The sequence below is a fragment of the Pinus tabuliformis genome, chromosome 9, assembly GCF_031772625.1.
Source record: "Pinus tabuliformis cultivar Carrire ecotype Pingquan chromosome 9, CPIR1, whole genome shotgun sequence".
NCBI classification, from domain to species: Eukaryota; Viridiplantae; Streptophyta; class Pinopsida; order Pinales; family Pinaceae; genus Pinus; species Pinus tabuliformis.
In genome coordinates this window covers 1,579,872,814-1,579,944,902 of record NC_142307.1, presented here as the reverse complement: position 1 = coordinate 1,579,944,902, position 72,089 = coordinate 1,579,872,814, and the positions used below count along the sequence as shown (strand labels likewise).

The 72,089-nt window shown below is 37.2% G+C and overlaps 2 protein-coding genes and 1 pseudogene across 3 annotated transcripts; 1 reads left to right on the top strand and 2 right to left on the bottom strand.

Annotated features, from left to right (window-relative positions):
- Positions 1 to 28,262: 28,262 nt before the first annotated feature.
- LOC149154731 (endoplasmic reticulum chaperone BiP-like) lies at positions 28,263 to 36,025 on the bottom strand (annotated as a pseudogene). Its single transcript, XR_016263356.1, has 6 exons — positions 35,997 to 36,025; positions 34,228 to 34,303; positions 29,284 to 29,552; positions 28,890 to 29,062; positions 28,541 to 28,840; positions 28,263 to 28,414 (listed from the first exon to the last, which is right to left on the bottom strand). The product of XR_016263356.1 is annotated as an endoplasmic reticulum chaperone BiP-like (transcript).
- Positions 36,026 to 41,022: 4,997 nt separating this feature from the next.
- On the top strand, positions 41,023 to 41,688 carry LOC149154730 (uncharacterized). The gene has a single exon (XM_089444211.1). The coding sequence runs from the start codon at positions 41,023 to 41,025 to the stop codon at positions 41,686 to 41,688; it is 666 nt and encodes a 221-aa protein (XP_089300337.1).
- A 3,099-nt stretch (positions 41,689 to 44,787) lies between these two features.
- LOC149154729 (uncharacterized) lies at positions 44,788 to 45,381 on the bottom strand. Its single transcript, XM_089444210.1, has one exon. The coding sequence runs from the start codon at positions 45,379 to 45,381 to the stop codon at positions 44,788 to 44,790; it is 594 nt and encodes a 197-aa protein (XP_089300336.1).
- Between the last annotated feature and the right edge of the window lie 26,708 nt (positions 45,382 to 72,089).

Below are 72,089 nucleotides of genomic sequence, written 5' to 3'. Positions count from 1 at the left end.
TTGGCCCCATATTTATTATGGAAATTGAGGATGAGTTGGGGATGCCTGAAGTCGCTCATTACGCATTTGGGGTCGATGTAAACCTACCAAGCTGTGAGAGAATGTGCACACCTATTAAAGGTGGAACTATATGTTAGCTCTAGTATGAATAGTAAAAATGAAAAATTAATTAACGAGCATTAGGTTCTTGTTGACCTCTTTATAGTGAGGAGAAGTATCGTTCCCTACTAGCAGACTACTGGCAGTTTGAATGTAGTAGATTCTCACAGTCATTGCACTAGCTTGTGCAGCACTCATACAACCATTAAAGAAATCATACACCTGTATGAGTTCATCACATTCTTAAAAGCCTTAACGCATATTCATGAAGCTATTGTAATGGATTTGACGTATATACAATTGTGTGTTTAGATGAGGATGAAATGGGCTTCATCCAAGCTTCACGGCTCAATCTTTGTGCATTGATGTTTATCTCGGAAAGCGAGAGAATATTACTTGAGAGTTGAGAGTTAAAATCAACAGTAATCGAAGACGTGTGATATTATCGCTCCTCCCTTCTGTTTTGGCACTAGATGAGTTATCCTTATGGGATGAGTTATAGAGACAACCCAGCCTCCATCATCTCTGATGACTAGCATGGTTATAGGTGTTTTACTTGTTTTGTTTGTTTACTGGTGCTTTTAGCCTGTGAAGTTGTGGACTATGTCTGTTGATGTTTTTTTGTTTCTTTGTCATAAGCTGACAACGGTAGTCAACAAAGCTAGTCAGGGTGAGACTACCTGCACTCTACTACTGATGCACTTTTTTTTGGAAGAATGAATAGAATCTTGATATATATATATATATATATATATATATATATATATATATATATATATCTCAAGCACCCAGAAGGATCAAATCTGTTCATATGCAAACCATTTTTAGAGTGAAAAGAGATTTGATCCCTTGACACTTAGTAGATCTCGAGTTAAGATGAATCTATTTTGGTATAATATATATGTAGTTGAAATTGAAACATTTTATTTATAATTCATGTTCTCCACATTAAAATGTTAAAACATGCCCCCTCATATTTTTCCCTATATGCATACATTTAATTATTTTTATTATTAATATTTTCTAAAATATTACATATCAAATACATATTAAGCATTGAAAGAATTACAAATCTCCCTCATACATTGAATTAGAAAGTAACTATTAATAGAATAAGAATTCTCCCAATCTTTCTATCTCTATATATGTTTCATGCTAAAATATTTTACTTTTGAAATATTTTATTTATAACCCACATTAATTTTTTCTTTGTTATTGATATTTTTAAAATTTTATATATCAATTCTATATTTAAAAAGAAATAAATTATATCTCTCTGGATATGGAAAGTGAAAATATAGGGGTTTTTTTTTTTTTTTTTTTTTTTTTTTTTTTAAATTACATTACTTTTTCTCTATACATAGTAGATATAAAATTATGTTTTTTCCCGGGGAGTAAATATCGTAATTTCCATTAATTTGTTGAAAATTACATGTTTTAAATGCCATAGGCATATGCAAGTATTGTGACTATAGTCAGCTGTGTAGAGTATGAACTGTAAGTTCTACAAAAATACCCTGTGTTGGGTGTGCTAGTGACTATTGTACATATATAAAATAATTACATATTCAAAAATTCACCAATGGTGTTTGTTGTTCTGTTGCCAAAAAGTGATAATTACATAATAGAAAGACTGTAAAAGGTTGTTAAAGACTATTGATATTAGGGAATGTCTACCCTCCGTAGTTCCTGATCCATATATGGTATGTGGAAGAACTGATAGGTCTGCTCAGGTGTGTGCTCTGTGATCATCCATTCTCCTCGAGGACGATGCATTGCCTCTTTCGATAGCTTGTCCGCACCTTCATTATGCTCCCTGTAAATATGAGTGCATGAGATATGAACAAAATGTGTTTTGAGAAAAACAATATCATCCAAAATAGTTCTAAGAGTATATGCATGGCATGATTTTGTGTTGTTGAACCAATTTATGACTATTTTGGAATCTCCAAAAATTTGTATGTGTCTGCACTGTTTGAGTATTGCAAAATGTAAAAGATGTCGGAGAGTAAGCAACTCTTCAAATTTATTTGTATCCTCTCCCAACCCCATGCAAATGTGAAAGTAATGTGTATCAGATAGATAAAGTATAATGCCTCCACCACATCCCTGCACTTGTGCAGCACCATCGAAGTATGCCTAGGGGTGTGCTTTGTCGATCAGTTCCTGTGTGATGTTCTGAGTTCTAAAAACTTGTTCATCTACCGGGATTTCCCCATAGCTCGTACAGATTTTTGGTGGAATCAGTGACTGAATTATATTCCGACCCCTAAAAATAATGTTATTGCGGCACATCCATATGTGCCAGTTGACCAGAAGTGATAGATTCCTAGTTCTCGGCTCAGTTGCAGCTTCCCACCATCTTTCCCAAGCGTTCTGAATATCGACCCCACTCTAGGAATGCATGATACTTAGTGTGTGCCGGATTTGAGACCAGAGAAGTTGGGTAGTGGGGCATGTGAGGAATAAATGGTGATTTGATTCCTCCTCTGCATGGCATAAAACACACCAAGTCGGGCCTGGGAAAGCCCGTTTCCTGAGGTTTGCTCTTGTAGGTGTTTTATCCATTATAATGTTCCACATCAGTAATTTTGTGCGCGGAGGGGCTTTTAACTTCCATAGATGTCTCCACCAGCTCATCAGTCTGTCCAGCTTGTGATCATAATGTATAATATCATACCCTTCCTTGGAGTAGTGCCCATTCTTTGTATATCACCAGATCAATTCATCCTCCTCTTCTCTTAGGCACACATGGGTTTCTATTAAAGTCTGCAAATAATTTCTCCATTGTCTTTGCCATTGTTCCGGGATGTTCCATGCCTCTCCTGTATGCCATGCTTGCTGGAAGATGGTTGAGTTACGAGGGTCTCTGAGATGTGTGATGAAATGGACACCATTGTGGTTTAGCAGTGTGATTAGTTCTTGTGGGAGTTGGTAGGCATTTCCGCTGCCAATCCATGGATCAATCTCGATCTGGACTGACTCACCATTCCCAATCCTCCAAATGAGGCCCCTTTTAATAATGGGAAGGGTGTTGATTACTGCCCTCCAAATAACTGATATACCGTTCCTGTTCCATGTGGGTCGTCTTAGCCAATCCAATGTTGTGCTAGGCCAAATGTATTTGTGGATGACCACCTCCGACCAAAGGCTCTTGTGCTTCAAGAGAAGCCAGCCTAGTTTTGCAGCCAGAGCTTGTGCGAAAGCGGGGAGGTGCTTTAGACCCCAACCGCCCCATTTTTTGGGGGTTGTAATCTGGCTCTATTTGACCCACTCAAAAGGCTTTCCTTCTTTCTATCCCTTCCAAAGGAAATGGCTGTAGACTCGTTGGATCCTATGCAGTATCCCCTCGGGGATCTAGGCCAAGGACATCCAAAATACTGGGGTTGCTTCTAACACTGCTTTTATGAGCACAAGTCTTCCAGCTCTAGATAGTAAGCGATGACTCCAGATATTTAATCTTTTTTCCACCTTTGAAATCAGCCAGGTCCAATTTGCAATTTTGTAACTATCTACTTTAATCCTGAATCCCAAGTACTTCAGACCATCCTTTAGTGCCAAGGTTTGGTAGGGGAAATTTTGTAGGGCTAGTTGAGATTCTTGTTGTGTGCAATCAGAGAAGGATATAGTGGATTTTTCCCTATTTATTTCCATTCCTGTAGCAGCGCTGAAAAGTTTTAATACCTCTGTGAGAGTGATGATGTCCTGAATTCCCCCATTAAGGAATATGAGTATATCATCAACAAAAAGTAGATGAGTTAATAGGTATTGATCTGTGATCTTGAGGCCTCGGGGTCTCCCAACTCTCTTCTCAGTCACAATCAGTCTGCTTAGGCCTTCCATTACCAGAAGGAATAGTAGGGGGGATAAGGGGCAACCCTGCCTGATTCCCCGCTCCACTTGAAAGGAATGGGAGGCTGACCCATTTATAAGGATTGCAAAAGAAACTGAAGTAATACATCCCATAATCCATCTAATAAACACTGGAGGGAACCCTAGGTGGGTGAGTATCATCCTTAAATATAACCAGCTAACCTTGTCAAAAGCCTTTGAGAGGTCGATTTTGAGTGCCACCCCTTTTAGGTTCTTTAGCTTAATGGAGTGGAGGGCCTCTGGGGCAGAACCAATGGCTTCATGAATTTGTCTATTTTGGAGGAAGGCAAATTGCTCCTGAAATATGTGTTCATATAGGATCGGATTGATGTAATTTTCTATAATCTTTGCAATATTTTGTAGAGACAGTTGCAGAGGGATATAGGGCGAAAGTCATTGAAGGAGGTCAGCGAGTCTGACTTGGGAATGAGGGCAATAAAAGTAGATTTTATGGGGGCATATATGTGGCGTAGAATCTGGCTCTCTTCCACCACCCCAAGCAGGTCTGGTCCAATGATATGATAGAAAGCAATAAAGAATTCCACAGGCCAACCATCTAGTCCCGAACTTTTGTACTTATTGAACCACTTAAGAGTGCTTTCTAATTCCCCCATGGAGACAGGTTTTATAAGGTCCTCCACCCCATCAGGTTCCACAAACCCAGGGAAATGGCTTGCAATGTTAATGATTTCAACAATAAAAGTGGCATGGGGGGCTTTGAAAAGCTGCTTGAAGTGAGAGATACCTAGATGGGCGAGCTGAGAGTGAGTGTTGACTATCTGATCCTGGTCTGAGGGCATCTACCAGATTGTATTACTGGCTTTTCTTCCATTTGCGTATTTATGAAAGAACTTTGTGTTACCATCCCCCGCTTGGAGCTAGATTGCTCTGCTTCTGAGTCTCCACGTTTCTTCTCGGTTAAGTAGGATCTTAGATCTCTGTGCCTCCAAATCAACCAGATGTAGCTTTGCTTCGATGGATAAGTAGCAAAGCCCACTTTCATTCGTTAAGGAGGCCGATTAGGCTTCGATGTCCGCAAGGGATTGGTCATCCCTAGCCTTTTTCCTTTTTGTCCATTCAATGGTTAATCTCTTAAGTTGGTTTAGGTTGCTGTAGAAACCAACAACCTTCCTTTGGTCCCTAAAAGGGGATTGGGCTTGCCGGAAATCCGAAACCAGCTTAATATATTCAGGGTCCTTTAACCATGTGGAGTTAAGTTTGGAAGGTTCCCTGGGCTTTCTGGATGAGCCAGTCACTTCCAAGTATATGGGGGAGTGATTTGAAATACCCCCCTAGCCCACCCATTGCCTGAAGATGGAGAGGGAATGGAGAAGGTCTTCTTGAATGAGGTATCTGTCAAGCCTTCTACCAAGGGCTACTTCTCCAGTCCATCTGTTATGCCATGTTGGCATCTTCTTATTCATGGGAACATCTATAAGTCCATATTGATCACTTGAGGGCCAGTTTTTTAGGGGGGCTGGCCAGGCTCCTACAGTTGTATGAGAGCCATTTCATCAGGGAACAGAGTCAAGGGTGTCAGATGCTCCAAGTGCCCTTTCAATGGTGTTCTGGTGCTCCTGAGCCACATCTGCCCCCGCAGATTTGATTGCTTTGGAGATCTTTGAAGGTCTGCCCCTGGAGGGTTTGTGCTCGGAGGCGGGGAGGGATGTCCAATGCTAGCAGGTTAGGGTTAGTCAATTGTCGAGAGCGAAGATTGTAGGAGTGCGAGCCCGAGGCAGTAGGGGAGTGGGAGGGGTGATGGAGGGGGCTCAGTTCTTGTACCGTCGGCGGGGTGGTAGAAAAAATGGGGGAGAGGGGCTCGAGCTCACAGTTAATGGGGGTATTCATGCAAGAGAGGGATGCAGATTGAGCCAGAGATGCATTTATATGATTATAAAACAGAGCAGAGGGAAAGGGAAGAGGAGCATTACCTGTTGTAGGAGCAGCCTCCGCAGCAGACTGGGATCGTGTCAGTGGAGGGGATATAGGTGGTATCTGTGGAGCACTGGTTTGCTGAGCAGTGACTCCATCTGCATCCTTTTAGTGATCCTAACCTGTGCGCTGCTTGTCCACAATCAGGTCTTCCGGCTGGCGAAGTTTTGTTCCCCTTGCAGCCGCCTGTGTAGTAGGAGTGAGCAGTGGGCAGTCCTTGTATAGGTGGCCAACCTTGTGGCATCTTCTACACCGAAAGGGAACACCTTCATAGTCCAGATTTTGACGACGCGAGAAATGTCTCCAATGGAGGGTTATCTTTTCCTCTAGCCCTTCCCTTGTATCCAGATGTACCAGGATATGCGCCATTGTCATGATTCTTGTCTTTTTGAAGGATTGATCATGTTCCAAGTAAGTGCCCAGGGCATCTCCAATGCGCTTGAAAACTACAGGGGTCCAAAACTGCATCGGAAGGCTCGGCAAATAGACCCAGATCAGCCCCGCGCCCATCTATTCCCTCTCTGGATCAAATAGTGGATCCCATCTTTTTAGCAGTACCGAAGCAAAATCTATGTGCCAAAATCGAGATAATATCCAGTCGGTGTATTCTTCCCTATGGAAATGCAAAGCAAACCACCCTCCAGCCAGTACCTTGATGATGGGCAATTCTTTAAGCAGGGAGCCCCAAATCTCCGAGGTCGAGAGTCGAAGACGTTCTACAAAGTAGTTCCTACCACACACACGACCCACCAGAACCTTCTTTGCAGTCTCTACAACTTCACCCATCAGAATGTCTTCGCCCAGAGCTAGGTTGATGTCTTTATACACTGTTTTAAGGCACCTACCTTTCTTAGACTTGTCTGAGTGGCGAGCAGTTGGGTAGTCCTTGAGAAGACCACGACAGTATTGATTAATAGTCTGGGGGGTGGATGGGGTAGATTTAGTGTTACGTATCGGGGAGCTGAAGCAGCCGAAGCAAATGGGGGTATTAGGGTTTGAGCCTCCAGGGTTTAGGGTTGCACTAGAAAGGGCAGGATTATTGAGGGGAGGAGGCCCAAATGAAGGGATGTGGGAGGTGGAGGGGGTGCAATGGGGCACGAAGATATGGGGGAGCTGGGGTAAGGGAGCGTTGAAGGTGGGCGAGGGATGTAGGCAGGTTCCAAGTAGGTTTAGGGTAGCCAGAGACAGAGGGGGGCAGTCCACTCTAGGGGCGTCATCAATGTGTACTGAGGGCGGGGGATGATGCACAGAAGTACTAGGGCTAGCCTGAACAGATGGTGCAGCTGACAGGGGGCGTAGGGTGGCAGCGAAGGGGCCAGAGCCTGACACAGTTCGGTGGTGAGACCATATAACCTGTTGGGGATGATGGTCCTCCTCATAGTCAACTTCGTCTAGCTCCATTGTAACCGACAGTGAACGGTCGGAGGAGTTATAGATGTCGAGGTGAATAAACGGGACGGAGAGTAAACCAGGTAACCACCAGGTGAGTCCGCTGTAGGCCAGGTAACCGCAAGATGGAAGGATGTGAGCCGTAGAGAGTTTGGGGAGAATGAAGGTAGAGGTCAAGCGAGCAAGGAGGGAAGACCATGACATTCAAGTCCAGGGTTTTTGGTCCCAAGGGCCTCCATGGGTGCCATCCTCAGCATCTGCAGAGCTCTCACCGCGACTCAGATATAAAATTATGTTATTTAATGTGGACATTGAAATATTTTACTTATGGTTTATGGTTGACAGTAAAATATTTTTTTGTTAATAATATATTTTTATTTCAAATATCACATGTAAATTGAATGCAGAATGAATTACACATCATGTAAGAATAAATTACACATCATGTAATATCAATAATACTATTTCTTGTCATTTGCATATTAAGTAGTGAAAAAATTACATTTCTTGAACTAAAGAGTAATTTTATTTTATTTTACTCATCTCCGTATTAAGTAGTGAAAAATTACATTTCTTCCTCATACTAAAAAAATTGTTTTTTTTAGTTTCAGTTACTTTATCTTTTTATATAAAATTATATAAAATTGAAGTGTAAATTGAAATATTTTAATTATGATAGACATTAATTTATTTTATTATTGTTATTATTAATTTATCCATTTAAAATGTTATTGTTATTATTTTTAAATGTAATATTAACTGAAGACATTGTGTAATATAATGTTAAGCTGTTTTTGTAATATAATGTTAAGCCGTAAAGAACATATTCTCAAGTAACAACGTTGATCTATCCACATCACCAACCTGCGGAATGTAACTTGGTGCGTGATACATTTAAAGGTCTCCGTTAAAGGTTTTCGCATTGGCCGTAGGTTCACTGTGTATATCCTTTTTTAATTAAAAAGCGTTTGGATGAGGAAACAAATAATTGACGTATGAAATTTGGTATGAGATTGGAAAAATATTCCGCATTGAGTTTATCGCTTAAAACGAAGATGATAAAGGAGGGTTGGTAGGATGATAAAGTTTATTTCTCAAAACAACTAATTATTATCATTAGATTGATTTATCATAATTATTTAAAAATAAATATATCATTTTAAATGATATGGTTTTGTGAAAGGTAAATTGATATATCATTTATGGTTTGATATTATTAAGATGTTTCTTTATGTTTAAGTAAAATTAATTTTTTTGCGAATCGAAAGTATTATGTTTGTCAAGAATCAAAAGTATTATTACAGGGATATATGTTTATTTAAAAAAAAAAATAAAGAATTCAAAATTTTAATTTAGTTATTAGTAATTATTAGGTAGGAAGTAAAGATTTAATTAGTTTTTTATAAATTAAAAGTATTATTATAGGGATAGATGTGTTTATTTTAAAATAAAATAGAGATTTTAATATTTTAATTTAGTTATTAGTAATTATTAGGTTTACAAATTAAAGATTGAGATTTATTTTAAAAGTAATTATATTTTTTCAAAATGTATGGTTTATATTGGAATTGGGCTCAAGGAATTTGGAGTTTTCATAAGTAAAAAATTGATTGGATGGTTGTGATTTGATAAAATGGGAATATTCTTCGTATAAATCACAATCCAATGGACTATATTAAGGGTTTGAAAAATAAAAGGTCACAATTTTCAATTTAAAAAACAAGAGCAACAAATTAAATTAAATATTTATTTCGTTTGTCACCTGTAATGGCAGCTTCCATTCTCTTTTGCAAGAGTTTTGCTTTAATTCCTCATTACGGTGTTTCGACGACCGTCATATATGCATTGATATCCCAACCGAAAACACACGGTTATTGGTGCGACACAAGCTGCCACGTCCAATAACTTGAGGAGTATTACATATGGAAGTGTTTCTGTGTTTATAAACATCCAATGCATAAAAAAGTCAAAGGGCTATTGATCAAGCTATAATGTACAAGAAAAACAAGAGATGGAGGCAGCAGTAGTCCCTCTCGAGCAAGTTAAGAGTTGCACATGATGGTTTTAATAAGGACACATTTCAACACATTCCAGTTTCCTGTTTCTTGTAAAATTAAAACCATCCAGTTATTCATAAAAACCAACTTAGATCCATATAACTCCGGATCTATCACGCGTAGAGAAAGATCAAATCCCTCGAGGTGCAAACCTTCTTTTTGGAGTGTGGAATTTGAGGAAATGTTTGCACCTTGAGGGATTTGATCCCTCTCAGCGCATGATAGATCCAGAGTTAGATGGATCTAGGTTGGTTCTAGTTGAGGGCGGGAAATGACACATTTTGAGATTATCATTATTATGTATATGTTTGAGATAAACTTCATACTTTGAAATTTACATTATGTTTTCTTTGTTTGACATGACTATATCATTCTCTTCTTTAATTTTATTCTTGTTGCTTGCCTTGAATGGTTTTCTACGTATGCCCTTGGATGCTTTGAGTGGTTTTTGTGTTTATCTGTTTGGATTCGGATGGAATGTTTGTGAATATTACAATTGTTGTATTATATTTCTATATGTATGTGTAATTCTCTGTTAGTAATTATTTGGTGATGAAGAAGAGAGACAATCTTGTCAATAGGTTGCAAGATGATTGATACTGCACATATATTTCATTTAATTTTAGGTATCACAAATTTTGACAATTAATAGTTCTTAATAGTGTCCCTCTAGGTATTACTAAATATATTTTGAAGAGTAGTTTTAATAATTTACTGCATCAAGATTACTCTTGAAATCACTTGTTTCATTCCTAATGTTTTAAATAATTTATTTCCTTCAAAATCTTTTGATGATTTTTTTTTTTTTTTGCAAAGGTCAAGAAATAATGTAGTTTTTTTTTATTGAGTGTTCAAATTTACAAAATATTTAAAATATTTGTTAGTTTTTCCATATTTTCACATTGATTATATGAAAAGAATAGTTGAGATTGTAAACCATTCAATTCTTTAACTCAAACTATTGTAGTAAACATCATACCTTGTCTCTCTTGCTCTCCAATATTAATAGGTTGAATTACTATAACACAAAAATAATGCAAATTTTCAATCAATTTTTTGTGCTTACACTAAAATCAATGCACATTGTTAATCTAATCCATTTAAGTTAATGTACCATCATACATTGAGTTACATCAAATCGAAAAACATCATCTACACTGAAATCAATGCATCTAATGCACATAATTAAATAAGATTAGAGAACATCTACACTAGAATCAATGAATCTAATGCAAACGATCAAATAAGATTAGAAATCAACATATACACTAAAATCAATGCATTTAGTGCAAGCAATCATATAAGATTCGAAATCAATATCTACACTGAAATCAATGTATCTAGTGCGAGCAATCAAATACAATTAGAAATCAACATCTACACTAAAATCAATGCATCTAGTGTAAGTAGTCAAATAGGATTAGAAATCACCATCTACATTGAAATCAATGCATCTAGTGCAAGCAATCAAATAGGATTAGAAATCAAAATCTGCAGTGAAATCAATGCATCTAGTGTAAGCAAACAAATAGAATTAAAAATCACCATCTACACTGAAATCAATGCATATAGTGTAAGTAATCAATTAGAATTACAAATCAACATCTACATTGAAATCAATGTATTTAGTGCAAGCAATCATATAGAATTAGAAATCAACGTCTACGCTGAAATCAATGTATTTAGTGCAAGCAATCAAATAGGATTAGAAATCAACATTTACATTGAAATCAATGCATCTAGTGCAACCAATCAAATAGAATTAGAAATCAATATCTACACTGAAATCAATGCATCTAGTGCAAGCAATCAAATATTATTAGAAATCAACATCTACAATGAAATTAATGCATCTAGTGCAAGTTATCAAATAGGACTATAAATCACCATCTACCATGAATTCAATTCATTTAGTGAAAGAAATCTTCTTCCCTCTCTCCCCCCTCAATCTATATCTTTATCTCCTTCCATCTCGCTTTTTTTGTCTCTCTATCTCCCCAAACATACACTCTCTCTCCATCTCTTCCTTTTCACTCCCCACCCCCCTCTCTCACTCCACTTTTCTCTTTATATGTATTTTTTCTTCCCTCCCGCTCTCCCATTCCAAATCCATCTATTTTTCCTCCCTCCCTCCTCCTCTCTCTCTCTCCCTCTCTCCTCCTCTCGATCCACTTTTCTCTCTGTGTTATGAAACCAACTCACAAAAAGATAGAAAAGATAGATCAACGCCTTAGAATTCAGCCTCTTCGAGGGGGAAACCTCCTTTACATTACACAAATGAACAATTCTTGGATGATTCAAATGACAAAACCTCCTTTCTATATATAGGAGTCTAAGGGGTCACAATATAACCAAGCCGACCTAACAATAATAATATAAAGGCACAAAAATAACAATAGAGGGATTCTATGGGGCACAATAATAACAATATGGGGACAATAGGGGCACAACAATAATAATAAGGGATACAACGACAATAGTAATGGGGGAATCACTAGTATTATAGGGACCTAACATGCCCCTCTCCTTCAAAAAAGTGTTGTCCTCAACACTTGAGTAGTTCTGGATGCTTCTGTATAAAATTCTCATCCTCCCATGTGGAATCTTCAACAGGTAAGTTCTTCCACTTGATGAGATACTCTGAAATTGATCGATTTCGTAGCTGTCGAGTTCTTGTTTCTTTGACTGCTTTAGGTTCCAATATGATTTTTCCTTCCTCATCAAGTTTTGGTAATATTGTTTGAACTGGAAGCTTGTCACCTATAACCTTCTTTAAGCATGAAACATGGAAAACTGGGTGCACTCGGGAAGCTGCAGGAAGCTCCAATTTGTATGCCATAGTACCTATCTTTTGCAACACCTTGTACAGAGCATAATACTTTGGTAATAATTTATTATCCTTCTTAGCTTTCTTGAGGGACATTTGTTTATATGGTTGTAGCCATAGGAATACCCAAAAAAACTTCAGTCCATCCTCTTTCTGTAACTTCTTACGAAAATTCAATCTGATGCTTAGAGCGAAAGTTATGACGATTTTCCCAAGGTGACTTGTTTCAAATGTAATTTGGGGGTTTGCCAAAAAACCCTAACTTCCTTAGATTATATCTCTGAAAATATAGCGAGATAGGATCTGAAATTCAGAGCCGAGGTTCAAACCGATTTCTTCTCAAATGGTTTTTTTTTTAGCTTTTGAAACTTCGTAGCAAAAGAGTCATAGCGAAAATTCCATGATGACTTCTTTTAAATGAAATTCTGGAGCTTGCAGAAGCCCTAACTTCCTCAGATCATATCTCCGAAAATATAGCGAGACAAAATCTAAAATTCGGACTTGAGGTTCAGCGCGATTTAGTCTCAAATGGGTTTTTTTTAGCTTCTAAAACGTCGCAGAAAAAAAGTTATAGTGAAAATTCCACGATGACCTATTTGGAGCAGCGAAACCATAGAATCCAAAGCTCTGATACCAAATTTTATGAAACCAGCTCACAAAAAGATAGAAAATATAGATCAACGCCTTAGAATTCAGCCTCTTTGAGGGGGCAACCTCCTTTACATTACACAAATGAACAATTCTTGGATGATTCAAATAACAAAACCTCCTTTCTATGTATAGGAGTCTAAGGGGTCACAATATAACCAAGCCGACCTAATAATAATAATATAAAGGCACAAAAATAACAATAGAGGGATTCTATGGGGCACAATAATAAAAATATGGGAACAATAGGGGCACAACAATAATAATACGGGATACAACGACAATAGTAATGGGGATCACTAGTATTATAGGGACCTAACACTATGTATGTATTTTTTCTTCCCTCCCTCTCTTCCCTTCTGAATCCATCTCTTTGTCCTCCCTCCCTCCTCCTCTCTCTCTCTCCCTCTCTCCTCCTCTATGCCAAGTCATCTCTCTCCCTTTATCACCCCGCTCCCTCTCTCCCCTCCTCTCTCTCCCCCCCCTCTCTCTCTCTCTTCCCTCCAACCCTGTCACTATCTTGCTCCCTCTCTCCCCCCTCCATATTTGTGTCTCCCTCTTTCTCTCTCTTACCCTTCTCTCCCTCTCTCACTCCCCTCCTTCTCTCTCTCCCCCCTCCGTCTTTGTGTCTCCCCCTCTCTTTCTTACCCTTCTCTACCTCTCTCACTCCCATCCTTCTCTCTCTCTTCATTCCTCCTCTCCCATGTCCTTCAATTTATCTCCTTCAATGCAAGCAATCAAATAGGATTAGAAATCACCATCTATATTGAAATCAATGCATCTAGTGCAATAATTCTTCTTCCGTCTCTCCCCCCTCCATCTATATCTATATCTCCCTCCATCTCTCCTTCTTTGTCTCTCTAACTCAATCCCCCCCAAAACACACATGCTTTCTCCCTCCATATCTATCTATCTCTCCCTTTCTCCATCTCTCTCTTATTCCCTCTCTTCACCTTCTATTTATATATATCTCTCTTTGTCTCTCTATATCACCCCCAAAAAATACACACTCTTTCTTCATATTTATCTATCTCTCCCTCCCTCTCCCTCTCTCTCCTTCTTCCCCTTCTCTCCCTCCCCCCTTCTATCTCTCTTCCCTCTTTCTTTCCTCTCTTCCTGTCTCTCCACCTCCATTATCACTTCCTATCTCTTTCTCCACCTTTCTCTCTCCGTGTCTTTCTTCTTACCTCCCTCTTTATCTCCCTTCCTCTCTTGTTCTCTCTCTCACATCCAGTCTCTCTTCCTTCCTCTCTCTCGATTTATCCCCTGCCTCCCTCTGTCTCTCCCCCTTATCTATTTGTATTTCTCTCTCTCTCTCTCTCTCTCTCTCCACCCTCCAACTCTGTCACTGTCTCTCCTTCTCTCCCCGACTTCTCCCTATTTCTTTATCTCACCCCCAAACATATACACTCTCTCTCCATCTCTCCCTTGTCACTCCCCTCTCTATCTCTCTCCACTTTTCTCCCTCTATGTGATTCTTCTTCCCAACCTCTCTTTCCTTCCAACTCCATTTCTCTATCCCTCCCTCTCTTCTCCCATCTCTCAAGTCCTCTCTCATACTTCCTCTCTCTCCCTTTCTCTCCCTTCCTCTCTCTCCCTTTCTCTGCCTTTGTTCTTCCCTCCCATATATATCTAGGGTTATATTAAAGTTAATATTGTATTAATCCTAAGTTATTAAATTTAAAATATTAAATTTATAATATATTAATATTAATATTATATGTAATGATATTTTTTACATAGCTTGATAAGAAAATTTTCAAATATTATAAATTTGACGTGGAAATTTTTACATCTTTAGATACTTTAATCTATCCATAGGATATGGTTTTCCTTGATTCATTTTACAAATATTTAATTAAAAGAAATATTAAAAGATTTTGGAGCAAGATTTTGGATTCTTTGTGTTGAAATAACCTTTTTACTTTATTTTACTAAATGGTATTGACTTTAGTAAAGAGTAAATATGTTTAAAATTTTCAACTTTTAATGTGGTATTTTTTTTTGTTGAAGGTAAATTTATGATCCATTCAAATTCAAGGTATATGATAAAATAACTATTAAAACATGATACAACACAATTGTATATGTAATACAATTATCTTATGTGTTTAATAGTTATTTTATTATATACATTGAATTTGAATAATTATATAAAACATTTAAATTAATTAATTAATTATATATCTATATATATATATATATATATATATATATATATATATATATATATATATATATATATTCTAATTTTTTATTTTGGCCAACATATAGACACAATTACATATCATAATGGGTTGTAGAATGTGCCTCTCGGTGCAATTACTGGCAAACTATCATTCAATGCTTTTTCTGTAAAGTGTAATAAGCAAACTATCATTCAATGCTTTTTCTGTAAAGTGTAATAAATACAATAAGAAACACAATAAACAATATTGTGATGTTTTGCACCTGAAAACAATATAATTCTTACCAGAAGTATCCACCTTCAGGATATATGGAAAACTTCTCATTATGATTAATACCCATTTAGTGCTGCAATAAGTACAACATCCATCCATGAACAAAGTCCGAAAGAAACAATCCTCTTACTAATAGAATTGAATTAAAAATACATCACCTATAATACTTGCAACATAGTCCCCTATAATCCTCCTAAACTAGGTTCTCACACTACATATGCAGCTAAAGAAAGAGGGATAGGGTCTAGTGGTGGAAGGGTTTGTGTAAATTTAGAAGCCCCTCAAGGCTCAAATCTTTATGTGGTTAGAATTGAATAATGAATCCCTGACTTGGGAAAAGCTGCAAAATGGGGGCGTGCAAAGTCCTGGTTGTTGTACAATTTGTAAAGAATGCAATGAATCTATTGATCATTTACTAATTAATTGTCCATATACAAATAAGTTTTGGAGGGAATTGGAGACACTAACTGTATTAGGGGAGGTTTGGGGAGGCAGCACAATTGAAGAGAGTTTTTCATAAGTGGTGCACCAATTCAGCTATGAAAATATACAAAGCACTGCCTCCAATTGCTGCTAGATCGCAACTCCAAAATATTTCAAGGAAAACATATTTCTCCTATTTAGTGTGAGAGTATGGATATATTATATGGATCTACATAGAATTCAAGGGTCAAGCCACCCATACAAGTCATTGAGGAGCAGATAGGAGTAGTGCATGAGCCTACTTCCATGGGGCTTGTCAAGAAGATCCACCATTATGTGATGTTGGAGGTATGATTCATATAATTGATCACCATGTAATATCTTCGAAGGCTAGCTTTGGAAAACATAACAACAACCTGGCCAAGAAAATTGCCTCAAGACTGTTGCTGATTCTAGCAGCTAAAAAAAGGTGCCCAAAAATAACAAATATTTGATGATTCACAAATTGTGGTGAATTGGATGATTGGAACAAATTCATATTTAACACATTATATTTCAACATGTGTACAAAGAGAGGAACATGGAAACTGATGGAATCTCCAAAGCTGGATTACACATGGAAGCAGGAGCATGGATCATTCAGAAGAAAGTGGAAGGGCATGCCATGGAATATCTTCATACACCTTTCATAAAATCATGAGATTGTTCAAATGTGAATATCTATATGTATATTTTTTTATGGGACTATTTATGAACATATCTAGGAGCTAATTTTTTAAGAGATAAAATTGGTTTCAAACAAGTGATATATCTTAGAATGACTGTGATAGGGCTATCATATTGATATTTTTGAAGATTGCTTATGAAGAAAGATATCTTCTTAGGCATACTTTTATCACTTCCTATGCTTAAGGATATATTTGAAATGAAGAAACACATATAGTGAATGTAATTTTGTTTTTCATAATAAAATTATTACCTTTTCCCAAGGAAAATATGGTAGCCTAACAACATAATCATAACCAATTTGGTTATATCTACCTAACATGAGATGTTAAACTAAGGGTTAAATAGACAAAATCTCTTCATACATCATTATAGGCAGCTAGTTTGATCCATTACCCAACTTCTATTTGTTGTTATAATCTCAAACAAGATTCCCAATCTAAACTAATATCTAACGTTAACTTGGTCAAGTGCTTCTCTAACATTGTACCTTAAGGTTAACATATACTTTACCAACATAAGATACTAAAAATCATTAGAATCGAGAGTAATTTCTTAATTAATTATATGAAGTGCTCTGAAATTGGAAAGTTGAAACACATGCTACATCAAGATGTCTACAATATTGACCCCATTTAACATCATCGCAATACATCCACTTTGCCATGGATGAGAAAAGCACAAAATGACTATGCGACATGCCCCCTTGTCAACTATAGGGCTTAGGTAAAGTATGCTACAAATATGTATTTTGAATTAGCAGAATAATGTTGAGAAGTCATTTGGATGCACAGAAAGAAGAAATAAATTTCTCCAAAGGAAAGCACAATAAAAGAAACATTTCTTGTGATCCACAGATGATTACCCACAAAATATAGGAAAAATAAAATGCAACCTTGCAACCTTATTATATTGGTACATATGAGGGTGTATGGTATATTTTTCCTGATTTTCATGTATATATAAAACATACTAGAAATATATCAACACAACAGGCGAAGGGATTTTACTATGAATGGTCTTTGGTGAGAAATCACTTATGGAAAGAAATTTCATTCTTGCATATATAGTACGAGGTAAAATAAAAAATACTATGATGGTACTTGTTGACTGACCAATAATATACACTATGCAAATATCCTGTAGTCATTAAAGGTCAAAGTGCAAACTAGAATATGTGATGAAACTTATTTCTTTATACCACTCATCTTTCAAATGTTAATTCCATTCTAAAACATAAATAACATATCATTGTAAAGAGAATTGGCACTTGGGAATCAAGTTTTTTAGAAGTACAATTCTACCATGAAATATGATTTTCCAAAAGGAGGACTGGACATCTCCAACTAGAAGCATAATGTAAGTGAATTTGACATGAAAATGCGAGTACCTCAATAATCAAAAGTGCTGCAGGAAACTGGAAAAAGAAAACTAGTACTTCCAAAAAGAAAAGCGTATTAAATAGAACTTCAGATAAAAATTGAGTTTAACAAAAAGTAACGCGTTCAACTGCACCCTCCATTAATGATCTATAAATACAATAAAAGTTTGGTGTATCTCACATGTGGTAGAGAAGTAATAATATGCTGCTATAATATATGAAAAAAGGGTCCTAGAGTTAAATAACCCAGTAGCATGAGGTTCACATATATGTAACACAATTCTTGTATAAAAGATAAACCTATTTTTCATACCCGGTTATAAGGTGGCATTTGCAAACTCGTAATGGTTAGAACAATCATTGTGGAATGAAGAGTCTGAGTCCCAAAGGCAGAAGTCAATTCTAACGAAAAACATAAAACCAGGTCAAAAGAGTAGTATAACTATTATTATTTTTCAGTTGTTTCCCCTCATCTGTAAAGAGAAGTTTTAGTAAAGCCGAAGATAAACCAAAGTGTGACAATTGTGGCAACACTATTTCAAATATTCGTGATGTTGTATTTGAGCAGAAAAAGGCATATGACTTGGCCTATAATCACAAACATTCTATTAAGAAACTAGTAATACCAAAGACCAATCTACTCAAAGAAGCACACAGTGGAATTAATATGATAGATAAATTTACTCCCAATATAACAAGAGTGCCATTGGATTACCCTGAGAATATACCTAAAAATAAGATTGTAACAAAATTGGATACTATATATTAATATAGATTGTAGAATTACCTAGAATAAATTTCACCACACGAGGATGGTTAAAAATAACCAATGGACAATAGAATAAACCTCGTATCTCACCACTAGTGCAGCAAAAATTATTTTTTGCAACTATAATCTAGGAAAACCTCAGCTAAGGACATTTGTAAATAGGAAACCCAACAATGCTAGACAAGACGTGTCCAAACTGCTGTAGCAATGAAATTTACCAATTAGTGCTTGCGAGTTTTAATGGGCATACAACCTCAATGACAAATCCATTACATCGTCGAACTGTAATGTGGTCATGCCCAAACTAGTAGGACCTTCCCTCTCTTTAAGGAATATAGAGGAAAAGTATTAGGATTTAACCTTCAATCTCCCCCTCGAGCTGCTTAGTTGGATTTTTTTGGGAGGCTAATTTAGAAAGCACCCTAGATGACAAGGGTCCATGAGTGCTATGATCAAAATAATAATTGAATAGACCATGATGACTGGAAATTTATTGTGGACCTCCCAACCCACAGTATGAACATGGTTGCCTACTAAGAATGGAGTTACATTTGAGCCCTAAGTCTCTAGGTCGAAATCAAAATCAAATTTTAGAATGCACAAAATATGAAACAAAATTGTTGTCATCTTGAAGGAAGCCTACCTTTTAAGGTTATCATGTTCCCCTCATGGAAAACACTTAAAGGCTCACACTGTGAATGTTTTTCTACAATTCAAAACTTCAAGCTTTCATAGACAAAAAACCCAATAAAGAAACAAGGAGAAGTTATGTCAGATTTTAAAGCAAGGCATCATTCCAACACTTTCTAAGCATACCGAAGGAATAAAAATATAGGATAAAATCTAGAACCTGCTTCATTTTCCAAACACTCTACATAAATTTCCTACTCGAGGGGTTGTTAACCATCTCCTACAACGAAAGTATGGACCTTACCATTAGCTTCAATCTATTTGAAACATATAATATTTTGTACCACTTTGTCTTTCATCACGGTTCATAACATTTTTACCTCATCCCACCTTACAGCCACTACACAAATGTCTGAAAACATCACAATATATGAAGCATTTATAACCTCTTGAAGAAAGCCTTCTATCACACACTCAACTAGATCGATACTACTCTGAATTTACAAACACCAAGCAATGATCCCCACAAAGTGACACAATTTCTTATTCATATTTTCTTAATATATAATTTGGTTTCACGTAGACAAGGGGCACAACTGACTCAATCGATACGTAGAAGGCCTGATGTAGTAATTCTGTTTGATGAAATTGAGAAGGTACATATATATGCCTTCAATATTCTACTTCAGGGAAGCCCTACCTACCTATCATTCAAACCAGACAGCTAAACTAATGAATCATCTGGGGTTTGACCTCGGACTGGCTTGGGACAAACAAATATCATAGATTAATAGGTCGTACTAGTCCTCTTATCCTGCATGTTTACATATTGCAAATAATAAAGCACGAACACATCCATGCGAAAATAAGAAAAAGAGAAAGGAATTACTTGTTTGACTAAAAGGAGGAGAACACCACTCCACAAGATCTTTGACTACACCGACAACATGGGATTTCTTGATGACTCCCACCCATATGAGAATTTCCCTTTCCTCTCTTCCTTGCAGAACACTGCAAACTTACCCACATACTCAAGATGCTTCTAAATTGTTGCTGTTTCTTACTGGAAATCACAAGAAAGACAAAATTTGAGATTCTTATGCTATATTATTGACGTGAAAACTTTACAATATTTCATTGGACTCACAAAGAGATATTTGTATAGTAAGTCTCAAGCATGGTTACAAGATAACCACCGGTGATTTCATAGACCATATGCTATTATAGTTCAAAAAAACTAATGATCTTACAGCGTATTCAACGCACGGATGCTTACCGATCTTGCAATCGTGACAGTTCATGCTGCCACGCGGCTTTCTTGCTTTTTAAGGATCATTTTTTTTCTCAATAGATGGGTACAACCATATCGTCACATAATCAATCGATCTTTTTAGTCCACGCAAACCCTTGTCTTCACTGTCGTGTCATTTTATTAACGTTGTTACAACAATGCCGTTGACCACAACAAGGGTTTTATTTCCACGGCGATAACAATGCCGTTGTTATTGCTTCTGCAATTTGGTGGTTCCTAGTTCCTACATGCGTTTCTCTGCGACTTAATCCTAAAGGATGACGGCTTGTACAGTTGAATGATGACAACCTCGATTAACACAATTAGCGTTGTTTCCGAGAGCAATAGAACTCTAATTTTCTATAACCTTCTCAACCATATTTTAGGGCAGAAGAAAAAAAGTCGTATGGATAATATCTCAGTAATATACTGTAAATAACACATTGCATGGCAAAATTTTTCAGAAAACATAATACCGAAAACAAGCATCGCCTCTTTGTTCATAAAAGGGCATAGTAACAACTTATAAGGATGGGCAAGCGGTTGTAACAAACCCTATGATTATGAACATTCTGTTGGATAGTAGTTCTAATTTTACACCTCTTATCATTCACTATGAATTTTCGCATTGTAACAAACCCTATGATTATGAGCAGGGTTGCATATTATATCTCTATATATATATATCTCGTCTCTCGTTGAAAGGTCATGATTATTCTCTTGACTATGGCGTCTTGTTTTATTCGTTTGTTAGGTAAATACGAGGTGTAAATCTTCTCAAATTTCTATTGAGTTTTTAATTTGTTCATATTTTCCAGATTTTTAGTTTGAAGTTTATATTTATATTTGTTCATATTGTTAGAAAATTTTTAATATTTTTTATATTCTTAATAATATATTTAAAATATATATATATATATATTTATATGATGATGATGGTGGTGGTGGTTAACGTTTGCTGAGACCAAACATTGGTCTATCGGACCTAAAGAAACAAATTATTTATTTTGATTTAAGATTTTATTCCTATGTTCAAAAAGCTTGGAGAGAAGCCTCCCGAGCTCACTATAATTTTGACATTGTAAAATGCTAGGAAGGTCAGTATTGTAACAAAGATTGTGAAACTGAGATCTAATGTGGTTGTACGCGGGGCACTCTAAGAGGAAGTGGTTTTCATCCTCAATGTTCCTATTCTCATATATATGGCAGATCCTTTCCATCCATGGTGTTTTAGGAACTACGCAACGACCTGTTTCACTATGGAGCTCATGAGAATTCGTTCTAATCTTTGCTATATTAATTTTCTTCTTTGGGCTAGTTAAAATAGAGAGATACTTTTGATCTTCTAGGGTGGGGTTGATGACCTTCTTATAATAACTTAGTTTTCTTTTAGCCGCTAAATCTTTCTCACATCACATTTTTTCTTTGAACTTAGAAGTAACAATATCTTTAATGTTATTTATGTTTTGCAATGCATCATTCTCGTTGATCTCCCAATAGTTTAACCAGGCCCTTGTGTCTTTATGCCACCCCCGATTGAGCCTTAGGTGGTTTTGGCTGGAATTTAAAGCTAGCTTAGGAAGTCTATGATCGTCTATGTTATTGAGTTTGTGCTTGTACAGCAGAAACCTAATCATAGCTAGGCTCTCAATAGGGGAAATACCTACTTCTATAAGGAGAATAGGATTTTTAGTTTGAAGTTTATATGCTATTTTTAATTTATTATCAGATTTTTAGTAATATGTTTTTAAAATAATATTTGTAATATAAACATATGGTTTTTATATATTTTATTATTATAATAGTGGATTATTTTAATAAGAAAATTATTAATGTAATATAATTAGTTGAAAGTTGTATTTTACAATTTAGAATAGAGTATAACTTATATATAGTTTAGTTGGTTAATTTGAGTGGGAGAGTGCTTTGAGCTCAATGTAGGATTTTTATATGGTCAATTGACGACAATGATGATTAACGATGATGATGATTAATGTCTATTAAGACTGATATGGTCTATCATATCCTAAGAGATTGCTCCGAATTCCTTAGCATTTTATTTCTATGCTTGAAAAGTGTTAAGATAAGCGTTCCAAAATAACCATAATTTTGCTTACTCAAAAGGTCACTAAGATTAATAGGGTGACATATATTTTGAAAAATAGATTGAATATGTGAGTATAACATGGATAATCTAAGAGAAAGTGTTTTTCATCTTCAATCATCTTAGTGTCGCAAATATTTTTTTATTTTCGATATTGGGGTTGCTCACCTCCTTATAATATTTAAGTTTCCTTTTCCCCTCTAACTCTTTATCACCACATAATTTCTCCTTAAATTTTGATGTAATAATATTTTTAATATTATCTTTGTTTTGCAAAATGATCTCTTCCTTTATCCACTAATGGTTTAGCCAAGATTGGTTATATTTATGCCATCCCCCCTAGAGGAAAAGGTGGGGATTTTGGCTAGAGTTAGAAGCAATTTTAGGAAACTTCTTGGCTTCCATGATGTTTTACTTCTTCTTATACATAAGATACCTAGTCATAACTATGCTTTAAACAAGGGAAATGATTGCTTCAATCAAAATAATAAGATGCGAAGTATTTCATTTAATCTTGAGATTATAAGTTATAAAGTGCTTTTGAATATATTCTATATTTCTCTATGACTCTTTGGAGAGTTTGCATCTTCAAACCTCAAAACCATATAAAATAACATGAGTGAAGAGAGTATTGAAGAGGAGTTTTCTTTTTATCTCATACCCAAAGATCTCTTGACTTACAATTGTTTTCAAGCCCATAATAAGCTTTCCATCCTCCCATTATCATTTTCTCATTGTTATTATTTTGGCTAGCTACCACTTTGACATGTCTCACTCAATATCTATATCAAGATAACTATTGTTATTAGTGTTGAAAAATTTACATTAGCTACCATTTGTGAGTACGGGAAAGTGTTTTGGGAGTTCCCCTACCAGATTTTCCTAATAAGCAAACACACATACACACTCAAAGAATAATAATAATCTATTTCAGTTAATCTTTACCCTAAATGAATAAGCATTCATAGGGATCAAATTCCTTGCCCCATGTATCATTTCTAAAACTTGTTGTACTCTTAGAATTATTTGCATCTCAATAAATTAAAATCAAAATGAACCTAATTTAATTAACAATACAAATACATATACATACAATTAGTTTAAGTCTAAATACACATATCACTTTTTTAGAGTTAAAATGTTTTCTTAAACTAAATAGTAACATTAAAACTGATGCAAAAGATATTAGAAGCAAACTTACCTTTTTAAAGTTAAAATGTTTTCTTAAATTAATTAGTAACATTAAGACTGATGCAAAAGATATTAGAAGCAAAATTAATTTGTTTAGATAAGTGAAATGACTTTAAAAAAAGATAAATTATTGAACATGATCATTTTTATTGGGTTATATTATCATAATAAATAAATAATAATGTTTTATAAATATTATTAGAACTTAAAATTAACCATAATTTTAGAGTTAAAATGTTTTCTTAAACTAAATAGTAACATTAAAACTGATGCAAAAGATATTAGAAGCAAACTTACCTTTTTAAAGTTAAAATGTTTTCTTAAATTAATTAGTAACATTAAAACTGACGCAAAAGATATCATAAGCAAAATTAATTTGTTTAGATAAGTGAAATGACTTTAAAAAAAGACAAATTATTGAACATGATCATTTTTATTGGGTTATATTATCATAATAAATAAATAATAATGTTTTATAAATATTATTAGAACTTAAAATTAACCATAATTAATTATATGCATTTAATATAATTAAATCTTGATAAATACCATTACATTTCACCATCCTTATCATCATTAAACCACAAACCATTAAATAATAAACTGATGCAAGAGTATCAAAGAATTCAACATCAAAATATGAATGAAATTACTTGTGAAAAAATAACATATAGATTGTAATCTTGAAGTGAAGTGAAATATGTGCACAAGAAAGAAAAAGATGCACTAAAGAAAAATGTGACCGAAAAAGTTTACAAGTATACTAAATTTAAAAATGAGCAACCATAATCATTTCTTAAAAAGGAAAATTGGTAAATCATATCATTATTAATGAGTAATCATTCTTAAAAATATAAAAAATTCATACTAATTAATGAGTAATCATGCTTTATTTTTTTCCATACTATTGTTAATGAGGGGTCATTCTAAAAAGTGATAAATTATACCATTGTTAATAAGTAATCATTAATTTTTTTTTTTTTATAAATAATACATGGTTAAGTATTGATTGTGGTAATTTATATTAATGAGAATATATATATATATATATATATATATATATATATATATATATATATATATATATATGGGTAATAAATGAGGTGATTATATTTTCTAGATTAAAACTTACATGTAGTATTAGTAATTTTGTCTTTTAAATTCAAAATTTACAAATAATTTTATTATATTCTAATTATTCTATTATATGCGAATTAGATATTTAACTAATAATTTGAAACATTTATAAAGTGATAAATGTAATTTATGAGTAAAATTTTCAAAATTATATTAACAACATATTAAATTTTATTATTATTATTTTTTAAGGATATAATTTATTTATTTATTTATTTTTTCATAAGTAAGTTAATTATATTTTATTTTGTCAATTAAGATTTCTATTGCCTCAAAATATCATCATAAAAAGCTAGAGAACATTGTTCAAATTGAGCTTTACCGTACTCTACCACAAGAGAAACTAAAATAGTTGACAAAGGTCTATATTTTATTAGTAAAAAACATCATAAAATAAGCTAATTTACATTGCAAGTTTCTAGCATGTCCTAGTCGAGATACATTAAAAATCAAATACTAGTGACTACTAGATACATAGCTATTGGAGGAAACTATCCTACTGAAAGTAAAAAATATAAGCTAAGACATTGGATGAAGCATCAATTATATGATGAAGTGATAGGGGCTGAATCATGGGCGCTTATGCCTGCTAGAGCTGGGGGCTTGAGGCTTCATTGTAGATGGACCTCTATTTGAGTGAAGCAAGCATCTAAGATGAAAAGATGGGAGCATTGGTGATGATGGAATCATTGAGTTTTATTGATACAAGAGATAACGTCATTAGAGTCCTCATGTGTTTCCATCAAGATACTGCACAAGAGCATCTTGATTTTCTAATGGAGGTTAATGGAATTAAGATATTGTCTTAGTGGTCCCTTGCTATGACTAGAATCTGGAACCAAATTGACTACTTCATCTTGGATTTTGGAATCAAAGTATGCTTGGTGGTCATTAGTAGTTAAGGGTTTGAGTTGGTGAATTTCCTCTTGGATTTTAGGAGGGGTGGAGGAATGGAATATTGCTATAGAGTGACGAGCTTGGGACTGAGCCTAAGGCCAACCTTGAAGGCCTTTGCCTCCATAGCCCCAAGAACATCACATTCATTAGTGAGGCACGATACTTAGGGATAAGAGAGGCCCAATTAAAAATGTCACCTAGTAGAAGGGAAAGCTAATGAAACAAGTTAATAGGATCCAAGAAAATATTAACACTCAATTGCTAGAAAGGTTTAGCACTCATATTAACAAGTTGTGATAGAGGGTGAACAAACACATATAAGCATTGGGCATAGTCCAATAGCAATAAAATATCTGACACTCCAATGAAAGTACACACTACCAAGATGCACTATATACCATGAACTAGAGTCCACCACACAAACACTAACAAATTGAAAAAGCTATAGCGATTGGACATAGAAAAAGTTATCCAACAATTGCCTACCCATTGAGCATGGAAATGTTGTAGACGAGGTTTGAATCCTTGCCAATCACTTCACGTTTCAGATCTGTCCCTTGATTTCATCACATCCGATGTCCCAAAAGTCACCTTAGCTATTATCACCCTCCTCCATGCTTGAAATATTGGCACCATGTGCATGTATTGAAGGCTGGCTTCCATGGAACCAAGACCTTCGTGTAATTGAGTTCTCATAAATCCAATGCCATGGGAGAGATATCACACCTGCAACATGAGTGTGACATAGGAATTGTAGAAGAACACTAAGCCATACCATATGAACAAGGTTTCCACAAAGCTACCGCCACGGAGAAATAACCCACTTGTGGTGGTGGAATGCCATGAAGCCACAACAAATGGGCCTATAGCTTGCGGACGGAAGAAGGGTCGCCATCTTAATGCAAATGGAATGCATGATAGTTAACATGTGTGGCTACTTGGGGCGGGATAGCCACACTATCTCCCTTTCTTAAATGTGATGGGAGGCAACGGGGTGGCAGGCTGCCCCTCTTCCATTGCACATACTCCAACACCCTCATAAAAAAAATTAACTATATATTTTAGTATAAAATCAATAAACATAATATTTATATAAAAATATAAATACCTAATTTTAATGTGAAGTTGGAAAAGTATTATTCACAATAATAATAAAAGATACTAAAAATTTCAAAAATTAAAATAAATGAAAAAATCAATTATAATTAATGCTTGAATTATATATGACAAATGGCATTATGTACAATTTAATGGATATCTCTATGGGAGAGATATCCCATGTGCAACATTTGTGTGCCATAGGAATTGTAGAACAACACTAAGCCATAGCATATGAACAAGGTTTCCACAAAGCGAGTGCCATTGGGGAAATAACCCACCTGTGGTGGGGGAATGCCACAAAGCCACAACATATGGGCCAATAGCTTGCAGACGAAATAAGGGCTGCCATATTAATTCAAAGGGAATATATGATGGTTAACATGTGTGGCTACTTGGGGTGGGATAGCCACACCATCTCCCCCTCTTAATTGCGATGGGAGGCAACGCGGTGGTGAGCTACCCCTCTTCCGTTGCACATACTCCGACACCCTGATAAAAACAATTAACTATATATTTTAGTATAAAATCAATAAACATAATATTTATATTAAAATATAAAAATAATAAATACCTAATTTTTGTGTGAAGTTGGAAAAGTATTATTCACAACAATAAACTTTCAAAAATTAAAATAAATGAAAAAATCAATTATAATGCTTGAATTATATGACAAATGACAAATCACAGAATATACAACTTAATGGTATTGAAGTTATACTAAAAAATGCAATTTATGAGAAGATTAATGCATGGTTTTGTGAATATGTATAAGTATTAAAATGTTTTTCGAGGAAATATTTAGACAGATTCACTCAAAGGGATCGCATCTCGTGGTCGACTTATTATAACTCCACGACCTCCCAATAACAATAACAAGGCACTTTTAGTAACAAAACCTCAACTAATTGAACTAACCCTCAAGACTTATAAACATTAAAATGTTATTCAAAAATATATTAATACAAAAATGTAATATATATTATGTTTGGAAAAAATGTAATATACACTAAAAAACAATTTATTAAATTTAGAAAAATATATTAATATAAAAATGTAATATATAATAATTTTTTTTTAATATATGAAATATTTAAATATATTATTTTAATAATTTTTAAAATATACTTAAATATAATAAAATATAACAGGTTTATTCACTTACGATCAATTATTCTTATCTCAGTTACATATACTAGCAATTGTCCCAAAAGGTACAAAGAGAGGCCGATAGGATTATTAAATTGGAATTGTTAAATTTTTCTAGAAGAGTTAATTGGTTTGTGGAAAACCTTGTTTTCTTGGACTGGATCATTGTGCAATTACTTTTATTTAGATGTTTTGTTTATATCTATATTACAAGGAACACATTGAATAATAATATCCTTTTCATTTCTGCTATCCTTACTAATATCCTTTTCATGCTTTTTCTTGATCAATTTGATGAAATATTCCATTATCCTTTGGTCAAAGCCCTCACCTACATATTAGTGTACATCTCGGTTAGTTCAAAGCTTGAAAGACAACCAAAAAAGTCAATGATAACCACAGTGCACATATTCAAATTCGTAATGTAAAACTGCCAGACAGAGTTCAGACAGATTACCTCCAAGATGGGTATCACCGTTTGTAGCCAAAACCTCAAAAACTCCATTGTCAATAGTCAGAACGCTGACATCAAACGTGCCACCGCCAAGATCAAAAACAACAATATTTTTCTCTCCACCCTTCTTGTCCAAGCCATAAGCTATTGCTGTAGTTGTGGGTTCATTGATAATACGAGCTACATTCAAGCCAGCAATAACACCAGCATCCTTCGTTGCTTGGCGTTGTGCATCAGTAAAATAAGTTGCGCAAGCCCACAAGTTAATAGTCACAATGCAGTCAACAATTGGTTACCCACAACCTCATAAAAAAAAAAAAAGTTGAAAAGAAAGCATACCAAGGACAGTCACCATAGCATCCTTTATAGTCTTGCCTAGTCAAAATCATAGCACTGATTTCCTCAGGGCTAAATACCTTTGTCTCTCCATCTTGTACCTGAACTTGAATATAAGGTTTCCCATCTTTGTTCACAATCTTGTATGGTACCAGTTTCATATCCTTCTGAACTTCTTTGTCTTCAAACCTATATAAAACAAATGTTTTCATTTAATTGTGCTCATCAAGTAAAAGTTTTAAATCATTTTCTTGAAGTTTGGACAGGGCAGAAATCAAATCCTGATCTGACCCCAACTAGAGTGTTGCTGGACCCCTAACTTAACATGCCAATTTCATGACTGGCACCCTTGGACTTGCAATAAATATAATTGTCTAATGAATGGGCAAATCAGAGATCAGAGTACTTACTTTCTCCCAATGAGTCTCTTGACATCAAAGATGGTTCGTTCGGCATTGACTGCGGCCTGGTTTTTGGCAGCCTCTCCAATCAACCTCTCATTTTCCGTGAACGCCACCCATGATGGGGTAATACGGTTACCTTGGTCATTGGCAATAATCTCCACATGACCATTCTTGTAAACCCCAACACAGGAGTAAGTAGTTCCCAGGTCTATACCAATCACCGTTCCCAATTTCGCAGCTTCTTCCTTCGCAATCGAAGATGCAAGAAGGCATCCTGAGAAAAATTAAATTCCCCGTGAAGAGTATCAGAAAATGCCTATATGTTACCAGGGAAAGGATGCCTATATGGTCAAGTTTCTAGCATATATATTTTAACCGATTGCAGGTTTATCGTGGTCAAATTTCTGGCATATATATTATTAGTAGATATTTGTTAAACTGAATAAATTATAAAACTTGGCGTAAGTAGATAGCACAACATGAATAATGAGGAAACATTTAAAAAACCCAGCAATTCTAGTAAGCCATCTACATCAAGACAATGTTGTCATATTCGACACGATCTTATTTATACTTGGAAAAAATAAAAAGGGCTTCCTATTATAGAAGCAAAGAGATGACTCCTTCCAATTTTAATGCATTCAGACGATGTCGAAAAAATGTCGATGCTGTAAAACTACAACACCGCAGAAAAAACATCTACCAAAAACTTAAAATGCAGCTCAATATTCCATCAAAAGAAGCAAGAAAACTTAACAGTCAACCATGAGATCTACAAGGCGTAGCTGGTATTCATACATGCTTACAAAAACGCCTTTTCTAAAAACTAACTTAAAACCTAGAAGACAATATAGGGATCTGAAGGATAATATTTCTACACAACGAAAGGAAGCTCAATGTGTTTGAAAACCTTTGAAAAAATTGTGAATAGATCAGAAAAGATCAAACAAAGCACATTTGTCTGCATGTCTTAATCTACCAAACCCTTACCCCAACATCTCAAAAATCACTACCAGAAAGCGTAAATTTAATGAAACCTTATTTTTAGAGGAAACCAGAATGCCTTGAAAAACTCAAAATGCAGCAATAAACAGGGGAAATGACTCCGATCGCTCAAAACAAAGAAGCAGAATTTAAACCAAAATAAGGGGAAAGAACGGCCTACCTGCAATGATAAATGGCAATCTGATCAGAGTTTTTGCATAACAGGGCCAGGTTCAATGCACAGCAGAAAAGAAGGCAACTCAACCGATATTTGGAAAAAGCAGTCAAAGTGCAGTGCATGCTTGCCAGATGACACTTCAAATCAACGGTTGAAAGTGTCTCACTTGATCGAACGGAGCAGGGTAAAAGTGTTGACGATTGTTGATGCATAGGAAGGCCTATCGGCCTAATTATGATTTTTTTTTATAAGTTTGGCAAGATTATATACTTTGAATTTAATCTATAACTTCACATTCAAGATCTAGTGAACAATAATGCTTTTTTTAATAATATGTTTTAAATATATAAATATATTTATTTTTTTAAGGCAATAAAAAAAGTTGTCAAGTCTGTCTGGAATAGTTCAAGTGGCGATGACAGTGGAATAAAGTCTTACAATAGTTCAAGTGGCGATGGCAGTGGAATGAAGTCTTACAGAACTGAAGATTTTGGGTTTAAATCTTGTGGCATTCCTTATTATTAAATTTTAAAATATTCCGAAATTTATAATTAGCATAATTTCATCATACTTAGCACTTAGTAGAGTTTGATGTTTTTTTTACCAGAGACAAAATAGAAATTGGAATAAGATTTTGATAAAATTTGATAGAAATATTTGAAAATACTTAATCCTCCGGTAAAAATTCCTCATTTTGGGTATCCCAGAAATTGTTGATAATGTTAAATGTCATTAAAAAAATTATTTAAACATTCCACCATCGAATTTCTTGAAAATTTTTTCACTAAAATCCAACCAAAAATTATAATCATAACGAAATTATTAATAATACTAAACTCATCATTAAAAATCTATTCAAACACTCCATTAAAAAATTATTCAAACATTACACCATCGAATTTCTTGAAGAATTTTTCACTAAAATCCAGCCAGAAATTGTAATCATGGCGAAATTGTGACATCAGCGTGCTTAAAAATGGCCGAACATAAATTTTACATTTAATTTGTCTTTTTCTCACAAAACAGAATTTCATCTTTAATTCATTAAAAATTAAATTTATCTTTTTATTGTAATCTTACCTGCCACCGATATTGATCCACGGCGGTTCCTATTTCGTATCCTATAGCATAGTAAATGCCCTTGACATGGGGCTGATATAACACCATATAACACACCGCGCGTTTTTTTTCTCTCTCATCACCGCACAGCGTGTTATATGGTGTTATATCGGCCCCACGTCAGGGGCATTTACTATGCTATAGGATACGAAATAGGAACTTCCTTGATCCACTGTGCAGCGGGCCAGATCTGGATTGGATTTTGTGAACCAACTTGCAGCCATGAATAAGATTTCTCTCAACTGGCGGCATTTCTCTTGTAAACTTTAATTCTCATGGATAACGTCTACTGGTACTGGCACATCGCTATAAATAAATATTCAGTTTTCACAAACGAAGTAGTGACTGTGACAGCCATACAGAAGAGCCAAAACACACAACATTCAGGACAAAATCGTAACACAGAAATTAAATTCATTGGTTGCTTAATGAAAAGATCGAACTGTTGATACGCAAATTCTTACAGCTAGTGCAGGGCAATGATTGAACAGTGTGCCTCTGAAACAATAGCGTTAGTAGTTACATATGCACCAAGAAAACCATATTAACCCCTCAAACTATCCGGGCCTTTGAAATTACAAATACCAAGAAAATCCGCAGGTGGCGCGGGTGCTTGGGGCGTCTGACAAACGATGCCAGCCCTACAATACAGGAATTTTACAGAAACTGACTATTAACAAAGAAAAATTGATGCAATCATCAAGCTCCTGGTTGTAAACATCTGATCACAACGATCTCAAATATTGGATATTACTCGATCCATATGCACAATTCAAACAATTATTTACAGCAGAATACCGGATGGATGAAAACCGTTATTTTTATAAAGTCGCAGGCCCTCTCATCTCGAGTCGGTAAGATCTTTTCAGATCCAAAGCCCAGGGGGCCGCCACGGAACGTCGCTTCCATAGATTGATCTCAGATGGCTGCCCATTGGTTGCTGCAGGCTTGGGCAGTGGGTCGTTTAACAGAGGTGCCGAATGAGAAATTAGCACTGGCTTAGGGTTTTCCACATTCCAATCTTCATCTTCATTCTCAGAAATTAGCACTGGCTTAGGGTTTTCCAAATTCCAATCTTCATTTTCCCATTGGTCGCTGCGGGCTTGGGCAGTGGGTCATTTAACAGAGGAGCCGAATGAGAAATTAGCACTGGCTTAGGGTTTTCCAAATTCCAATCTTCATCTTCATTCTCAGAAATTAGCACTGGCTTAGGGTTTTCCAAATTCCAATCTTCATCTTCATTCTCAGGGTTTTCCAAACAAAGAAGCAAAATTTAAACCAAAATGAGGGGAAAGAACGACTTACCTGCAATGATAAATGGCAATCTGATCAGAGTTTTTGTGTAACAGGGCCAGGTTCAATGCACAGCAGAAAAGAAGGCAACAATAGATATTTGGAAAAAGCAGTCAAAGTGCAGTGCATGCTTGCCAGAGGACACTTCAAATCAACGGTTGAAAGTGTCTCACTTGATCCAAGGGAGCAGGATAAAAGTGTTGACGATTATTGATGCATAAGAAGGCCTATCCGCCTAATTATTAGAAATCCACTGAAATTCTATGAAAAATTATATATCTAGGTCGTAACATCTGTTTTTGAGTTCTCAATCTTTATGTGACAGGTTATTATATATATATATATATATCTTTTTTCGAAATAACTTGTTGTAAATGGTGTTGTAGTTGCACAGCATTATGCAAGGCATTGATTAGGTTTCGTAAGGAGGACGATGCGACGGACCAAAAGAAAGAACACATTCTGAAGAAACAACATTGATCTGTCCACATCACCAACCTGCGGGAATGTAACTTGATGCGTGATACATTTAAAGTTTTCCATGGTTTGTTGACAATCCATAAAAATGAAATATTCGCATTGGCCGCAGGTTCACTATGTAGATCCATTTTTAATTAAAAAGCGTTTGGATGAGGAAACAAATAATTGACGTATGAAATTTGGTATGAGATTGAAAATATATTCCGCATTGATTGAGTTTATTCCTTAAAACGAAGATGATAAAGGAGGGTTCGTGGTTTAAAAGGAGGGATGATAGTAATTTTATATCTGAAAAAGAAGTGATTAAATGGTAGTGTAAGTTGCCATTCATCATAATTACTTAAAAAGAAATATATCATTTTAAATGATGTGGTTTTTGTAGAAGGTAATTTATAAAAATTTGGAGAATTAATTTTTATTTGTCATGTGTTTATTAATTGATGTTTATTATTAAATGTAATTATTGTGTGATTGTTAATTAGTTGGATTTGAGAGATTTAGTCTAACTAATATAGCTCTTATTTTGGTGTTTGGTTGAGATATTTTCTCAACTAGTTGATTGTATGGTTAAGATAGAATTTCTATCTTGAACCAATACTTATTGTATATATATGTGGTGTTTCATATAATACAAGTGTAGTTTTGTGTGTATTTTCAAATTCTATCTTGGTATCAGGGCTTATTTAGGCTAACTCCCTCACAGGAGGGCCCAGGGGCATAATGAGAGTGTAATTTGTTGTAGGGAGACTGTAACTCACTACTGCATCTTTTTTTAGTAGTGTTTGAGTTTGTATATAGAAGTGTGAATTGTTTGTCAGTCAGTCTGACTCGTGTGGCACCGTGTTGTTTCGACATTTTATGTTAGAGCACATGGTCTGTAATATTCTACGGTGGAGGAAGCCAATCAAAGCAAGTACTATTAGCTTCTCTGTGGTATTGCACAGAACGAGAGCCGTGTCCGTGTCAGGGATTCTCAGAGAAGTTTTTGTGCCAAAGAGTGTTATGAAAATACTCTGCCTCACTCAACTGACAAGCTGAATCAACCTGCATTCTCGTGATCAAAATTCTCTGCGTGGCGACACCATGACCTTTTTTTAGATCTATTGTTAAAGGAAAAAATCACAAAAGCTGTTTAGATGTAATCTTTGGATTGGGCACCATTTTCTTGACTGCTGCAGAAGAAAAACCATATGTCACAAGACATCCTCAACAGAACATATAAGAAGATTGCCTGTGGAGATTATTCCAAGCATCACGAAGAGAAGTCCAGCAATGCCAAGAGACAAAGAAAGAGAAAAAAACATCTTGGTTTGAACCCTGGTCAACCATTCAAAGAAGCCATTGAAGATGCCTTGTAGACTCACATGTTTTGAGGATATTTCATTGGTATCTACGTTTGTCACTTCGCAACAAGTGAACACAACGCAATTTGAATGCAAGGGAGGTAACACTAGTCAGATTACATAGATGTTCTATTCTACATGATGTCATTGTTATTGTGTTTTGAAAGGGAACAACAATATTAATTAGTAGTAGATTTTCTATAAATTATAAAAAGTTTAGAAGTTTCTTTAAATTAAGTGATGATAACTTTCAAATCAGATATAGAGGTCATTTTGTAAAACTGATTCTAGACACATTCTGTATCTAGATGGCTTCCCTAAATAACTAGCGAGTACAAGGACTGGTACTGATTCTAAAATTAAGTGACGATGAATTTCAAATTAGATATAAAGGTCAATTTGTAAAACTGATTCTAGACACATTCTGTCTCTAGACGACTTCCCTAGATAACTGGTGAGTACAAGGACTGGTACCCATGTATGTCGGTAGATGGGAGCTCGTCCATAGAATGACTAGCAGTTCAGCTATTGCAAATCAGTAATCAATTGTGTCTGAAGCAATTATTTTAAGAGATCGAGTGGTATAAAACTCAATATGGATGGTTGTCTAGATTGTTTGGCATTTGTGGATCTAGGGAAGGATCCCTCTTTCGTTGAAGACGTGGGAGTGGTCTTCTAGTGAGGTTATGTGACAAATTGAGACGTTGTTTAGTAATTGACTTCAGGAGGTTCGTGGTTCGGGAGTTCGAGAGTGGAACTCGGGAATCCAGTGTGCTGACTACACCTTTCTGAGGGTTATGAGACAACTTGATGGAGTTTTCTCTATGAGATTTCAAAGATGTTTAAAAAAGCTAATGAAGACATTGCAGACAAGAAGATCAAGACAAGTACTCGTTAAGGGACGGACTTGGAGAATTAAATCCCACTTGTCATGTGCCAATTAATTGATGTTCATCATTAAATGTAATTGTTGCGTGATTGTTAATTAGTTGGATCTGAGAGATTTAGTCCAACTAATATAACTCCTATTTTGGTGTTTGGAGTTGATTGTATTATTAAAATATATTTTCTATCTTAAAACAATACTTATTATATTTATATGTGATTTTTAATAAAATACAAATAGATTTGTGTATATTATCAAATTTTATAAATAAATGTGTCTATTTTAAAATAAGATAAAAATTAATTTAGTTATTAGTAATTATTAAATATAATTTTTTTTTTTATAAAATATTTTTAATAACATTTAAAAATTAATATGAGTGAATTTGGTGCGGCTCTGCAACTAGGGTTCTGGAACGCCTCTGCAACGGCGCAACCTGGTCTTATCGCTGCCTCCTCTCAACATCTTTACACCACTCCGTGACAGCAACCTGCTACTATTCTCTGCACCACAACGACGTTTCAATGCCTGCCCCCTTTTCTGAAAGCGATACTCAAGAGATGAATACAAACGAGCCTCCAGGGCCTGAACAGGATAAAACGGACAACAGGGACCCTCGGATGCAGGAAACGACAAAAGATTCCTCTGAGCAGCCTGACAGAAACAATGAAGAGCAAGAAGGAAAGTCCAAGCAACAGGAAACGCCAAAGTTTACCTCATCGACATGTAGACCCGTAGCTGCTGAAAGACCCAAAATAGAACTTCCCAGCCACAGAATCAATGGTCGGATCCAATACATGAAGGACCATGCGCTCATTGGAAAATTCATTGGATTCTGGCCAACGGAAAAAGCCTTGCAAGGATGGATCTCAGCCAAATGGAAACCCAAAGGACAGGTTACCCTGCAGCTAGGCCCAAAATGGTTTTTCACGGCGATTTTTATCTGCATCGAAGATCGAAATAGGGTAATGGACGAAGGTCCCTACTTCTTCAACTCTGCTGGTCTATATTTAAGAGCATGGAGAGAGCGATTCAACCCTGACAAGGAGGATCTCAACTGGGCGCCAGTATGGATCAGGCTGTATTCGCTCCCAACGGAATACTGGGATGAAGAATCTCTCAGAGACATAGGGAAGGGGCTAGGAGAGTTCGTCAAAATTGCTGAAGAAACGAAGATGAGTAGATACACCTCCTATGCACACATCTGTGTCTTCATGCGCCTGGACCAAGCCCTGCCGAAGTCAGTAAGTCTCTTCCATGATGACTATGAATGGATTCAACCCTTAGATTTTGAACATGTTCCCTTTCGCTGTCGCAAGTGCCATGCCCTTGGGCATCTGTTTAGGGACTGCCCTCTCAATGCGAAACCCCAAGACTCTGATCCCTCAGGCAAGGCGAACCATGAAGGCTTCACTAAGGTAGCAAGCCGTAAAAGATCGCACAAAAAACCTTCCTCTGGGAAAAAACCCCAGCAGGATGCTGCCTCCATCCCTTCCACGAGCAACAGCTTCGAGGTTCTTGCAAAAACTTTGGAAGACCCACCCCTGAACTCTGCGCCAATCCCTCAGCCAATCATCCCATCCCCCCTGATCCCTCCTTCAGCCTCCTCTCCCAATCCCATGTCTCCAAAAATCCTCAGTGGGACTCCCAAAGTTTCTACAAAAAACCCTAAAGGGAAATCCAATGAAATGGATGTTGACGGTCCCCAAAGCCAAACCATGCACTTAGCTCTCATCACAGAGGAAAGCAGTCAAGCGCAACACATGGATGAAGAACTGGAAAGCATAGATTTGGGCGGTCTAGACATTTTTGAGCTGGAACAAGTATGCAGAAAGAAGGAATATGATAAGATCTAGGCGCATCAGCTCAGTACTCTGGAAGTTATAATATCTAGAGCCTATCAACAACAGAAACTGGGAATACAGCTGGGAAGTCAATGGGATGGCTGTCTCCTTCCGAAAGACTCCAAAAAACGCGGAAGAAAGACGGATCTCCAACGAACTATTGCCATAGGGAAAATCCTGGTTGACTTAGGCAGATATGCTAAACTGACAAAGTATTACAAGCCCATCACTAACAGTGAATCATGAAGCTCACTTCATGGAACGTAAGAGGGATCAATAGCCCCGGAAAACTCATAATGATTAAAAATATGATAAAGCAGAACAGCCCCAGATATTCTTTATGCAGGAAACAAAATGCAACAGCAACACTCTGGGAAACATCCTTTCAAAAGCTTGGCCAAGTTGTCACTCGGTTGTAGTGGATGCGTCAGGTGCATCTGGAGGCTTGGCAATTGCCTGGAATACGCAAGCAATAACGCTTTCAAACTTCCATGCCTCCCATCACATTATACAGGCAACGTTCCATATAATCGGCACCAACATTCACGGTCATCTCACAAATGTTTATTTTCCACAGGAAGCAGCCAACAAAATTGCTCTTCTAGACACCATCGAAGCACTTAACTTCAATAGAGATCATCCTCTATGGATCACTGGAGGAGACTTCAATATGATCACCAAGTTAGAGGAAAAGAAGGGAGGTCGAGCCAGGATGGAACAGGAAAATGACCACTTCAAAGATTTTATCCACAACAATATGCTAATAGATATGCAAACCTCCAATGGAATGCACACATGGAGCAATCGTCGGGCGGGGCGGTAACAAATTGCTTCAAAACTTGATAGATTCCTCATCTCAAACAACGCAGTGCATCTAGGTGGCAACCTCTCAACATTTATACTTCCATACTCTGGATCTGACCCTTGGCCTATCTCTCTACAATGGCAATGGCCAGGAGACTCAACCAGACGTCCATTCAGATTTGAAGCTTTTTGGCTCTTGAATCCCACCTTTAACGACTTCATCAGATCTAATTGGACCAACTTCCCTACACCAGAAGGATAAAAAATGTTTCAGTTTCAACAGAAACTCAAATTTCTGAAAGCCCAAATCAAACGCTGGAATAAAGAGACTTTTGGCAACATCTTTCAGGCTCAACAAGAACTAAACAAAGAAATGAGAGATCTCCAGCAACAGATAATCACAGAAGGACACAAGGAAGGGACTTTGGAATGGGAAAGGCACATTCACAATCAACTAGAGGAGAGGAGAAAGCAGGAAGAAATACTCTGGAAGCAGAAATCTTGGATTAGATGGTTGAAAGAGGGTGAAAGAAACACTAAATTCTTCCACAAAACTACTATTCAAAGAAGAATGCACAATACCATCTCCTTTATTCAAAAGCAAGGAGGGGAAAGAGTGGAAAACCATATAGAGATTGAATAGGAATTCATTAATCACTTCCAGGAGGTCTTACAAGAACCCCAAATTGACAAACAGCCTGCTATAGAAAAGATCACTCAAAATGTGCCAAAAATAATCACAGAAGAGCACAACCAACTTCTTCTTTGGCCTGTTGCGCCTCAGGAGGTGGATCTGGCCATGAATCAGCTTAAGGAAGGCAAAGCACCTGGTCCGGACGGCTTCACCACTACTTTCTTCCACTCTTTCTGGGAGCTCATAAAAGAGGAAGTGTGGCAAGTGGTGGAGGAATCGCGCACTTTACATTGGCTGCTGCCCTCGCTCAATTCAACTTTTATCGCCCTCATTCCCAAAGAAGATAGTTCCCTCACTCCGGACAAATATCGCCCAATCGCTCTTTGCAACGTCATATACAAGGTTATATCCAAAGTCATTGCCAATAGGTTGAAGTCGCTTCTGCCCCTGCTCATATCGCCAGAACAATCTGGTTACGTTGAAGGACGTCAAATTCTGGACGGCATCATCCTGACTCATGAAATCATACACTCCCTCAAGAACTCCAAACAGGCAGGTATGATTCTCAAGATTGACCTTTCCAAAGCTTTTGATAAGTTAAGTTGGACTTACATACAAAAAATGTTACATGCCTTTGGTTTTTCACCAATGTGGGTTCGCTGGATCCAGAGTTTAATTTCCACTACCTTCTTCTCTATCCTCATAAATGGCATTCCCTCTCGACCATTCAGTCCCTCCAGAGGCATCAGGCAAGGGGATCCTCTATCCCCTTTCCTTTTCATGCTAATGGCGGAAGGGCTGGGTCGTCATATCAAGCAAGCACTGCTATCCCAACAGCTCAAAGGAATCTCCGTTCACAATTCTCCAGCCATTACTCACCAACAATTCGTTGATGACAACATGCTTTTCGGGTACCCTTCTGTCCAGGAAGCCTCCATATTTAAATCCCTCCTGAAGGACTTCTCTGACGCTTCAGGAACAAACATAAATAAAGCCAAATCGCAGATTTTATTTTTTCACACCCCTCCTATTACCCAACATGTTATTGATTGCATTCTAGGCTTCTCCATAGCCTCCCTGCCTTCCAAGTACCTGGGCACCCCTCTTATCGACTCTGCTATCAAGCATGCCTCCTGGCGTATGCTCCTTGAGAAACTTGAAACTCGTCTCACTTTGTGGACTCACAGATCCCTGAACATAGCCAGTAGATTAGTGCTAATCAAAGCAGTGCTTCAGGCAATGCCCCTCTATCTCTTCTCAATCTTGGCAGTGCCTAAATGGGTCCTTAAAAGAATCAGAGATCTTCAGCACAAATTTCTTTGGGGAGCTTATGGTACAAATCGCAAATGGGCCCTTGTCAAATGGACTACAGCATGCAAGCCAAAGGAAAAAGGGGGCATTGGTCTGCGAGACCCTTATCATAGTAATGAAATCATGGGCGCCAAAATTTGGTGGCAATGGCTCTCAGCGCCCAACAAGCCTTGGGCAGCCATATGGACGGCCAAATACGCCAATCACAGACCAGCGGAGGAGCTTATTAGATTCACTCCTTCTGAAAAAGGATCGTTAATTTGGAATGCGGCTAGACAACATTTCTTGCTGATCCAACAACACAGTTTTTGGGAAATAAGAAACGGCCGCACTGCCCGATTCTGGACGGATGCCTGGAATCAGCTTCCAAAGCTTAACAGCATCCTCAGCCAGCCGCCGTGCCAAGAATGGGAGGAGCAACAATGGACTCCGGAGATAGAACAAGGATACAAAAAATGGAAGGAAACCAACAGGCTTATCAGAAATGCAGACAACCAAATAAAAGAAATCTTGGAAAGTGAGCTCCAAAAACGTCGAATCAGATATTCCGAAGGCAAATATATCTTGAGATGGGGATATACCCCAAGAGGATCCTTCACCACCAAAGAGGCCTACAAAGTTAGCTGCCAAGATTCAATGCCTCTGGATCCTATCTGGGGAAGAATCTGGGCTCCGGGAACCTGGCCCAAAGTATCCTTATTTCTCTGGCTCACTGGGCACTGAAAGATATTAACTTGGGACAATCTAAGGAAGAGAAACATTCATGGGCCCTCCATTTGTCCCAACTGTCATTCTCAGGAGGAAACGCTTCAACATCTCCTGGACTCTTGCTCTCTGGCCAACCATCTGTGGGAGAAGGCCAGTTTCCGATGCCAAAGAAAATGCAGAGGGCCGAGGATATTATCAACTCCATTCACCTTTGGCACCAAAGCCCTTATAAAAGCACACTTCTCAACCATTTATGGAGAATAATACCCGGCCTCCTCCTATGGACAGTATGGAAAGAAAGGAACAAGCATATTTTCAAAGACCAAAGCACTCCTTTAGAAATCATTTGGGACAACTTTTGTCGCAATCTGAAAGAGACCTTGGCGCTTAATTCATGGCTTCCGGATGACTTTCCCACGCTGGCAAATGAGGCAGCCATATGGGAAAATTGGAACATCCAACTCCCTTGCGGAGTTCCCACTTGCAAGCCTTCAGAAAGCATGAATATCAGAAACCACATATGGACCCCCCCTCCAAGGCATAGATTCAAGCTCAACTTTGATGGAGCTTCTAAGGGAAATCCCGGCAAAGCAGGATTCGGTGGCATTTTCAGAGATCATAAGGGCTCTCCTCTCCTGATTTACCTCGGCAACATTGGATGGGATACGAATAACTCAGCTGAGCTGGAGGGTTTATGGAAAGGACTAATCCTCTCCCAGCAACATGGTCTACAGCCTCTAGAGATAGAAGGGGACTCCCTAATCCTCATCAACTTGGCCAGCCAGTTGCTCAATGGAGCTCATGCACATAAAATAGCCAATAGCTAGAGATTTGAAGCCAGACTGGATGCTATAGAAAAAACGCTCAACACCAACCGAGCAATCATATTCAATCATTTCAAACGGGAAGGTAACAGGGTCACGGATCTACTAGCCAACCTGGGAGTGGAAAATGGGCATTCTCTTCTCACTGGAGCTCTAGACATAATTCAGAATCATGAACAAGAACAGGAATGCAAAATCCTGGTCCAAAAGGATGCAGCTACCCCGGATGCGGGTGTCTAGCAAGCTGGAACAAGTGATGGGACAGGGGTGGGGCGAGGTGCGACGACACCTGCCTGCCCTATACCACATGGATTATCAACTGACGCATATTAAACCTTGGCATTCGGGGATCACTGGGTGCATTGGTTTCACTTCAGGCGGCTTTGATCCGCACAACCTGTCCGCCGATTTCCTTACCGCCTTCGCACGCTCTGGACTGAGTGATGCCTCGGCTCTATTCAATGCAGCAGTTATGATGGGTGCCATTCGAGGCAGGATGGAGTATGATAAATACAGGTTCAGTTATGGGAATGTTCTGGAGTTGCTGGTGCTTTGGTCTGGTTATAGTCTGTCTTGGTCTGTCGCCCTGTGGGTCTGGTTCTGCTCAGGCAATCCTGAGAAGCCGCCCCCGTTTCTTCCCCGGTGTCTTCTGGAGGTCTCCTGCCCTCGTTCGGATGCTCTTTTAATTAGCCTAAGCTCGGTGGCGGTGGGTGAGTGGTCCTGTTTTAATAGAGTTTCTGCGGTCTTTTTGATGCCCCGTCTTCGCCATAGGATGAGGAGCCGCAGGGGAACTCCTCGGCGTGCGCCCTCCAGCACGACCTCCACTTCTCCATCCCTCTCTAGCGACCTTACTGCCGGCCATTACCCCCGCACTCGCAGTGGGAGAAGGCGCGTCCATCTCCCCAGCCACTACCCTCCAGACTCCTCGTCGTCTCCCTCTTTCGGCTCTGCGATTTTCTCTTTCAATTGCACTCAGAATCGTCCAAGGATAACGGCCCATATCTCAGTGATCTTTCATGAAGAAGCCCAAGAGGTGGGCGAGTCCAGCACCCAACAAGAGGGCCCTGCCTCTATCTCTACACCGAATCCTCTCACTGTGCAGGTTCCAGAGATTCCAATTCACTTTGCCTCGGACGTGGTGATGGAAATGGCGGCTCTTGGTCCTTCTGATGTTGCTGCTGCTCGCGCCAGGGATGAATTTGAAGCGGCTCGTGCTAGGGAACTTCCTGAGTTCGGTTGGTGCAGAATTGTGGAAGAGCGTCCAGATGTGTAGATCTCTCTCTGTTGCTTCTGTCACTTGTAATGCGGCCCATAATATCAAGCTTTTTTTGGTTCATGCGGATAAATGGATCCACACCTGCAAGATATGGTTCAATCTGCATGTTTCTTTGAATTTTTGCAAGCACAGTGAGAAGGTCAATACTTGCTCCCCTGTGTGGGATTTGAATTCTAGTTCACAGCTAAGCTCTCTGTCATGGACAGTGTCTCTGCTTTTCTCTGCCGCTCCTACAAGGCAGTTGTTTTTGACTACGGTCTAGATGTAATTTTACCCCTTTCATGTTAATAGAGTAATTTTATTTAGAAAAATTAAAAATTAAGATTTATTTTAAAAATAATTACACTAAACTTATTTCAAATGACAGCCTCGATTAACACCAATCACCAAGGCTTTCGCATCATGTTTTGTATCCGGCGTGGTTTCCAAGAGCAATATAATTGTAATTACTAATTTTCTATAACCTTCTATAAAAGAAAGTCGTATGAAGAATAATTTGTAAGGAAGATGCCATTAATTTCTGTCACTACTTGGATTATCTGTAGAGTGGGGGCCATAGATTTACCATAGTAATGATTACTGGATTTATGAGATGTGTTTATATGGATCTGTGATTGTGGTTTTTTTTTTTAAAAAGCATCTCATAGGAAAATCTCACCAGGATTTAGAAACAATTCAGAAACCGTTGATTTTTCCTTGATATGCTGGCTACGGAAAACAATTATTTATTAGATTATAGATGATGTATCTAATTTTTTAATGCTGATGAGTAGGCATATGAACGTTTCTTGTTGCGTCGGATAGGAGTTCTAATTTTGACGATGTAAGAAACCCTATGATTATGACGAGGGTTGCATTACACGTAAAATTCGTACACACATATCCATCGTTTCTTGTTGAGGTGTCTTATTATTTTTCTCTTCACTACAGAGTCTTGTTTTCTTCGAGTGTTAGATAAATACGGGGCGTAAATCTTTTGAAATTATTATTGAGTTTTTAAATTGCTGATATTTAGTTTGAAGCTTATATTTATATTTTTCGATATTTTCATTTTTATTTTTAGATTTTTAATATTAATATATATATATATATAAACTAATATTAATATATAAATTAATTTTATATTTATATATGTTTCTGCTTAAAGCTTATATTGGTTATATTTTAGATTTTTTTAATAATATACTTTTTAAAATAATATTTGTTTTAGGTTGAATTTCATATTGGTTATATTTTAGATATTTTTATTTTTATATTTTTAATAATATAATTTTGAAATAATATTGGTAATATATTTGTTTTAGGTTGAATTTCATATTTGTTATATTTTAGATATTTTTAATATTATTAATTTATTTTTATATTTTGAAATAACTGTAATATAAATATATAGTTTATATATATTATTATTGTAATATTAGATTATTTTAATAGAAAAGTATATTTTTTAAAATATAGTTTATATATATATTTTATTATTATAACTATATATATATATATATATATATTTATATTTTATTATTACAATAATATATTTTTTAATAGGAATTATTATTATTATTATTATTATTATTATTATTATTATTATTATTTTTACAGGAACGGTTATAGGATTGCATTAGATACTTGGCATAAAGCCACAACACAGATTACAGATATTGGAGGTGATTTCTGAGCACCTCTCCAACAAGAGGATCAAGGCGCATACGCTTATGATTCGTCTCTTCTTACATTTTACAATGAACTCTATTTCTGTTATTTTCCCGAGCTTGTGAATGCATACAAATTGCTTCAATAAAATGCAGTAAAACATGGAAGATAGGGGATTAAGGAATTGGATCCCACGATGTTTCTTTGTCTCTGAGAATAGCCCCAATAGGTAACTGGGCTGCCTTGTTTGCTTCAATATCCGCCTCTTTGTTGTTTATTCTCAGCATATGGAAAAATTCCAATTTCAAGGACTTTGCCATTACTTTGACTCTTGTGATCGTCCTTGCAAGATGCAAATCTGTTGAGATAGAGTTTGTCACCATTGTTTTGATGATGACCTGCGAATCACCAAAGACATTAACCTCCCTGAATCCCAATTCTTTTAGTAGCTTGATGCCTTGGAAAAGAGCCAATGCTTTAGCTTGCATGTTAGAGGAGTGACCCAATCCCCAAGCAAATCTGTGGATAGGAGTTCCTTCTATATTTATTGTGAGCCCTCCCGCACCAACGATTCCTAGATTTCCCTTGGCTGCCCCGTCAAAGAAGAGAGAGGGGATTGTTTGCTTGGAAATCCAGGACTGAAAGTCTTCTTCATTGTTTCTGATTTGCCATTCTTTGGGAGGAATGGGAATGATAATCGATTTTTGGAATTGGAGACTGAGTGCAACACCCAACTCGATGTCTTGTTGGCATAGGCTTGAATCATCCATTCTATCTCTCAGGCATTCATTTAGCTGATATTTGACTGTGATTGCAACGAGACTGAAATCCTACTCTTTATTTCTGAATATCATTCTATTCCTCTCTAACCAAATCTGCCAACTAATAATTTTGGGAAGAGCAGTCCAAGCTGCTATGATTAATTTATTTTTTGGGGTTGGACCTAAGTATCTGGACAGCCAACCAGCAAACAGATCCAGGATAATGCAGGGGAGAGTGAAGCTAGATTTCCATGCTCCTAAGGGCTCTTGCCAGATTTGGACGGCATATCTACACTCTAGCATGAGGTGAAGGGTGAATTCTGGCTTATATTTATATAGCATGCATCTAGAAGGGCCAAAAAATTCCGTCTTCTGCAACCTATCATCCGTTAAAATTTTTGTATGGCAGAGCAACCAACAGAAATGATCAATTTTCAGGATGGAGGGGAATTCATATCCCATTCCAGGGAGTAGGATCTGGCTGTACGTATGGCATTTCCAAGCATTTAACATACCCCTGTGCCATCGAGTAGCCTTCGCGTTGCAGACCCCATCGACGGGCATCTTTTCTCCGAACGTGAATGGGAGCCAACCTGTGCAGAAGATTGTAGAGCTCTATGCAGTCACTTTGGAGAGTAGGAGGGACCGGGAGATGCTTCCAGCCTGCCCAGCGATGTCCGATCCAACATGACATATCCCACAGCGATTTAATGTGTCCGTCCATCATCCACATCCACAACGAATGCAAAGAGAAAGTTTCAGCCAGCGAGGGCCTGCTCATAATTCAGTCTTCCCATAGATTAATGGATTGATTGTTCCTAGGGATCCAATAAGCCTGTGCATTCACCAAAGGAGATGCTTTGATACTTAGAATGCTGAAGGGAGATCTGAATTGGGATTTGGGCTTATCCAAGCAGCGAAGATGCCTTCCTCTGAAGTATTTTTTCCATAATGCTAAATGTGCCCAGCCTGGATTGGGAGCTATAATTCTCCAAATCAGTTTCGCTCCCATGGCTAAATTTTGAGCGCAGAGGTTTTTAAAATTCAGTCCTCCCTCCTGTAGAGGCTTGGAAACAATTTCCTAGTTGACAAGTGGGATTTTCTTTTCATTTTGCTTGCCTCCCTTCCAGAAAAACTTCCTAATAAGTTCCTCCATCTTCTTGAGAATACCCACAGGTGCTAAGAGAATAGAAAATTGGAATAATGGAAGACTGCTGAGAACTGCTTTGATGAGCACTAATTTTCCTGCAATATTGAGCCAGGAGGAGCACGAGGCCTGCATTTTATTTTTGAATTTCTTTGCTCAAGGCCCTCTTGAGGAATATAGGAAGGCCAAAATATTTGCAAGAGGTCCAATTTGAAGAGGCTGCAAAGCCTAGGCATCTATCAATGGAATTTAGGGAAGATGGAGAAATATTCTAGCAATAAATATGAAATTTCCCATTGTTTAATTTGTTGCCGAAGACTTCACATAATTCATCCAGCTCTTCTTTAAATTTGGCAGTTGAGAGTAGAGTTGCAGCCCCCAACAATAAGGTGTCATCGGCAAAGAGGGCATGATTGATGTTTTTTACCCCTCTTGCTATGCTTAGCCCAACTATCTCTTGGTCTTGTTGCTTCTTGTCTAGATAAAAGCTGAGGACAGAAGCCTGCAACACAAAGAGGAGGGGTGAGAGGGGGCACCCCTGCCTCAGCCCTCTAGAGGCTTTGAAGAAATCTGCAGCCCTACCATTTACCAGGGGAGCAATCCAGGGCTTCGATATACAAGCCCGAATCTAGTTTATAAAGCTTAATCCAAATCCCATCTTGTGCAGAACATCCAGCAAAAAACTATGTCTAACTCGATCAAAAGCATTTGCTAGGTCGAGCTTGACCACCATACCTTTTTCTTTTCGATGCATGCTAGAGTGGATCGCCTCTTGAACCAAAATGAAATTATCCACGATCTATCTGCCATGAATGAATCCTCCTTGGTTCTCCGGGATGATTTTGGGGAGGATGTTCCTCAATCTGTTCGCTATTACTTTGGTTATCACTTTGTATCCAATATTGCACAAGGAGATCGGGCAGAATTTGTTGAAGGAGTTTGCTCCTTTTTCCTTGGGGATAAGGGTGAGGAATGTTGAATTTGTGCAGCCTCCAATTTTCTGGCAATCTTGGGATTTTAAGATCATTTTAAGGAATTCCTTCTCCACAATCTTCCAACAGGATTGAAGGAATCTGGCTGTGAATCCGTCCGGTCCTGGGGCTTTATTGGGATCCATATCAAATAGGGCATCCTTTACTTCATTTTTGTTGACTTTAACTTCTAATAGATGGTTCATCCTAGCAGTGATCAGGTGGGGAACTACATCCAGGAGTTTAGAACTATGTCCAACCTCCATTCCCTCATTGTACGGATTCTTAAAATGGTTGGAAGCTACCTTTCTGATGCTGGCTATATCCTTTAGGATGTAGTTCTCTTCTTTAATTTCAGAGATGGAGTTAGAGCATTTCCTGGCTTGGGCTTGCTTATGAAAGAAGGAGGAGTTTCTATCCCCTGCTTTGACCCAAAGGCTCCTGGATTTAAGCCTCCAGTATTCTTCCTCGGCCAAGAAAGCCTTGTGAAATTTCTGCTCGGCCAAGCAAGCCTTGTCCAGGTCTTCTTTTGTGATTTCAGTTTCTTCTAGTTGAGGATGATGCAGTTCTAAGGACTTTGAATTTTTTTTCTTTTAGTTGCAGGGTTGGGCAAAGTCTTGGCCCAACTTTTCAACATCACTTTTACTCTTCTAAGTTTTTCTTCCCAAACAAAAAAGGGGGAAACCTTAACTGGCTCCTTCCAACAATCCCTAACCTTTTGCATGAAATCTACCTCTTTGATCCATAGAGGACTGAATCTGAAAGGAATAGGGCCCAGATCCTTGAGAGCCAACAACTCAAGTCTAATGGGCTTGTGATCCGAAACACTGTTGTGGAGGATGTGCATTCTAGCCTCTAGACCGAGAAGAAGAAAGGAGCTTTGAACAAGAAATCTATCTAGTCTTGCAGCTATATGACCAGGACCAACTCTTTTATTTGACCAAGTGTACTTACCAGAAGAAGGCTTGATGTCTAGCAGGTCCCAGTCCTGCATGAGATCCTCCGCCCATTCCCTTGCCGGATCCCTTACTATGCAACCTCCTCTTTTTTCTGACGAAAGAAGGGTGAGATTGAGATCTCCAGCGATGATGATGTTTTCCAGGTTCTCTAGATCTGCCAGATTTTTTATGGAGTCCCAACAAATCTTCTTCTCCCTGGCATTGTTAGGGACATACACATTGAAAAGACATATGATCTCTTTGGTATCAAGATGCTGCATCTTTAAGAAGATCCAGTGGGTGTTCAAAGTCTCAGAGATTATTGAGAACTTGTTGGCATTCCAGAGGGAGCCAAGCCCTCCCGAGGCTCCACGAGCAGAGATAGCTTATGCTCCGCTTTTATTCCAGAATTTTTTACTTACTTGGAGGAAAGCTGTATCCTCCATTTTGGTCTCCTGGATGAGGAGGATATCCGGGGCTTCCAATTTTGTTAAGCTTTTCATTGCTTCTTCCTTGGCTCTAGTGCCCATACCCCTACAGTTCCAAGAGACGATCTTCATCATTTACTTTTGTTATGGTGGGCTCCCTTGAAACCCTGAGTTTGATTCCTCGTTGTCTTCAGAGTTTTTGCCAATAGCTTCTCAAGGGTTGGTTGGCTACCCTGAAGCTTGTCTTTGTAGGTTTCCTGCTCTCTTTTTTCCTTGGTAGACTTGCGTCCTCTTGTGGATCTTCTGGGAGAGGATTGAGAGTCTCCTATTTCTCCTTCTTCTTATGACTCCTCAGATTCTTGGACTTCCTCCTCCTCTTCTGAGAGCTTTCCTTTGGATCTCTCTCCGGCACTTCCACCTTTGGTCGAGATGGAGGGGGAAGCTTTGGTAGGAGAAATTTCCTTTGGGATCTTAACCTCTTGGGAGGCCACGGTTTCAGATCTTAGGAGCTCGAATTTGTTCTCTTGACCTTCCATGGTTGATTGCTGAATAGGGTCCGTCTGAGGGCCTTTATAATTCACAGTTGCAGTCTTCTTGTGAGAGGTCTTGGTGTGCTTGACCTGGTTCCAGCCTTCTTCATTCCCCTTCTCTTTCGCCCCATTGGATGGACAACCTTTGGCAAAATGGCCGTAGACGTGGCATTTCTGGCATTTGAAGGGCAGCTGCTCGTAGTTGAGTTTTTGCACATGAGTCCAGGGACCTACGATGATTTTGATGGCTTCTAGGAGCCCCACCTCTAGATCTACCTCCACGCAGATTATGGACCAATTGTACTGGTCTATATTATTAGCCCGATCTATAAGTTTACCTAGGGTGTTGCCTATGTGCTTCAGCGAATCCCAATTCCAACAATGCACAGGGAGATTAGGGAGTCTCACCGACACCGGGACCGCTGTGGGAACATCCACTACCGGATCAAAGTCTGGCATCCATTTATTCAGATACAATCCTTGAGGGCCCATGAAGTAAGGTCCATTTTGGAAAATCAGGTCCTTGTCCTCTTTTGCGGTGAACTCCAACAGAAAGTAGCCTCTCCTGAGAAAGTATGAGGTTACTCTGTTTTTTATCAAGGGTGCCTAGTTCTTGGCGACCTAGATCTCTGTGGATTTAGGGGACGGCAAAAGCCCCGTGAACTGGCCAACGAGGGCATGATCTGCTAGAGACAGAGCGACTTGGATCGGCCCATTTGATGGGAGAGAAATCTCGGGGATGTCCTCCAGTTTCTTCACAAAATTTGCAGCTTCGCCTTTCTTCTTCTTTGTAAAGGATGCGAGCAAAGAGTTGAAAGCTTCAGAGGCAGAAGGCAGAGGAGGAGAGATGGGAGGCCCCTGAGGAGAGCCCAACACCTCCATGGAGGCGGGCGACCTCGAGTAAGGCCTAGCCAAGCAGATCTGCGGCAGGCGGCTGCGACCTTCAACGCTGCCCAAACTCCTCACAGGAGCGCTTGCGCTGTTGCAGAGCTGGGTCACGCTCAGATTTGGAAAAAAATTTAATAGGAAAATTATTAATGTAATATAGTTAAGTTTAAAGGCGGTTTTATAACCTAGTTTAAGAGAGTACATCTAAAAAAGGAGGTTGATTTAGTTAATGTTAGATAGAGAGAACTTTGAACTCGGTGTAGGATCTTTCTATGGGTCAATCGATGATAATGATTAATGTCCAATAAGATTGATATTTTCTATAAGACTCTAAGAAAGGAAGAGATTTCTTGGAATTTTTTAGCATTATATTTCTATGCTAGAAAAAATATTAAGAAAAACGTTCCAAGATGACCATAGTTTTGTTGACTTAAAAGGTCAATAAGGTTGGTAGTGCTACAAATATTTTGAAATTAGATTGAATGTGAGTATAAGATGGACAATCTAAGAGGAAATGATTTTCATATTCAATAATCTTATTGTGGAAAAGGTGACTGCATACTCTTTTATCCCATGGTGTTTTGGGAATTGACCCACTCCCAATTTCACTGTGAAGCTCATGAGAATTTGCTATTATTTTAGCAATGTTTATTTTCTTCTTAACATTAGTCAATAAATAGCTTGATATTTTTTATTTTCAATATTGGGGTTGATCACCTCCTTATAATATTTTAGTTTCATTTTTCCCTCTAACTCTTTATCACCCCACAATTTCTCCTTAAATTTTGATGTAATAGTATTTTTAATATTATCCTTGTGCTACAAAATGATCTCTTCCTCTATTCCCCCAATGGTTTTTGAAAAGTAGGTATACTTATGCCACCCCCCATAGCCCAAAGTGGGAATTTTGGCTAGTGTTAGAAGCAATTTTAGGAAACCTCTTAGCTTCCATGTTGTTTAGCTTATTCTTATACATAACATACCTGGTCATATCCATGCATTCAATGAGGAAAAAGCTTGCTTCAATATGGAAGATAAGATAGGGAGTATCTCCTTTAATCACGAGATCGTAGGTTATAAACTACTTTTTTATTGGTTATATCTTCTTCCATGAATATTTGTAGATACTGCAACAAAATCTCATATCCATATAAAATAATAGCTGTGATGAGAGTCTTAAAGAAGATTTTTATTTTTATCCCATATCCAATAGATCTATTGTTTTACAATTGTTTTCAAGCCCCATAATAAGCTTTCCATCATTCATTTTTCCTTTTTTCAATCTTATTATTTGGGCCAACTACCATTATGACATGCCTCACTCAATATCCATATCAAGATAACTATCGTAATTCACATTGAGATATTTATATTAGGTACCATTTGTGAATATGGGAAAGCACTTGGGAGTTTCCCTATAAGGTTTTCCTTGGAAAAAAAAAACACACACACACACACAAAGAAAAAAGAAGGATAATAATAACCTATCTCAATTAATATTAACCCCAAATGAATCAAGCTTTCATAGGTATCAAATTCCTTAAGGAACAAAACACATGGAACATTTCCAAAAGTAGTTGTATTGTTGGAACGATTTGCATCTCAATATATTCAATACTTCTTGGTGCTCAATATATTTGAGGTTAAGATGGATCTAATATAGTTAACAATGCAATTGCATGTATGTGAAATTAATCTGAGTCTACATACATATGTCACTTTTTAGAATTAAAGTGTTTTCTTAACTTAATAGTAGCATTAGAACTTATGCAAAAGATATTATGGAGCAGAAGGAACTTTCTTATGCAAGTGAAATGTTCGAAAGGGGAGAAATTATTAAGTATGATCATTTTTTTGCTTGGCGGGACTACATATTCATCATGTCCAATATATCACCCCAAACGGGGCAGGGAATTGAGCACCCGATCACCATCTATCCAAGACATTGTGGACTAAGTATGATCATTTGTATTTGTTTGCATTGTAACAGTAAGGGGATGATGTTCTATAAATATCACCTATGACTTAGAATTATCCTCGATCACTTATTTTTATGTTTATGATAATTGAATCTTGATGAGTAGCCTCACATACCACCATCCTCGTAGTTATTGAACCAAAAACTATTGGTAAATCAATGCAAGAGCATCAAGACATTCAACATTAAAGTATGAATGGAATTTGGTGTGTAATGATAACTATTAAATTGTAAGCATGACATATGTGCACAAGGAGCAAATAGAAATTGTAAGCATGAAGTATGTTCACAAGGAACAAACAAACAAATGCACTGAAGAAGAAAAGTGAGATTGAAGAAGTTTAAAAGTATGTCAAATTCAAAGGCGAGTAATCATACTAATAAAGTGATAAAATCATACTATTGTTAAGTGTTGATTCATATATGAATCAATGGTCACACTTATCACTCTGTAGATAAATGTGACCTAATTTCTTATTAGTAAATTTTCCAAAATTACATTAATATGATATTAAATTTGATTATTTATTTGGTTAGTAAGATATCTCATTATTTTCCCCATATGTGGGTGTCAAAAAAGTGGCCATGTATAACACCCACACAATTGATGGAAAAGGCACTCTCCGACCTTGATATCCCCACTCGACAATGCTCACAACTAGGCTCCCTTGCGACCTCATCAATTTTTGTACCTATGAAATTGTAGAGTGTATCAAGGTGTCATCCTTTCAGCCTCTAGGAGTTTACTCTTCGCAAGCCTGACACACTTGTCATACTCACCTCCTCATCTTCCTGCCATAGGTTTGGTTATAAGTTTTGGTAGATGGACTAGATGAATGTTCAGAAGATCTCTCAAGAAGAAACATTGTGCTCTTCTCCTGTGCAGTGATTCCATAGTATGTAGTCATTGTTATCACGCTCTAATGGTTCATGAAAGGGGATGTCCTTGTTTTTGGGGAAGAGGAAGAATGAGACCCACGCCTCTGCCATGGTATGCTTTCTGATTTGATTGGTTTGATGTTAGTATCCCTCATATATACTAGCACATGGTGGTTAATATGGAAACCTCATCACTTCACAATGTTGGGGACCATTTATGGGCTCTACACAACACACTCGAACATTATCTTTATGATCATGAGGAGGGATCCTTAGTGCTCGAGTCTTGTCTCCTCAAACATGAGTTCTAACTGGGACTTGCTAAGGTAGTGATAAATTACATGGACAAATCCCTAAGGCTTTAGCTGCACTCTGCCACCACCTCTGCTACCACCTCCACATATCATAGTCCAATTGTCACTCTAGAGAACAACACCAAAATTCATAAAGGTAGTGGCATCGAAAATGCTCCTAACACAAGGCATCAACAACAACTCAGCGCAGACCTGCCTCTAGCTCAGGACATTCCCTCAACATTAGTGGCCCCAATCATCGACTTGGGCGTAGGTGTCATGCCTAGGCCAATTGTTCATCCTCAACCAGAAGGAAATGCTTACTATGTCCTAATGTCGATTCTGGAAAGGTTCCTCAGCAACATGTGGAGCAACAAATTGACTCAACTAAGTTCTCTAAAACAACTTAGCCATTTATGCTTTCATATCTCAACTGTTTTCTTTACTCGGCTTGGTGTACTCAAACTATGGGAATGATGGCTTTAGCCTCTATATAAACCTCAATCCATCTTCTCTTGTAGCTATGCACATGGTTCTCCAGCTCAACCCAAACCTTTGGGATTTTTTGGGGTTGTCTTTTTGTCTCACATCTTTTGGGTTATCATGAAGATCTAGCTAGTTTTAAAAATATAATTTATGAGAAGAGTATTGAAATAAGATTTTGTCTATTTTTTTAATGGATAGTATAATTTGAATATGTGTAAGCATCAAAATGGTATTTGAAAAGATATTAATATATATATAATTTAAGAAATCAATTTATTAAAGTTTGGAGAAAATATTAAAACAATTATTAAACAAAAAAATTTATTATTATTAAAAATATGTTAAAATTAAAGGTTAGCTATTTCTAAATCACTCCTTAATCTATTTCCATTGGCCATAAGTCCTACATTTAGATTGTCCATGAGCCCCACACTTATCAAAGGGATAAACATGTTGTTGTGATTAAGGGGTGTTGAATTTTAATTGATATTAAGAAATACATAATATTAACAAATAAAATTTCCAGTAAGTCATTTTTTTGTGAATTTAGGTTGTATTGTTTTAGAATTTCATTATACATCAACAAAAATATCATTGTTCATGCAATGTCTTGTCTTAATTTTCCTCTAGGGAAAACCATATCTCTTAACCGTTGTCTAGAGTTTAGATAATTCGAAATAAAAGAATCTAATATTGATGAAATAATAACATATACCATAGATTGAACTATATAAAATAAAAATAAAAAATTCCAAGAGGCAAAGCATATCATCAAAAGTTTGAAGAAGTGACTAGAGATGGGTCTTGAACACTTGTTTGAGTTGGAGTATGAGGTTTTAAATCACACTGAAGATGACTTTTGAGGTGAGAAATCTAGGTGTGAAAATTGAACTGTAGTTAATTTGGTAATTATTCACCTATATTTTAATGATTATTTGTCCCAATAAATTAATTTACTGCAAATACTGAATAAAAACACAACTACAAATTTCACCAAATAATAAACAATAAGAACTGGGAAAACACCACACATAAAATGCAAATCAATACGTTTGGACAAATTTTCCTTAGAAAAACCCCAAGGTGTGGAAAACCATTCTACAGATGAGGGTTTTATTAGTCTTCCACAAATTTGTAATTGAAATTTACATAAACTGTTTGTCGTAAACTGGAAAAGCCCTGACAAATTATTTCCTTGAATTATGCTAGCTAATTCGACCTTCTAAAAGCTATTCGACCCCTCAAAATCAATTTGACCCTCCTGTACAACCCTAAATCAACCCACACATGTGGCCTTGGAGAATGAATTTGCCTCCTCTAGAAGCTTACAGTTCTTGGCCAAATAATTTGGCCTCCACTTGAAAATTGATATCTGTTGGAAAACTCATCATTTCTCCTACAAATCAAATTCTATGGAAAATTCCTCCTTCCTATGGAAACTCAACCTCTCTCTAGAAAACTAGCCTCTCTCTATCAATTCACACCACTTGCAAAAATTCGACCTTTGTAGAATATTTTGAACTCCCTATGTCACTAAGAAACTAGAAATCACTATGAAGACATTTTATTTAGAAAATTGATATTCAATCATTGTTGAACCCTCTGTTGGTTGTTGAAAGATTAACAATACTGAGAGGGTGGGTGAATTAGTATTACACCCTAGGTCAATCTTTTTCCACTTTTTACCCTTCTTTAACAATTAACTGATTCATTCATTTATTAGCAGCACATCACAATGTATAACAACAAATCTAAGCATTTTTGTAAAACATATGAACAAAAACATACAAATCATCAAACAACCAAAAGAGAATAATGCACAAGCCATTAATCATACACATAAGGATACCAGATGTTAGGTGGAAAACCCAACTGGGAGAAACCATTGCTGTTGTTGTCTTTTTCTGCTTCTTTATTACTATTATGAATATTCTTACATCATCTGCACTATCCACCACAAGTGTGCAAGCCACAACTTTCCAATCACACAAACAGCTCTTGCTCTAGTCCACTACCTAAAGGAACCCACCAGTTCTTGAACTCTACAGACCACCATATGATGGAAGCCACTACTCCCACGACTTTTTAGGGCACCACTTACTGGATACCCCAACATGCAACAGTCTATCCAACCATCATTGGATCGAAGACACCAATCCCAAATTCTCATGCCACTACATGAAGGATGTCACTACACGCTGAATCCATAAGCCAACATTTGCTATCACTGAATGCCCCAACCTTCAAGTTCTTTTGTGGGCCTCATTTCACAATATTTCATACTAGGATCCACTTGACTCAAACTCAAATAACCATAGGCTAGGTTTCGTCCATTTTCACACTATGCCCATATACAAACTCTATGCTCTTCAATTGATTCAAAACCTCTGCAAACAACTCTGAACTATACTCTACTCATACAATCAACTCATGACCAAACTCTATCACATCAACTTTCTAGACATCAGTAACATACATACATCAAGATGACAATACACGACTCTCTGATACATACATAATGACAAGATAACAAGTTGTCAACCCTAGAAACACCTCAAGACAACACAATGGCAATGCTATAGAATTACAAGACAATGAGAAACTCTACCATACATAAATTAGCAACACAAACTCAACTAACTCTCCTCATCAGACTTTATATATCAAAACAACTCAATATAAAACTACTACAACATCATATCTGTATATGCATGACAATGCATAGCCATACAAACTACAAAAACATACAATGAACACACTCAACCATGTATACTTTATACAACACACTACTCTTAGCCACACACAAATCAAAAACCACATCAGTAAAATCCACATGATAGACCCTACAACCATAATAATTAATAGTTGAAACACCAACAATATAAACCAAATAGACCCTTTCGTAAATCTACTCTGACTCCTCAAACACGAATGCTCTATCTCATGCATTTCATCACTGTCTATGCCAACATCATCAAAAGATAATATCAACATATGATGCTTGGCTACAACCATTCCTACACTGGATTTCCTCTGTCATGTTTAGTAGCGCACTACCTCAAGCAATGATGTTTTCATACAACATATTAGCCTGAATGCATGCCATACAACTAGGTGCACACACAAATCAATAATGTAGAGTCTCTTAGCCATGCCAAACACACATCACTTCAGACCTGAGCCATCGATCTCTTTACATGTGCACTCACATTTGCTATCTTTGGCTTTGTCCATACACACTGTCTCAAATCGATCTAGCTATCTTTGGTCTAGTCTCTAAAAATAATCAAACCTATGCAATAGCAATCGAAACACCTTTTAAATAACTTCCTACATTCTAACTCAGACCAAACCGTAAGCCACTGCAATGATCTAATCAACTTGGACTAGATCCATTGTTGTTATCTTGGATGAGATGAATGCAATGATGGAGACACCAAATCAATGATACTTCAATGATTAATGCATTCATACCATAAGGGACCAAATCTATGAGATGAGTGCAATCCACTACCATTTGTGTGATCCAGAGTGTTATGACCAAATTAATTAGTCATTCAAACTTTCAACATAATATTCTCACTCTCAATGATGAGCAATTCAATTCGATTGATGAAGAGACAAGTCAAACGAACCATTGTCAACCTTTACCATGGGAAAATCATTAGTCGAGGCCCATGATTTATCTTTCACACTTGACAAGAATATGAATGGGATATAAATGGGTATCCTAACACTAAAGTATGCATTAAAATAATGGGATGATATAGGCACTCGTCCAATGCTGCATTTTGATAGTTCAAAGACTGCAAGACTCCTTTGAACTACGGAAAATCATGCTTTCTCTCCCCAAAACTCTGCCACTTATCTTCAAACATTCTCCAACACTTCTATAAGGACATGTACCACCTCTGCAATACCTCATAACATCAACAAACCTCTGACAAATACCAAAGCATCATCACAAGCTCCAAAGCCCGTTGATATCAATGTCAACCACAACTAGCTAACTGACTCCTAGATTTGACATTAATGCTAACACCATGTAGCTAACACTAGTGTCAACCCATGCTATCACTGCACCCTTACTCACTTGAATTGTGTCTCCAAGATGCCCATCGATTTCCTCTTTTAATATCTCATTGAGCAATCAAAGGCCATGATCTAATTACAATTGATAGCTAAGATCATATCAACTTCGTTAAATTACTTTTCTAGAAGCCATTAGAGAGAAATTGACTTGTCTCAATTAATATTAATTGATTAACCATGTCCCTAAGTTAGACTTAAGAAAATAATTAAAACTGATTAATAAATTTAATTATGACATTTTCACTTAGAAAAATAAACTAGGTTTGGAGATAATTAATCCATTTGTGTTTCTAGCCTCATTGACACCACTTAAGAGTAGAACACATCTGAGGATTTTTGAAATTTTAATTTAATTCTTAACACTTATTAAATAAATAATAGATATTTAACTTTCATTAAAAGTTTTAGAATATTCTTAGTAACAGTTACAAATTAAAAGTCGAGATTTATTTTAAAAGTAGTTAAATGCTCTTTGTTTCCTTTTAATTATATTGATTAATTAAAAAATATTGATAGCCACATATAAAATGAATTATGGTTATTTTTGCATTTGGTATTGATAGACCATGATTGGAGTGAATCTCCATGATTAAAAATCTCTCTAAATAAATTTTTGAATGTATATATATATATATATATATATATATTAAAATTTAAAATAAATTATAATTTAGTTAATTAGCTTGATTTTTATTATAATTAATTTTTAAATATTAACAATGTGTGACATATCATAAATAAAGTGTTTTGATGCTTATCATAAATTGATCTCTAAAAACATTTGCCAACTATTTAATATATATATATATATATATATATATATATATATATATATATAGGAAATATTTGGGTAGATCCACAAAAAGGATCACATCGTGCTGGATTATTAGCACAACCTAACCCCAAGAGCCTCGAGGAGAATTTACCCCATGACCTCCCAGTGGAGGTGCTTAAATGACAAGAACTCACCAATTTAGGTAACCCTAAAGGCTTCATATATTTCTATATAAATAAAGTATCAAATTTCTTTCTTTCTTTTATATATATGGATGGCATGTTTCCAAGATTATAATTTCTATAAAGATTACAATAGAGACGGGGTACAGACGTAATTGCAGAGAACCCATCGGAGTTGATCATATTCACTCCTTTTTATAAAAGGTTACGAGTCCTGTGAACAAATCTCGTAATCAACAGGCTTTATAAAGGTTACGCTTGTTATCACTTTTGTAATCAGCACACTCCCTTAGTATATTTGGCATGCCGCATCGAGGTGTGATAGATATTGGCTTACTGTAACATGGCCCATTATCACCTTATTCCCATTCTTATAATACCCGTAGGATGCAGTTTGTAGTATCTACTCATTGTTGATCGTTAATGAATGTTAAATATAAATTGCTACCTCTTCTCACAATTTATGTGAGCCAAACCATTTTCTGATTTTTTCTGAATTTGCTCAGATAGTTATGGCTCCCGAACCTCCAGTCCTGTGTTCATGTTGAATGACTTATGTCTGTATACAGAACTCATTTTTAAAAATATTTCTAACGGTTTTTTTAATGCCCTTATCCATCACTCCGACTGCTTCTACAATGTACACGACTGCTTCTACAATGTACACCATCCACAGATGTTTTAAATCAGGATGATAGGATGGAGAGTATTTTTATTAATCTTGAGATCATAAGTTATAAAGTGTTTTTAAATCTATTCTATTTTTTTCTTTGTTTTTTTGGAGAGTATGCAACCCTAAATATTAGAACCATATAAAATAACATGAGTAACCATAATATTGAAGAGGAGTTTTCTTTTTATCCCATATCTAAAGATCTCTTGACTTACAAATGTTTTCAATCCCATAATAAGCTTTCCATCCTCATATTATTATTTTTTTATTGTTATTATTTGGGCTAGCTACCACTATGGCATGCCTAACTCAATATCCATATGAAGATAGCTATTGTAATTATTGTTGATAAATTTACATTAGTTACCATTTGTAAGTATGAGAGTGTTTTAGAGTTTTCCTACAAGGTTTTTCTAACGAGTTTTCTTTAGTGCAATTGGAAGCTTTTCCGGTGGGTTTTTTTGGTCTAATTTCTCTAACATCCGACATGAATTTATTGAAATCACAAGTTTGATGGGTAACCCCTGCACAATCCAAGTGCCCCACGGGGTTTTCAGGGTGTTGAATCCATATATACAGTAAAAAACCAGTTTAAATAACGCAAATCAAGATTTCATCTCAATTTTTTCTACCAGATTCCGGCACCAGAAAGTCCAAAAAGTCGCACTAAAGACAACTCCTTTTTCTAATAAGTAAACACTCATATATAATAATAATAAATTATATCAATTAATCTTAACCCCAAATAAATTCAATGAATTAAACATTCATAAGCATTCATAGAGGCACGAAACATTTCTAAAACTTGTTACACTCTTGGAATTATTGTTTGCATCTCAATAGATTCAATACTTCTTGGTGATTAATAAATTTAAAGTAAAAATAGATCTAGTTTAATTAACCATGCAAATACATATATATTCCATACCCCATCGCCCTCTGTCGATCTTGATGATGCCTCTGGTCTGGATTGCCCTCCGCTTTCCCTGGCTACCATGAACCTTATCGGCACCTGCCTCCACCCATCCCCTACCTTCGACTTGCCGCTGCCTCACACACCTCATATTTTCATCCCATCCTACACCCCTACATTCTCTGGCATCCCACATCCCGGGTTTGCTACCCTCCCATTCCCCACCCAGGCCGAAAGCTTTGCACCTAACCCTATCAACCCGACACCCAGCACTCCCATTCGCTCTAGATGCTTCAGCACACTAGTCCCAAACCTTAAAACCACTCCTCCTAATCTGTAGACGGTTAACTAAGGCATCAGGGGAATCCTCCTGAAGTATCCGATGGCATGCAAGTCTGAAAAAGTCAAGAAAGGAAGGTGTTTAAAGGCCATTGACAGGGATATCAACCTCTCTCTGGGGAAGACCTCTCGATGGGAGAAGTGGTTGAAACGGCCAAGAAGGTCATGGTGGGCCGAGTTCGTGGGCGGAATTACATAGTGGAGAGACTACGTCTTTGGAGCAAGGAGATTTGGGACACTCTGTTCAAAGAACTGCCCACCCTTCGGGTCCTCATGCAAGGGTGGTTCGCCCTTAGATTTCACAGGGAAGAGTACATAGACTGGATACTCTCTAGGTTTTGGCACATTGAATTTGCCCTGGTCTTGCTGAAACGATGGGATCCGTTATTTGATCTTGAAATGGAACAACTAGGAGTTAGCCGATATGGGTACGTTTACCAGGGCTTCCTATGCAATATTGGTCTCCGGATGTCTTCAAGTGCATCGACAATGCACTGGGAACCTATTTGGAGCATGACTAGTCCTATGAAACAATCAGAAATATGACCATGGCTCGTATACTGGTTCATTTGGATACCAGAGAAGGCCTGGAGGAGAAGATAACCCTACATTGGAGGCACTATGCGCGCAGACAAAACCTGGATTATGAAGGTGTCCCATTCAGATGCAGAATATGCCATAAGGTTGGGCATCTTTACAAAGACTGTCCACTCATCTCGCCATCTTCTCCTCCAGCATCCAAAGGAAAGAAGCATCTCCAGACAGAAGACCCGATTGTGGATGAGCAGCCATCAGGTCCGGATAGTCCAAAGGTTGTGGCTGGGGACACTGTTCAACCATCCTGTGCTGCCTAGATTCTACCTATCTCCCCACTTATGACTAGATCCCGGTCTGCTACGGTGGCTTATCCATCAACGAGTACTATTTCTTCCCCCTTTTCCTCTACTCTGAATGATAGTCATTTTATATTCTCTTTGGCATCTACTGCATCTTTACCTTGTTTGGTTACCTCCCCCATTACTTGTGCACTTGATCCCCCCAGAATATTTTCTCCACTACCCCCTAGGCTGTCCATTCTTGGGGGTTCCAAGACCTCCCTATATCCCCAACTGCATCGGATTCACACTCATACAATCTCTGCTCCCGCCACCAAGCTATCATTGATTCGCTTGGCTTGGGCATCACATCCTCAAAAGCTGAGCTAAAGCCCTCCCGGGGGAGGCCATCCAAGATATCCAAAGCCATCAAGACTGTTAGGGCTGATGTGGCCCTGGGCAGACAAAATACCATTGAAAGGGTACTTAGAGCACAAGACACCCTTGGCATTGTTCCCCCATGAAGTGGCTATCCTTCAACTGTAGGGGTTTAGCTAGCCCATCTAAAAAATTAGCTCTCAAGAGGCTCCTGGGCAGTGAGCCATGTGATATCATTTTTCTTCAAGAAACCCTCGGTAGGTTAGAGTAGATTGTTAGGGATTTCCTAGTCATCATGCCTGGATGGCAATTTCAGGCTTTAGATGTTGTTGGACGATTGGGGGGTATTGCTCTTGGGGTAAACCCTCAAACCATCAAGGTCATCTCTGCATGGGGTGGTCATGGGTTCCTGGGTATGGATATTTTCTCTGCTGAAATAGGCAGGAATCTCCGTATTATGAATATTTATGCCCCCAATCATAGTAGACTAGACTTCTGGTAGCAGTTACTCGAGAACCCCCCTGATTGACCATTCCACCATCCTTGGAGGAGACCCAAATTTCAACATTGGCCATGAAGAATCCTGAGGACATCACTCTTAGTTGGATCCACTCTTGGATCAGATGGGATTGCTTTTGGAGCAGCACCATCTTATTGATCTCCCCATGAATAAAGAGATGCCTACATGGCACAATAGAAGGATAGGAGATGCAACTCTTGGCAGGAGACTTGACAGGTTTCTCATTCATGAAGACCTGATTGCATCCCTTACAAATTACAAACAGTGGGTGGGCATGGGTGGGATCTTGGATCATTCCCCTATCTATCTGGAACTGGCTGGCTCAACTAAAAAACCCAGGGCTCCTTACAAGTTTAACTCGACCTGGTTAAAGGACCCAGAATATATCAGGTTAGTTACAGAATATTGGAAAGCACATTCCCTACCGATTGATCAGGGGATGGCCGAAGGATTTTGCCTCAATCTGGTAAATCTTAAAAGACTATCAATAGATTGGGCAAAGGGGAAAAAGGCCAGGGAGGAGCAGACCCTCCATGATATTGAAAGTCAGCTGGCCTCACTTACGGATGATCAAGGCAGAGGATACACCTCTATCGAAGCCAAATTAAACCTTACGGGCTTGGCTATCTTCAGATGCACTTGACATACTAGAACAGTGGCATTTGGAGTGGAGGCAATACACTACAGCTTTAAAAGAATCCCATGTGAGACTCAGGGATGTCGAGGATGAACTGATATGGGCTCATGCACAAAAGGGGATTTATACACCTAAGGAGGGTTATCCTATTATACATGCTCGCCATAAGCCTATCTCATTGGAAAGCTGGTGGTGCTGGTTATGGAAGCTGAAAGGCCCGCCTCACACACGCCTCCTGATGTGGAACATTATCATGGACAAGACCCCATCCAGAACAAATCTCAGAAAATGCTCCTTCCAGGGCCCCTCCTGGTGTGTACTATGTCGTGGGGAGGAGGAATCAAACCACCATCTGTTCCTAACATGCACCACAACACAACAGATCTGGGAGCAGGTGCTGCATATGCTTAATATAACTCAATGATGGGAAGGTGATAGTATATCGAATGCCTGGAACAGTTGGTGGACGGAAGCCCCCAATTTAAAAACCCGAAATCTCCCTTTAATTGTATGCTGGAACATATGGATGAGCAAGAACAACAACATTTTTCTTGGCAAACAACTTCTTTGGCCCCTCATTATCCCAATAATCTGCAATAGTTACAATGAAATTCTGGATGATGTATTGGAAGCCTCGGCTCGTACTATCATTCCGGAGGTTATTGACAAAGCTCATCCATGGGCCTACTTTGATGGTTCAACATAGGACCAGGGGTGTGGCGGAGGCATCATACTATACTTATCAGAGACACATATTTTCCATATATGCATGGGTTTGGGTGCTGGCACAAAAAACCTCACAGAGCTCCTATCACTTTGTCATCTTTTATGCTTTGCATTAAAAAAAAACTGTAGACATTTACAAGTTTTTGGGGACTCTAAGATTGTTATTAATTGGTTCAATTGCATTTCTACATGCCGTGCACACACACTCAGAACCATATTAGATGATGCTTTGTTTTTAAGAACTCATTTTGATCAGATTACATGTTCTCATATCTATAGGGAGCGCAACCAACTTGGGGACTACCTCTTTCTTCTGGTCAAGTGATTCTCTAACATTGTACCTTAATCTTAAGATATACTTTACCAACATTATATACTAAAAATAATTAGAATCGAGAGAAATTTCTTAATTATTTATATGAAATGCTCTAAAACTGGAAAGTTGAAACACATGCTACATCAAGATTTTTGCAGTATTGACCCCATTTAACATCATCACAATACATCCACTTTGTCATGGATGAGAAAAACACAAAATGGCTATATGCCATGCCCCCTTGTCAACTATAGGGCTTAGCTAGAGTATGCTACATATATGTATTTTGAAATAGCAGAATAATGTTGAGAAGTAATTTGGATGCACAAAAAGAAGAAATAAATGTCTCCAAAGGAAAGCACAATAAAAGAAACATTTCTTGTGATTTACGGATGATTACCCACAAAAGATAGGAAAAATAAAATGTAACCTTGCAACTTTATTATATTGGTAAATATGAGGGTGTATAGCATATTTTACTTGATTTTCATTTATGTATAAAACATACTAGAAATAGATCAACACAATAGGCGAAGGGATTTTACTATGAATGGTCCTTGGTGAGAGATCACTTATGGAAAGAAATTTCATTCTTGCATATACAGTACGAGGTCAAATAAAAAATACTCTTCCATTTGGAAGGAAACAATGGTGGTACTTGTTGACTGACCAATAATATACACCATGCAAATATCTTGTAGTCATTAAAGGTCAAAGTGCAAACTAGAACATGTGATGAAACTTCTTTCGTTATACCACTCATCTTTTAACTGTTAGTTCCATTCTAAAACATAAATAGCATATCATTGTAAAGAGAATTGGCACTTGGGAATCGAGTTTTTTAGAAGTATACTTCTACCATGAAATATGATTTTCCAAAAGGAGGACTGGACATCTCCAACTAGAAGCATAATATAAGTGATTTTGACATGAAAATGTCAGTACCTCAATAATCAAAAGTTTCATAGGAAACTGGAAAAAGAAAACTAGTAATTCCAAAAAGAAAAGCATATTAAGCAGAACTTCAGATAAAAATTGTGTTTAACGAAAGTAAAGCGTTCAACTACACCCTCCAAAAATGATATGTAAATACAATAACAAGTTTGGTGTATCTCACATGTGGTAGAGAAGTAATAATATGCTGCTATAATATATGAAAAAAAGGTCCTAGAGTTAAATAACCCAGTAACATGAGGTTCACATATATGCAAAACAATTCTTGTATAAAATATAGACCTAAGTTTCATACCCGGTTATAAGGTGACATTTGCAAACTGGTAACTATTAAAATAACCATTGTGGAATGAAGAGTCTGAGTCCCAAAGGCAGAAGTCAATTCTAACCAAAAGAATAAAATCAAGACAAAAGAGTAGTATATCTATTATTAACTTTCAATTGTTTCCCCTCATTTGTAAAGCAAAGGTTTAGTAAAGATGAAGATAAACCAAAGTGTGACAATTGTGGCAACACTGTTTCAAATATTCGTGATGTTGTATTTGCGCAGAAAAAGGTATATGACTTGGCCTATAATCACAGGCATTCTCTTAAGAAACTTGCAATACCAAAGACCAATCTACTCAAAGAAGCACACAGTGGAAGTAATATGATAGATAAATTTACTCCCAATATAACAGGAGTTCCATTGGATTACCTCTAGAATAGACCAAAAAATAAGTTTGTCACAAAATTGGATACTGCAGATTAATATAGATTTTAGACTTGCCTAGAATAACTTTCACCACATGAAGATGGCTAAAAATATCCAATGGACAATATACTAAACCTCGTATCTCACCACTAGTGTAATAGAAATCCTTTTTTGCAACTAGACTCTAAGAAAACCTCAGCTAAGGACATTTGTAAATAGGAAACCCAACAATGCTAGACAAAACGTGTCCAAACTGATGTAGCAATGAAATCTACCAATAAAAGCTTGCGTGTTTTAATGGGCATACAACCTCAATGAAAAATCCATTACATCATTGAACTGTAATGAGGTCACGCCCATACCAATAGCACCTTCCCTCACTTTAAGGAATATAGAGGAAAAGTATTAGGCTTTAACCTTCAATCTCCCCCTTGAGCTGCTTTGTTGGATTATTTTGGGAGGTTGATTTAGAAAGCTCCCTAGATGACAAGGGTCCATGAGTGCTATGATCAAAATAATAATTGAATAGACCATGATGACTAGAAATTTATTATGGAACTCCCAACCCACAGTATGAACATGGATGCCTACTAAGAATGGAGTTACATTTGAGCCCTAAGTCTCTAGGTGGAAATCAAAATCAAAACTTGCACTGCACAAAATATGAAACAAAACTGTGTTCATCTTGAAGGAAGCCTACCTTCTAAGATTATCATGTTCCCCTCACGAAATACACTAAAGGATCACAGTGTGAATGTTTTTCTACAATTCAAAACTTCAAGCTTTCATAGACAAAAAAAACCCAATAAAGAAACAAGGAGAAGTTATATAAGATTTTAAAGCAAGACATCATTCCAACACTTTCTAAGCATACCTTGGGAACAAAAATATAGGATAAAATCCAAAACCTACTTCATTTTCCAAACAACCTCTCCATCTCTAGATAAATTTCCTACACGAGGGGTTGTTAACCATCTCCTACAACGAAAGTATGGACCTTGACATTAGCTTCAATATATTTGAAACATAGAATATTTTGTACCACTTTGTCTTTCATCATGGTTCGTAACTTTTTTACATCATCCCACCTTACAACCGCTACACAAATGTTTGAAAATATCACAATATATGAAGCATTTATAACCTCTTGAAGAAATCCTTCTATCACACACTCAACTAGATTGATAGTACTATGAATTTACAGACACTAAGCAATGAGCCCCCCAAAGTGACACAATTTCTTATTTGTATTTTCTTAATAGATAATTCAATTTCACCTAGACAAGGGGCACAATTGACTGAATCTATACGTAGAAGGCCTAATGTAGTAATTCTGTTTGATGAAATTGAGAAGGTACACATAGATGCCTTCAATATTCTACTTCAGGGAAGCCCTATCTACCTATCATTCAAACTAGACAGCTAAACTAATGAATCAGCTGGGGTTTGATCTCAGACTAGGTTGGGACAAACAAATATCATAGATTAATAGGTTGTACTAGTCCTCCTATCATGCATGTTTACATACTGTTAACTGGTAAAGCACGAACACATCCATGCGGAAATAAGAAAGAGAGAAAGGAATTACTTGCCCCACTAAAAGGAGGAGAACACCACTCCATAAGATCTTTGACTACACCAACAACATGGGCTTTCTTGACAACTCCCACCCATATGATAATTTCCCTTTCCTCTCTTCCTTTTGGAATACTGCAAACTTACCTGCATACTCAATTTGCTTCTAAACTGTTGTAGTTTTTTACTATAAATTACACAGAAGACAAAAGTTGAGCTTATTATGCTATATTATTGACCTGAAAACCTTACAATATTTCATTGGACTCACAAAGAGAGATTTGTATAGTCAGTCTCAAATAGGGTTACAAGATAACCACAGGTGCTTTCATAGATCATATGCTATTATAGTTCAAAAAAAATAACGATAACCCTCTCTCACACAAGTGCTTTGTAAACATAACAAATCAAAATGTTAAAGTGTTTGAAAGTTAAAATATTTAAATTAGATGACATCGAGGACCCTCGCATGAGAGCCACGTGCTTCATCACTCCATGTCCATAATATATCATACAAGTTATGCACCATGCCACGTTAACCTGCAATGTGTCAATCTAGATTGGTGGATCTTTGGAGAATTCTATGGTGTTGTCTTCCAGGCAGAAACAAAAGAAAGACAAGGATTTAGCTTTAAGGGGTTGGGGGAAACTAACCCACTGTAACAAACCCGGGTTAAAAGTTCATGTAATAAAAGTTAATAAAGGAAAAATAAGACCACGGTTAAGGGACACTTATTCCAAGCTGAATGTTGGGAAAAATATCCTAGTGGGCATCACTTGATGTGTTTATGGCTAAGGGGAAATTGGCAAAGGCAATGGTTAAGGCTTTAGAAAGGCAAAAAGGTATTAATTGGAATTTATTTTATGAAAATAAAGGAAATTAGGAGAAAAGGGAGGTGAAAGTTCACATATTTCATGTGAGGAGGAAAATGAAGGAAAATAATGGAAAATGGAAGAAATTAGAAACACCATTAATAAAAAGGAAGCATAGCATCAGTTGGGAGCCTTTTGTTAGTTCAATTTTGGAATTAGTCTCATAGAGGAGAAGAGCACCAAGAGGAAAATGAAATAAATCAAGCAAAGGAAGGACATGACAAGCAAAGGAAGGATAAGGCAAGCAAAGGAAGGACAAGGAAAATAAATGAAGGACAAGAAAAGCAAAGGAAAACAAGGATTAAGCAAGGAAAAGTTGGATCAAGCAACTTCAACAAGAATACTTGTAGGTAATAGGTTGCATGCATGATCTCTTAGTTGGTTTTGACATGCATGGTATGTGCATGTCGGTATTTGGTTCTTTTGTTGTTATTGGCATGGATTTTGTCAGGTTTTGTCAGTGGATTTTAGCCTAGCCTTGCTATTTCTAGATAACCATGGTGTGATGGGATTCCTTATCGGTTTGAGCTTTGGATTGTCAGATGGTTTTAGAATATGGGGTGAGGTGGTCTTAGGAAAATTCCCAAAGGCCTAAGAATCCCTTAACCAATAATGGCAGGATACACGGTAAAGCCTGAGGGTGGAGATGAGAAAAATTCATCAAGGATGGTGAAGGAATCCAGAGACATCCAAGTTCAGTTTGGTTTTGTGATCTCGGGGCTGGTTTAGGTGAGATCACAGTATGGTGAGGGTGGAGGTGGTTTAACCTCTAGATTCCCTTGGTTGTTTTTTTTTGTTTATCCCATGAGATCCTACATTCATGCTTGGAATATGGCACAGGGGTGATTGACTAAAAGAAAGATATGGTTCAACCAATCTATGGTCGGGGGTTTCATGGAAGTCCCAAATCTCGTTGGATTTTTCCTATGTTTAATAAGAACTAAGTTTCTCTTTCTTTTGATGACTAAATGTACTTGCTATTATGTGGCTTTAATGGTTGTTCTCTCAATGTTATTTATCTGGTTATATGTTGGTTATAAGCATGGTTATATGCCAGTTCTCAGTCATGGCTCTTTTCATGTTTTTACTTGTAACTGAATAAATAATGGATGTAATGCCTAATTGATGTTATAACAATGAATGTGAGAAGGTAGACAAATAATGTGAGAAGTTAGAGACCCTTCTTGTTAAACCTCAGATAAGTTTTCAGTCCCTTATGCTTAGACTTGCATTAATGACCTGTAGGTTGCATATTTACCATGTGTTTGACAAAATGTAAGTCCTGGTTGGGGATGGTCAAGTTAAGTCCTAGTTCTAGTTTTGGTTTACGAGCATTGTCTTCATGTTTTTTATGAGTTCTCAAAGTTTCATAGAGTTCTGGACAAATGTTAAGCCCCAACCCTAGAAAACATCCTTAAATCTCATAGTCGCTGGCATAACACTGGCAGAAAAAGGCTACAGTCACACTCATGAAACCTCATGGGAGAAACTGGGGAATCTAAGTCACTTGGAGGGCTTGAAAAGGGAGCGAATGGGGCTCTAGTTCAGCAAAAGATGAGTTGTCTCAAGGACACAGGTCCAGGAAGGGTGGGTTAGCCCTTGAGGGCCCTATGGCATCAGGAAGAGGTTAGTAAGGTCTAGTTGTGTCAAATCTATTTCCTTAAGGTCATCTAGGAGGTTGAGTCTTATCATAGTAGCCCCTCAGATCATGTTTACCCCATGAAAGCTAGTGAAAGTGGGTAGATATGACAGGAGGTGTGTTACACCCACTTTGCTGTAGACAAATTTGTTTATTTTTTACTTCCCTAGAAAGACAACTATGGGAGTTTATTTGAAAAAAGAAATGAAATGGAACCTAAGCCAAGCAGACACTCAAACTGCTAAATGCCCAATCACCTCAAAAATATTAGCTCGAGGTTGCAAGTCTAAAACCAATGAAACTAGAAACACAGATAAATTAATCAATTGGGACGTAAGGTTGCACCAATAGATGAACTGACCATGAAGGTGTCTCTCTGCTTGCACCAAAGGATGCACATTTCCACTAAAGGAAGAGAATCTTATGGCGAGATCCAACTTACGAGGGTTTATGTGTTCCCTGTAAAGATAAGCGTTGATCCAATCATTGCGTAACCATCACGACATTACATTTTCACAATATATATTCCCACAGGGGTGTGTCTTTCTACCACCGTCTGTAAAAAAAACCTCACTATCCAGTGATGAGCTAACAAGCAATCACAGAGGGGATAGATTTTAACATTGGTGTTGGGGATGTATTTTTGGTTCCTCAGTATTACCCTGTTTGCCAGATTTCTACAAGGAGTGGTCCAATGGAATTCTTTAGCTTCATCTCCTCTTCAAGACAAAACCATCCCCAGTTCCTCGCAGGTAGTAGAAAAATACTAGAATCTCAACATTTTATTCTGTGCATTCAATCATTTTTGAATACGTTCATTTTTTTTCTCCCCTGTTTGATTTCAAGGAGAAATTCTATATTCAATATCATGAAAAGATGAAGCTTTGACTCAACGTTTAATATCATTGAGAAAAGGTTTAGGGAGATCTCATAATTGCAGGGGGACTCAATGATTCTTCCTCCCTTGACTCACTCACCTACCACCCCTGAGAGAGAGAGAGCATGAGAATAAGGAACGCGAGGAAGAGCATGAGATCAAATGCGAACGCTCCTTCTTTAGTATCTTGGAATTCAAGTGAAAACAGAGAAATACAAACAAAACCTATTCCAAAAGGTGAAATGGATGGGGTAAAGGGAAAATTAGAGAGGGTTACTGGAAAAGTTGCTTCCTTAGAGTAGGTAACTTTGTTCTTCTATTAATTTCTGCCATTAACTCTTTTCTTCCATTTTTTTAAAAATTGTTTTCTGCCATAATCCATAAGGAGAGAACCCCTAGGGGGTAAGCTAGCATGCATTGATGGATAAGTAATGAAACATGCTGCTTCCTTATATATTAGATGTAATGATATGCTTGCTTATCAGCCATGGAAATATTTAGGAGGAGGCGCAACTTCATGTTCCTGGCATTGAGTGAGAGGTTTATTTCACTAAGCCCTCTAAACCTAGGGCTAGGGTGTGTTCTTCTGAGGTGATAACTAAGGCTTGTTGTGTGTTCTCCCTTGGTGAGTTGGCGGGGAGACCTAATGGAAGGATAAGGGAAATTGTTATAGGGGGTTTATGAATGAATGAAACCTAGTGATCAGGTTAGAGCTTGTTTCAACCAATGTATTCCTTGAGTAGTGTAATTGAGCTACTCAAGACAACGAGGTGCCAACACTTCTTCATTTTCCTGCTTGCGAAATAATTTTCAGGTCAATCTTTTGCATATTCAGACTTATGTTATCCTTTATTCTCTCCTTGGTATTGTGCACAATATGTCCTTTTACAAAATTCATGAAGTTAGAATCCTTGAGAAATTAGATAAATACACACTCAACAGTAAGAAAATGGAAACTAACCTATAGTGGCAGGTAGGCTCAGATGTTGTAGAGGGTTAAGAACTGGGCTTTAGATTGCTTCAAGTTGTGAAAACCTTCTTGAAGAGCAAGGATACAATGCACTTCAAGATGTGAAGCCCTTTCCTACAAAGTGATAATACAGTTCAAAAGACAACACAATGCACTTCAGGTTGTGAAAATCTTTCTTGTAGAGTGATAATACAATTCAAACCATTGTAGAAGAAAATAATCTAACTAGAT

Excerpts from the sequence above, each read along its gene's own strand:
- LOC149154730 (XM_089444211.1), top strand. The coding sequence starts at position 41,023 with ATGCCAAAGAAAATGCAGAGGGCCGAGGATATTATCAACTCCATTCAC.
- LOC149154729 (XM_089444210.1), bottom strand. The coding sequence starts at position 45,381 with ATGGATGATTCAAGCCTATGCCAACAAGACATCGAGTTGGGTGTTGCA.